Raw genomic sequence first — 72,089 nt, 5'->3', positions numbered from 1 at the left:
TGGTTAGGAGATGATTTGGGTTAACGTGAGATCTCGGGTTTGATCCTTGCGTGGTTCATTTTTTTTTAAAAAAGGGTTCTAAGGTAGTTTTTCTTTTCTTTTATTATTATTATTATTATTATTATTATTATTATTATTATTATTATTATTATTATTATTATTATTATTATTATTATTATTATTGTTATAATTGTTAGTGTTATTATTATTTTAGTTATAATTAATGTTATAAACATTATTATTAATATTACATGTATAAGTATTATAACTATTATCATTATCATTATTATAAGTATTAATCATATTATTATTACTAGTACCCTTATCATTTTAGTATTATTACCCATTGTTATGATTATAATTATTGTTATTATTAGTATTATAATTATTATCATAAGTATCATAATTGTTATTATTATTATTGACACAAATATAAGTATTATATCTATTATTATTATTATCATGGGTACTAGTCATGATATTATTGTTAATTTTAAAACTTTAATATTATTATCATTATAATGAAAAGATTTATCATGATTATTATTATGAAAATAATACAAATTATAATTATTTTCACAAATATTAGTATTAGTATCTTTTTACAAATAACAGAATTATTTATATTAACATAAATTTTATTAATTATATTATCACAGGTATTATTATTATGTAATTACTAAAATCAATATCATAACGATCATTAACAATAAAATTAATATTTTTACAAGTATTATTATTAATATCATTATTATTATCACTAATAGAGTTATTATTAACATAAATATATTATTAAAGTTACTATCATTATTTTTACTAATATTAACTTAGTATAATTTGAACTACTGTTTTGATAAACAAATGAAATACATAAATATATATATATATTTAACACATATGATATAATAAAATATTTTATTATATAAAAGGAATATATGAAATATAAATATATTATTAATATAAAAATAATATCATTAATAGGTTATATATATATATATATATATATATATATATATATATATATATATATATATATATACAAATGATATAGTTTCATAAATCCGTGGCCAACCCTGCATTGTTCAGTATCGTCGTATGAATATTTTTACTACAAAATATTGTAGAGTGAGTTCATTTCCTCCATTTTACTCTTTACATTTTTGGGACTGAGAATACATGCGCTATTTTTACAACTGCTTTATTAAATGCTTTTGAAATATATTTTGAACTATGAATACAGGCAATGCTTTTATAAATGTTTGATGAGATAGACACAAACAAAACATTCCTCGAATGAATTATTATGCAGACAGAAGTTCTGTGGATTATTATTATATTAGTTGGACGTTATAATTGCCACTAATTGTTGTGAATATTTCCCCTGATTATAATTGCTTGTGAAAGGACCCGTTCATATACATTATAAACGATTCACAATAGTTGATTACATCACGATGTATTTGACCTCTATATGATACATTTTACAAACATTGCATTCGTTTTTAAAAGACATACTTTCTTTACAACGAAAATTGATGGTATGCACACCATTTCATAATACATCCAACTATAATTGACTTAATAATAATCTTGATGAACTTAATGACTCGAATGCAACGTCTTTCAAAATAGGCCATAAATGACTCCAAGTAATATCCTTAAAATGAGCTAATGCACAGCGGAAGATTTCTTTAATACCTGAGAATAAACATGCTTTAAAGTGTCAACCAAAAGGTTGGTGAGTTCATAGGTTTATCATAACAATCATTTCAATATATTAATAGACCACAAGATTTCCGTTTATAAATATATGTACACTCGCAAGTGTATAAAAGTATTCTATAAGTTGTAGGCACCCGGTAACAAGCCTTAACGTTCATGTTTTACCCTCTGAAGTACACCAGATCAGGTGTGTTTAAAATAACCTCGAAGTACTAAAGCATCCCATAGTGAGTATGGGGTTTGTCAGGCCTAATAGATCTATCTTTAGGATTCGCGCCTACCATACATAGACAAGTAGTTTAATGTTACCAAGCTAAGGGTATATTTCTGGTTTAAACCCACGTAGAATTAGTTTTAGTACTTGTGCCTATTTCGTAAAACATTTATAAAAATAGCGCATGTATTCTCAGTCCCAAAAATATATATAAAAGGGAGCAAATGAAACTCACCATACTGTATTTCGTAGTAAAAATACATATAACGTCATTTAACAAGTGCAAGGTTGGCCTCAGATTCACGAACCTATATTAATTATATATATTTATATGTTGGTCAATATTTGTCTAACAATTTTTGGTCAAGTCATAGTGTACCACAATCCTAATGCTCGAGACTAGTATGCAAAAGTCAACAAATGTCAACAAAAGTCAACTTGACCCAAAATGACTTCTAAAATTTATACGTGTTTATTATATAACTTAACTATAGTCGCTTTATATATTTAAATATATTTATAATAATAAAAGTCATTTATTAATAAAAATTTATATTAACGTTTATATATGATAAAATATACTTTTATATATCTTAAGTAGTAAAATTTATAAAGTTCACTTAATATCGTAAAACTAAAGTGGTAAGTATTATTAATGTAATTATATTACGCGTGGTGAAAAATATCTTTGTATCCCCTATTTATTTGATAAAATAATATTGATCATAATAATAATAAGTAAAAGTTGTATTATTTTGTAATAATAATTATTATTATTATTATTCCATAAAAAAATAACATATTTATATTTACTAAAAATGTTATTATGATAAAATGATAATACTAACATAATAGTAATAATGATATTTTATAATAACAATGATATTTCCATTAAAATAATAACGACGATAGTAATAATGATCATTTTAACAATAATACTAAAATTCAGTTGACTATAACTTCTAATCCGTTCATCGAAACCATTCGATATCTAAATGAAAAGTTCTTAATTTTTCGCTAGCTTTCCAACGACATGCATATCATATACCCTATCTCAGTAGCATACGTATCTAATTCAGGATTCAACAAACCTATCTAAGGACAATATCGAATGTACAAGTATGCATAATCCTATATACTCGAGCACTAGTTAGGGATACACTATTGATATATAAAAGTTAAGTTATGAGTGCTCACGTATCAATATTGAGATTCAATATTGCAAGAAAGTACGTAGATGCAACGGAGATGATAAACACTAGATTGAGGAGATTATGATTCTCTTCGAATTAATACGATAATCTATCTTAATTTCTCTGTCGGGTATTTCACTATAAATCCACCTCCTTCGTTTCCTTACAACTCACACCTTCTATTCTTTCTCCCTCAACTCATATTTTAAAGTATTTGTCAATATGCTTCATCCAGTATTGATTCTCGATATACTCCTCACTTTCATATCTGTCGTTCTTCTTTTTCATCTGCCTCCGGAAAAATCTATTTACTTCTACTATACTCTCGGTTTTATAGTGTTTTTAGTTCTTCCGTGTCTTTATATTGCTATATGCATCGATATATACGGTTTATAATTTTTGGGTGGTTGTTGGGTTTTATATCTTCCCTTATATTTCAAAGCCCCTGTTTTTGTCTTCTATAATCATTGACATCCACAGCTAATGCTCCCTTTTATTTGCTGCGATTTATACTCCAATTTCTATTTTGGAGTTTTGTCCTTTCGTTTCTTCTTCTTGCGATTAAGCAACGTTTGTAATGGTCCAGTATTCGCAGATATGAATTTAAGAATGAACATAGTTAATGTTCTAAGAAGGAAATGGTAATGGCACGATCTTGATTTGTTAATTTACCAGAATACCCTGAAAAGACCGAATCATCAAGAAAATATATTCTTGATATTTTTAGAGATTAAATAGAATACAAGATTCGTGTAACATGGAACATGATGACGGCATGGTCTGTGAATCGTCATGTCCCATTAGAAACTCAGCATGACTTACTGTAATATAATCACGTTGATCAAGTGTCATTATATTATACTAACTCATGCTTCAGTTCCCAACACTACTTCAAAACATTCATAATTTAAACTCGAAAGTTTATAGAATATAGAAACTAATAGTTTCTTATATGATGTAACACTGATAGCGCAAAGAAATAAATGACTTCAGATAAAGAGTAAGGTATTCGTTAATGACTTTAGCAGGCACCGAATCATTTAGATTCTTTGAAGGCAGATTTAGTCTTTGTGATTTGTCCACGGCCTCCTTCATAGTCTGTTCAATCCGTTTTCCAGTTCCAAACCTTCTCTTTTTCTCAGCTTTACCACCTTACTATTCTTTGTCATCAAACTTTTTTACTATTAAGATCGTTTACAGTTTTTGATGCTTCGTCAGCATTTCAAGAACTAGTTTGCAGTTCAAAATATTTTTTAGAACTTCACATTCAAAGTATGTAAGTCCAGGAGATAGACGTTTTAGTACACATATAACTGTTGGCGTAGACATGCTGCAAGATTTCAAAATACTGGTTACTGTTTTCCGATGATTCGTATGACAATTCTCGTTACAAGATGCGAAAGAGTAAATGATGTGATTTCAATAAATATAATGATTTTTCGAAAAGTCAAAGATAATTGAAGTTGTTGGTAAGTTTATTGCTAAGGTGGCGAGATATGAAAGGTCCCCAGTAACGATGACGAAAGGGAAACGTATCTATCGAGGTTATAATAAGACTAGTCCGACTGAAAAGTCGAAGTTGACTTGCTGGAGCTGTGACAAAACTGTCTACTTTGAAAAGGAATTGAAAAGTCATTATAGCTAATAAATGCCAAAGGGTCTGACACGGATACGCGTCGAACTATGACTTTGGCTTCGAGAGCTTTTTAGGTACATAAATGTGGGTAATATGTGGTTGGATCATCATCTCGATTGTTCATTGTTTGAAGTATCTTCGAAAACTTCGGAGAGTTTGAACACAGTTTGTAATCGTTAATATACATATGATGTTCTAACACAGTTTTGAAGCCAAAGTATAGCTTTGAAAGATGTAGGAATCTAAGAGTGATGTCTTCTGTTAAATCATGACTTGGATTTTGATTTGTCAAAATCAGAATGCGTAATCAAATTTGGATGAGAATGGTTGTTTTGATTACTATACAAGAATGTATATTGTTGTGAGATTTTGGGAGTATAGTTGATGATTTGCTTAATCATATTCGAAAAATGTAACATAAAAATTGTGAATTTATATATCTCTCGGGTATTACCTACCCGTTAAAAAAAAATTCACAATTAATATTTTGTACAACAGAATTTTATTACAGTCTTTATGAAAATATATATGTGCATATTTTCTTCAGATGTAACATAGATTTAATGAATTAATATTAAATTAAACTCATTTGATTTACGGTTGAAACTAGAACTGAATAATCCCTAAAGACTTTAGAAATTACATAACTTTACGGAGTATTTATTCAATAAAATTGAAATTAGGAATTAATACTTCGTTATTTGTTGGTGTTTGTGGAATTCTTGTGAATTTCGCAAGGTACGAATAATGTTATTTGAAAAGTTTCGAGTACGTCGACGATGAAAGTGAAAAATCAAACTTATATTTGAATAATTCATTTGATTTATTATGAATTGAGATTTATTGAATTGAGGCAGAGATTGTAGTTAATGATGGTTAAGTTGTGGACGAAGGACGTTCATTATTGCATATTAGTAACATGAATTAACCGAGTAGTTAAGATTCACACATAATAGCTTAGTACGGAAATATTTATTATGGTCTAAAAATTTATATATATATATATATAAGATATACATATAAATCCTTCAGTGGAAATGAGTTAATACTTCATAACTCATTGATATGACATACTTGTTGATTTATAATGATGTCCACGGTAATTCTTGAACTGACAGAGTTTGTGATGTTATAGGTGCTGCTGATTCTGACAACGCTGATGGCACTGACTGTACTGGTGATGTTCATGGTACTGTTAGTGTTGCTGATGGTGGTACTGGTTATGCTGCTGGTGCTGCTGTTGGTGTTTGTAACCCTTGCACCATATTCTCTAAAGCCACTACTCGAGCGCGAAGCTCGTTGACTTCTTCTATTACACCGGGGTGATTGTCGGTTCGGACGAGCGGATAAATAAAATCTAGAATTTGATGTAGTATATAATCGTGACGAGATACTCTGGAAATGAAAGAGAAAATGGTATTTCGGACCGGTTCGTCGGTAAGTGCTTTAGGTTCATTGCCAAGAGGGCAATGTGGTGGATGGAAGGGATCACCTTCTTCTTGTCTCCAGTTATTGAGGAGTCTACGAACCTATCCCCAATTCATCCAGAATAGATGATGGCTAATTGGTTGATCCATTCTGGTCACACTGCTTTCGGAGCTTGAGTGGGATTCCATATCGGAATTCGAGGGACTTGAACTAATGACGAATTCCATTTCGTTCGATTGAATAAAGGATTTTTCGATATGAAATGATTTTTTGGCTATCGGGTGGTATTCTAATTACATAGAATATCTATATATATAGGGCAAAAGATTTCGTAGATTACGGAGGAATTTACGAGATATGTCAGGCAAAGTTTACAGTAACAGATACGCTAAGATATGGATTAGCAGATACGCTAAGATATGTATTTTGTCTATACACTATTTATGCAATCAATGCAGTAAGACGTGTCTAGACTAAGAATGATAAGCAGGCAATTTCCGACAAAAATGATAAGCAAAACTTTTGACATGCAGACACGGTCGAAGTCCAGGCTCACTAATGCATCCTAACGACTATCAGTTAGACACACTAATGCAGACCTGGTTCGCTAAGACCACCGCTCTGATACCAACTGAAAGGACCCGTTCATATACATTATAAACGATTCACAATAGTTGATTACATCGCGAGGTATTTGACCTCTATATGATACATTTTATAAACATTGCATTCGTTTTTAAAAGACAAACTTTCTTTACAATGAAAGTTGACGGCATGCACACCATTTCATAATACATCCAACTATAATTGACATAATAATAATCTTGATGAACTCAATGACTCGAATGCAACGTCTTTCAAAATATGCCAAGAATGACTCCAAGTAATATCCTTAAAATGAGCTAATGCACAGCAGAAGATTTCTTTAATACCTGAGAATAAACATGCTTTAAAGTGTCAACCAAAAGGTTGGTTAGTTCATAGGTTTATCATAACAATCATTTCAATATATTAATAGACCACAAGATTTCCGTTTATAAATATATGTACACTCGCAAGTGTATAAAAGTATTCTATAAGTTGTAGGCACCCGGTAACAAGCCTTAACGTTCATGTTTTACCCTCTGAAGTACACCAGATCAGGTGTGTTTAAAATAACCTCGAAGTACTAAAGCATCCCATAGTCAGGATGGAGTTTGTCAGGCCCAATAGATCTATCTTTAGGATTCGCGCCTACCGTACATAGACAAGTAGTCTAATGTTACCAAGCTAAGGGTATATTTCTGGTTTAAACCCACGTAGAATTAGTTTTAGTACTTGTGCCTATTTCGTAAAACATTTATAAAAACAGCGCATGTATTCTCAGTCCCAAAAATATATATAAAAGGGAGCAAATGAAACTCACAATACTGTATTTTGTAGTAAAAATACATATGACGTCATTGAACAAGTGCAATGTTGGCCTTGGATTCACGAACGTATCAATATTGAGATTCAATATTGCAGAAAAAGTACGTAGATGCAACGGAGATGATAAACACTAGTTTGACTCACGAGCAATACTCCCGAACCATACCCATAACCTCCATAGCTTTAACCCATAATTTCCTTAGCTCTATCCCGCTCGAAAAATAATTTCGAAATCACTCGGACAGCACTCCGTCGTAATATTTTATGTATACTGATAATTTCTTGAAATAATACGGAGTAAATATATATATGTAAATCGATTGAGAGAGTTTAGAGAAAATATTTTCAAGTTTTCTATCAAATAATGAAACCTATTGAATTCTATTTATAATAGATTTTTGAATTATTAAAGTGAATTATTAAAGTATGAATTATTGAAGTGAATTATTAAAGTATGAATTATTAAAGTGAATTATTAAAGTATGAATTATTAAAGTGAATTATTAAAGTATGAATTATTAAAGTGAATTATTAAAGTATGAATTATTAAAGTAAATTATTAAAGTATGAATTATTAAAGTGAATTATTAAAGTATGAATTATTAAAGTGAATTATTAAAGTATGAATTATTAAAGTGAATTATTAAAGTATGAATTATTAAAGTTAAGGTAAAGTAAAAATAAAGTAAAGGTAAAGTTAAAGTATAGTAAAAGTATAAAAACTATGTATGTATAATACGCGTATAAATATATATAATATTAATTTAAATCGTTATATATATTTAATGAAATAAAATATAAATATCGTTATATTTATTATACTGGTTAAGTAATGAGTTGTCAAAAGTGATTCTAGATATTTATAAAAGTTATATACGTTTTAATAATAAAGTTCTTTTTAAACTGAAAACGTTTTTGTACGTTTGAAAATAGATTAATAGAATATTATGGAAACCAATTCTCCACTAGCTTTTGTCTAACTTTCGTAAATGACACTTTTTATTTTTATTTATAAATAGCTTTACAAATTATTCCGAATATCGTTAAGATGAATAGATTTTCTCAAATCATAGTGGACCTCTCAACAGAGACTTGTAATCATAATTCAATATTTCTGATAATTCAATCATTTAATATATATTTTTTAATTTCGTCGATAATCATATTGAAACAAATACGTTCATATAAAGCATTATACGTTTAAATACTTTGTTGACATTTTAAATTTATAACATATACACATATACATACATATTCATATATGTTCATTTAATGGTTCGTGAATCATTGGAATTTGGTCGAGGTTTAAATGAATGTATAAACATAGTTTAAAATCCTTGAGATTTAACTTAACAAACATTGCTTATCGTGTCAGAATAATATAAAGATAAAGTTTAAATTTAGTCAGAAATTTTCGGGTCGTCACACATATAGAGGTCAAGTACTTCGCGATGTAACCAAATGTAATGTATTCGTCCAGATGGATTAGTGTAGTGACCCGAACTTTTCCATGTTTATATATATTAATTGAGATTGATATTTACATGATTAAATGTTTCCAACATGTTAAGCAATCAAACTTGTTAAGACTTGATTAATTGAAATATGTCTCATATAGAAAATTGACCACCCAAGTTGACCGGTGATTCACGAACGTTAAAACTTGTAAAAACTATATGATGACATATATATGGATATATATATAGTTAACATGATACTATGATAAGTAAACATATCATTAAGTATATTAACAATGAACTACATACGTAAAAACAAGACTACTAACTTAATGATTTTTAAACGAGACATATATGTAACGATTATCGTTGTAAAGATATTTAATGTATATATATCATATTAAGAGATATTCATACATGATAATATCATGATAATATAATAATTTAAAATCTCATTTGATATTATAAACATTGGGTTAACAACATTTAACAAGATCGTTAACCTAAAGGTTTCAAAACAACACTTACATGTAACGACTAACGATGACTTAACGACTCAGTTAAAATGTATATACATGTAGTGTTTTAATATGTATTTATACACTTTTGAAAGACTTCAATACACTTATCAAAATACTTCTACTTAACAAAAATGCTTACAATTACATCCTCGTTCAGTTTCATCAACAATTCTACTCGTATGCACCCGTATTCGTACTCGTACAATACACAGCTTTTAGATGTATGTACTATTGGTATATACACTCCAATAATCAGCTCTTAGCAGCCCATGTGAGTCACCTAACACATGTGGGAACCATCATTTGGCAACTAGCATGAAATATCTCATAAAATTACAAAAATATGAGTAATCATTCATGACTTATTTACATGAAAACAAAATTACATATCCTTTATATCTAATCCATACACCAACGACCAAAAACACCTACAAACACTTTCATTCTTCAATTTTCTTCATATAATTGATCTCTCTCAAGTTCTATCTTCAAGTTCTAAGTGTTCTTCATAAATTCCAAAAGTTCTAGTTTCATAAAATCAAGAATACTTTCAAGTTTGCTAGCTCACTTCCAATCTTGTAAGGTGATCATCCAACCTCAAGAAATCTTTGTTTCTTACAGTAGGTTATCATTCTAATACAAGGTAATAATCATATTCAAACTTTGGTTCAATTTCTATAACTATAACAATCTTATTTCAAGTGATGATCTTACTTGAACTTGTTTTCGTGTCATGATTCTGCTTCAAGAACTTCGAGCCATCCAAGGATCCATTGAAGCTAGATCCATTTTTCTCTTTTCCAGTAGGTTTATCCAAGGAACTTAAGGTAGTAATGATGTTCATAACATCATTCGATTCATACATATAAAGCTATCTTATTCGAAGGTTTAAACTTGTAATCACTAGAACATAGTTTAGTTAATTCTAAACTTGTTCGCAAACAAAAGTTAATCCTTCTAACTTGACTTTTAAAATCAACTAAACACATGTTCTATATCTATATGATATGCTAACTTAATGATTTAAAACCTGGAAACACGAAAAACACCGTAAAACCGGATTTACGCCGTCGTAGTAACACCGCGGGCTGTTTTGGGTTAGTTAATTAAAAACTATGATAAACTTTGATTTTAAAGTTTTTATTCTGAGAAAATGATTTTTATTATGAACATGAAACTATATCCAAAAATTATGATTAAACTCAAAGTGGAAGTATGTTTTCTAAAATGGTCATCTAGACGTCGTTCTTTCGACTGAAATGACTACCTTTACTAAAACGACTTGTAACTTATTTTTCTGACTATAAACCTATACTTTTCTGTTTAGATTCATAAAATAGAGTTCAATATGAAACCATAGCAATTTGATTCACTCAAAACGGATTTAAAATGAAGAAGTTATGGGTAAAACAAGATTGGATGATTTTTCTCATTTTAGCTACGTGAAAATTGGTAACAAATCTATTCCAACCATAACTTAATCAACTTGTATTGTATATTATGTAATCTTGAGATACCATAGACACGTATACAATGTTTCGACCTATCATGTCGACACATCTATATATATTTCGGAACAACCATAGACACTCTATATGTGAATGTTGGAGTTAGCTATACAGGGTTGAGGTTGATTCCAAAATATATATAGTTTGAGTTGTGATCAATACTGAGATACGTATACACTGGGTCGTGGATTGATTCAAGATAATATTTATCGATTTATTTCTGTACATCTAACTGTGGACAACTAGTTGTAGGTTACTAACGAGGACAGCTGACTTAATAAACTTAAAACATCAAAATATATTAAAAGTGTTGTAAATATATTTTGAACATACTTTGATATATATGTATATATTGTTATAGGTTCGTGAATCAACCAGTGGCCAAGTCTTACTTCCCGACGAAGTAAAAATCTGTGAAAGTGAGTTATAGTCCCACTTTTAAAATCTAATATTTTTGGGATGAGAATACATGCAGGTTTTATAAATGATTTACAAAATAGACACAAGTACGTGAAACTACATTCTATGGTTGAAATATCGAAATCGAATATGCCCCTTTTTATTAAGTCTGGTAATCTAAGAATTAGGGAACAGACACCCTAATTGACGCGAATCCTAAAGATAGATCTATTGGGCCTAACAAACCCCATCCAAAGTACCGGATGCTTTAGTACTTCGAAATTTATATCATATCCGAAGGGTGTCCCGGAATGATGGGGATATTCTTATATATGCATCTTGTTAATGTCGGTTACCAGGTGTTCACCATATGAATGATTTTTATCTCTATGTATGGGATGTGTATTGAAATATGAAATCTTGTGGTCTATTGTTACGATTTGATATATATAGGTTAAACCTATAACTCACCAACATTTTTGTTGACGTTTAAAGCATGTTTATTATCAGGTGAATATTAAGAGCTTCCGCTGTTGCATACTAAAATAAGGACAAGATTTGGAGTCCATGTTTGTATGATATTGTGTAAAAACTGCATTCAATAAACTGATTTCGATGTAACATATTTGTATTGTAAACCATTATGTAATGGTCGTGTGTAAACAGGATATTTTAGATTATCATTATTTGATAATCTACGTAAAGTTTTTTTAAACCTTTATTTATGAAATAAAGGTTATGGTTTGTTTTAAAAATGAATGCAGTCTTTGAAAAACGTCTCATATAGAGGTCAAAACCTCACAACGAAATCAATTAATATGGAACGTTTTTAATCAATAAGAACGGGACATTTCAGTTGGTATCCGAGCGTTGGTCTTAGAGAACCAGAATTTTGCATTAGTGTGTCTTATCAAGTTTGTTAGGATGCATTAGTGAGTCTGGACTTCGACCGTGTTTACTTGAAAAATGATTGCTTAGCAAATTTTGTTGGAAACTATATATTTTTAACATGTGAATATTATGTGATATATTAATCTCTTAACGCGTTTGATATTATGTGATAGATGTCTACCTCTAGAACAAGTCCCATTGACTCACCTAATAATAATGAAGAGTCAAATGTAAATTGGAATGATTCGTGGACTGATTCACAAGTTCCCGAAGAGGAACTGGAAGAAGAGTCGGAACCGGAAGAAGAATCGGAACCGGAAGAAGAATCGGAACCGGATGAAGAAATAGAACCGGTGGGGGAAATAATAAAACGGTTAAGTAAAAGAAAATCCTCAACCAACCGACCAAGGTTAATTATGGTCAATGGTGTTTCCGCCAAGGAAGCAAAATATTGGGAGGATTACCAATTCTCCGATGAATCGGATTCCGACGAGAATTCCGATGATGTTATAGAAATTACCCCAACTGAATTTAAAAAGGCAAAAGAAAATAATAAGGGAAAGGGCATAAAAATAGAGAAATCTAATTCCAACCCCGATGAACTTTATATGTATCGTCAACCCCCGAAGTCCTTAAGTTGTAACAATGACCCGGGAACCTCTAAACCACCAGGTTTTTCTAAACCAATGTGGACAACGACGGCTCGTATTAGGGTAACATCATATATCCCTAGAAACTTGACAAAACGAACCAAAACCGAAGAAGAAGAAACGAGCGAGTCGGAATAAGATAGTTGTATTCGTGTGGTGTAATATATGTAATATAGTGTTCTTATGCTTTATGATATATGTAAAAATTGCTTGTATTAATAAGTATTTTTTTATGAATCTAACTCTTGTCTATTTTACAGTTTAAAAACACAAAATGGATAGACAACCCAATATTTTAAGAGACCTACCCGGAGACATGATTGATGAAATCTTGTCTAGAGTCGGCCAGAATTCCTCGGCACAACTATTTAAGGCGAGATCAGTTTGTAAGACATTCGAAGAACGTTCCAAGAATGTCTTGGTTTATAAGAGACTTTCGTTTGAAAGATGGGGGATATCACATTGGGAAACCCATAAGTTACGATGTGTTTACTTTGACGCATATATTGCGGGGAACCCAAATGCTATTTTACGCAACGGGTTAAGAAACTATTTTGACTCAATATATCCGAATATTGGACTTCGTGATTTAGAAAAAGCGGCTAACATGCAACATAAAGAAGCATGTTATGCTTACGGATTAGTAATGTTCGCTTCTCACCAAAGTGAGAACAAGAACATCGGGCTACAACTATTAAACAAAATGTTTCCACAAGTGACGGAGTCGGTAATTGGGGTAAGAAATGAGGTTTTTAGATTATTACGGGACTGTTGGACATTACGTAACCCTCGTCCCTTTGACGACGTTACAACACGCTGTCTTATCAACGGCCATAACGGTTATGTTGCACAAGACCAAAGATGGGAAGTAGTCCTAGTAAAACCAGAATGCATGACTTGTTTCTGGACGTATGAATTACGTGTCTTTATTGCCTTTGCTGAACGACTTGTGTACTAGCTAGAATTATCTTCACAAGTATCTTGTATCAAAGTTATTGTGTGCTATATTTCATGCTTTATGTAAAATAAGCGGTATTGTAAGTTTGTAAAATATTGTATAAAAGTTTGAACGCGAAATATTATTATAATCAGTTTTTCATATAGAATTGTAGTAGTTGAATTGTATATTAGCTACTAAGTATGAACTTAACGGGTAGGTACTACCCGAATTTAAACTTATAAAACGCTAATATGAAGAAAAAGCTTTTATAAATGAGTTCATATTATGCTACGAAATACTATTAACTACTCTTAATATTTTGTATGATTAACTTGTTCCATTTAACTATTTTGAAGGAAATGGCACCGACTACTCGACACACCGTGAATATGAATGAAGAGGAATTCCGTACTTTTCTAGCTTCAAACATAGCCGCAGTACAGGCTGCGCTACATACCAACAATAACCTTGGATCTAGCAGTACAGGAAATCGTGTAGGATGCACCTACAAAGAATTCACTGCCTGCAAACCTTTGGAATTTGATGGAACCGAAGGACCGATCGGATTGAAACGGTGGACCGAGAAGGTCGAATCGGTGTTTGCCATAAGTAAGTGTACTGAAGAGGACAAAGTAAAGTACGTTACGCATACCTTCACAGGTTCTGCGTTAACATGGTGGAATACCTATCTAGAGCAAGTGGGACAAGACGATGCGTACGCACTACCGTGGTCAGCATTCAAGCACTTGATGAACGAGAAGTACCGTCCCAGAACCGAGGTCAATAAGCTCAAGACAGAACTTAGAGGGTTACGAACCCAAGGATTTGATATTACCACGTACGAAAGACGATTCACAGAATTGTGCCTATTGTGTCCGGGAGCATTCGAAGATGAGGAAGAGAAGATCGACGCGTTTGTGAAAGGATTACCGGAAAGAATCCAAGAAGATATAAGTTCACACGAGCCCGCCTCCATACAACAGGCATGTAGAATGGCTCACAAACTCGTGAACCAAATTGAAGAAAGAATTAAAGAACAGACTGCTGAAGAGGCCAATGTGAAGCAAGTCAAAAGAAAGTGGGAGGAAAACGGTGATAAGAATCACCAATACAACAACAACAGCAATTACAACAATAATCGCAACAATTATCCCAACAATCGCAACATCAATCACAACTACAACAAACGGCCCAACAACAACAACAACAACAACAGCAACTACAACAATCATCCCAAAAACAATAATAACCGCAACAACAACAACAATCAGAAGCAGCTATGCCAAAGGTGTGTAAAGAATCACTCGGGGTTCTGCACCAAATTTTGCAACAAGTGTAAAAGAAATGGTCATAGCGCGGCAAAGTGTGAGGTCTACGGACCAGGGGTTAATAGAACGAAAGGAACAAATGGTGTCGGAACGAGTAATGGCAGAGCAAGTAGTGTCGGAGCAAGTTATGCCAATGTAGTTTGTTATAAATGTGGAAAATCGGGCCACATTATTAGAAATTGCCCGAACCAGGAGAACACGAATGGACAAGGCCGTGGAAGAGTTTTCAATATTAATGCGGCAGAGGCACAGGAAGACCCGGAGCTTGTTACGGGTACGTTTCTTATTGACAATAAATCTGCTTACGTTTTATTTGATTCGGGTGCGGATAGAAGCTATATGAGTAGAGATTTTTGTGCTAAATTAAGTTGTCCATTGACGCCTTTGGATAGTAAATTTTTACTCGAATTAGCAAATGGTAAATTAATTTCAGCAGATAATATATGTCGGAATCGAGAAATTAAACTGGTTAGCGAAACATTTAAGATTGATTTGATACCAGTAGAGTTAGGGAGTTTTGATGTGATAATCGGTATGGACTGGTTGAAAGAAGTGAAAGCAGAGATCGTTTGTTACAAAAATGCAATTCGCATTATACGAGAAAAAGGAAAACCCTTAATGGTGTACGGAGAAAAGGGCAACACGAAGCTACATTTTATTAGTAATTTGAAGGCACAAAAACTAATAAGAAAAGGTTGCTATGCTGTTCTAGCACACGTCGAGAAAGTACAAACTGAAGAAAAGAGCATCAATGATGTTCCCGTCGCAAAAGAATTTCCCGATGTATTTCCGAAAGAATTACCGGGATTACCCCCACATCGATCCGTTGAATTTCAAATAGATCTTGTACCAGGAGCTGCACCAATAGCTCGTGCTCCTTACAGACTCGCACCCAACGAGATGAAAGAACTACAAAGCCAATTACAAGAACTTTTAGAGCGTGGTTTCATTCGACCAAGCACATCACCGTGGGGAGCTCCTGTTTTGTTTGTCAAGAAGAAAGATGGTACATTCAGGTTGTGTATCGACTACCGAGAGTTGAACAAACTTACCATCAAGAACCGCTACCCACTACCGAGAATCGATGACTTATTTGATCAACTACAAGGCTCGTCTTTTTATTCAAAGATTGACTTACGTTCCGGGTATCATCAAATGCGGGTGAAAGAAGATGATATTCCAAAGACTGCTTTCAGAACACGCTACGGTCATTACGAGTTTATGGTCATGCCGTTTGGTTTAACTAATGCACCAGCTGTGTTCATGGACCTTATGAACCGAGTGTGTGGACCATACCTTGACAAGTTTGTCATTGTTTTCATTGATGACATACTTATTTACTCAAAGAATGACCAAGAACACGGTGAACATTTGAGAAAGGTGTTAGAAGTATTGAGGAAGGAAGAATTGTACGCTAAGTTTTCAAAGTGTGCATTTTGGTTGGAAGAAGTTCAATTCCTCGGTCACATAGTGAACAAAGAAGGTATTAAGGTGGATCCGGCAAAGATAGAAACTGTTGAAAAGTGGGAAACCCCGAAAACTCCGAAACACATACGCCAGTTTTTAGGACTAGCTGGTTACTACAGAAGGTTCATCCAAGACTTTTCCAGAATAGCAAAACCCTTGACTGCATTAACGCATAAAGGGAAGAAATTTGAATGGAATGATGAACAAGAGAAAGCGTTTCAGTTATTGAAGAAAAAGCTAACTACGGCACCTATATTGTCATTGCCTGAAGGGAATGATGATTTTGTGATTTATTGTGATGCATCAAAGCAAGGTCTCGGTTGTGTATTAATGCAACAAATGAAGGTGATTGCTTATGCGTCTAGACAATTAAAGATTCACGAACAAAATTATACGACGCATGATTTGGAATTAGGCGCGGTTGTTTTTGCATTAAAGACTTGGAGGCACTACTTATATGGGGTCAAAAGTATTATATATACCGACCACAAAAGTCTTCAACACATATTTAATCAGAAACAACTGAATATGAGGCAGCGTAGGTGGATTGAATTATTGAATGATTACGACTTTGAGATTCGTTACCACCCGGGGAAGGCAAATGTGGTAGCCGATGCCTTGAGCAGGAAGGACAGAGAACCCATTCGAGTAAAATCTATGAATATAATGATTCATAATAACATTACTACTCAAATAAAGGAGGCGCAACAAGGAGTTTTAAAAGAGGGAAATTTAAAGGATGAAATACCCAAAGGATCGGAGAAGCATCTTAATATTCGGGAAGACGGAACCCGGTATAGGGCTGAAAGGATTTGGGTACCAAAATTTGGAGATATGAGAGAAATGGTACTTAGAGAAGCTCATAAAACCAGATACTCAATACAAGGATCTCAAGAAACATTTTTGGTGGCCGGGTATGAAAGCCGATGTTGCTAAATACGTAGGAGAATGTTTGACGTGTTCTAAGGTCAAAGCTGAGAATCAGAAACCATCAGGTCTACTTCAACAACCCGAAATCCCGGAATGGAAATGGGAAAACATTACCATGGATTTCATCACTAAATTGCCAAGGACTGCAATTGGTTTTGATACTATTTGGGTAATAGTTGATCGTCTCACCAAATCAGCACACTTCCTGCCAATAAGAGAAGATGACAAGATGGAGAAGTTAGCACGACTGTATTTGAAGGAAGTCATCTCCAGACATGGAATACCAATCTCTATTATCTCTGATAGGGATGGCAGATTTATTTCAAGATTCTGGCAGACATTACAGCAAGCATTAGGAACTCGTCTAGACATGAGTACTGCCTATCATCCACAAACTGATGGGCAGAGTGAAAGGACGATACAAACGCTTGAAGACATGCTACGAGCATGTGTTATTGATTTCGGAAACAGTTGGGATCGACATCTACCGTTAGCAGAATTTTCCTACAACAACAGCTACCATTCAAGCATTGAGATGGCGCCGTTTGAAGCACTTTATGGTAGAAAGTGCAGGTCTCCGATTTGTTGGAGTGAAGTGGGGGATAGACAGATTACGGGTCCGGAGATTATACAAGAAACTACCGAGAAGATCATCCAAATTCAACGACGGTTGAAAACCGCCCAAAGTCGACAAAAGAGCTACGCTGACATTAAAAGAAAAGATATAGAATTTGAAATTGGAGAGATGGTCATGCTTAAAGTTTCACCTTGGAAAGGCGTTGTTCGATTTGGTAAACGAGGGAAATTAAATCCAAGGTATATTGGACCATTCAAGATTATTGATCGTGTCGGACCAGTAGCTTACCGACTAGAGTTACCTCATCAACTCGCGGCTGTACATAACACTTTCCACGTCTCGAATTTGAAGAAATGTTTTGCTAAAGAAGATCTCACTATTCCGTTAGATGAAATCCAAATCAACGAAAAACTTCAATTCATCGAAGAACCCGTCGAAATAACGGATCGTGAGGTTAAAAGACTTAAGCAAAACAAGATACCAATTGTTAAGGTTCGATGGAATGCTCGTAGAGGACCCGAGTTCACCTGGGAGCGTGAAGATCAGATGAAGAAGAAATACCCGTATCTATTTCCAGAAGATTCGTCAACACCATCAACAGCTTAAAATTTCGGGACGAAATTTATTTAACGGGTAGGTACTGTAGTGACCCGAACTTTTCCATGTTTATATATATTAATTGAGATTGATATTTACATGATTAAATGTTTCCAACATGTTAAGCAATCAAACTTGTTAAGACTTGATTAATTGAAATATGTCTCATATAGACAATTGACCACCCAAGTTGACCGGTGATTCACGAACGTTAAAACTTGTAAAAACTATATGATGACATATATATGGATATATATATAGTTAACATGATACTATGATAAGTAAACATATCATTAAGTATATTAACAATGAATTACATACGTAAAAACAAGACTACTAACTTAATGATTTTTAAACGAGACATATATGTAACGATTATCGTTGTAAAGATATTTAATGTATATATATCATATTAAGAGATATTCATACATGATAATATCATGATAATATAATAATTTAAAATCTCATTTGATATTATAAACATTGGGTTAACAACATTTAACAAGATCGTTAACCTAAAGGTTTCAAAACAACACTTACATGTAACGACTAACGATGACTTAACGACTCAGTTAAAATGTATATACATGTTGTGTTTTAATATGTATTTATACACTTTTGAAAGACTTCAATACACTTATCAAAATACTTCTACTTAACAAAAATGCTTACAATTACATCCTCGTTCAGTTTCATCAACAATTCTACTCGTATGCACCCGTATTCGTACTCGTACAATACACAGCTTTTAGATGTATGTACTATTGGTATATACACTCCAATAATCAGCTCTTAGCAGCCCATGTGAGTCACCTAACACATGTGGGAACCATCATTTGGCAACTAGCATGAAATATCTCATAAAATTACAAAAATATGAGTAATCATTCATGACTTATTTACATGAAAACAAAATTACATATCCTTTATATCTAATCCATACACCAATGACCAAAAACACCTACAAACACTTTCATTCTTCAATTTTCTTCATCTAATTGATCTCTCTCAAGTTCTATCTTCAAGTTCTAAGTGTTCTTCATAAATTCCAAAAGTTCTAGTTTCATAAAATCATGAATACTTTCAAGTTTGCTAGCTCACTTCCAATCTTGTAAGGTGATCATCCAACCTCAAGAAATATTTGTTTCTTACAGTAGGTTATCATTCTAATACAAGATAATAATCATATTCAAACTTTGGTTCAATTTCTATAACTATAACAATCTTATTTCAAGTGATGATCTTACTTGAACTTGTTTTCGTGTCATGATTCTGCTTCAAGAACTTCGAGCCATCCAAGGATCCATTGAAGCTAGATCCATTTTTCTCTTTTCCAGTAGGTTTATCCAAGGAACTTAAGGTAGTAATGATGTTCATAACATCATTCGATTCATACATATAAAGCTATCTTATTCGAAGGTTTAAACTTGTAATCACTAGAACATAGTTTAGTTAATTCTAAACTTGTTCGCAAACAAAAGTTAATCCTTCTAACTTGACTTTTAAAATCAACTAAACACATGTTCTATATCTATATGATATGCTAACTTAATGATTTAAAACCTGGAAACACGAAAAACACCGTAAAACCGGATTTACGCCGTCGTAGTAACACCGCGGGCTGTTTTGGGTTAGTTAATTAAAAACTATGATAAACTTTGATTTTAAAGTTGTTATTCTGAGAAAATGATTTTTATTATGAACATGAAACTATATCCATAAATTATGATTAAACTCAAAGTGGAAGTATGTTTTCTAAAATGGTCATCTAGACGTCGTTCTTTCGACTGAAATGACTACCTTTACAAAAACGACTTGTAACTTATTTTTCCAACTATAAACCTATACTTTTCTGTTTAGATTCATAAAATAGAGTTCAATATGAAACCATAGCAATTTGATTCACTCAAAACGGATTTAAAATGAAGAAGTTATGGGTAAAACAAGATTGGATAATTTTTCTCATTTTAGCTACGTGAAAATTGGTAACAAATCTATTCCAACCATAACTTAATCAACTTGTATTGTATATTATGTAATCTTGAGATACCATAGACACGTATACAATGTTTCGACCTATCATGTCGACACATCTATATATATTTCGGAACAACCATAGACACTCTATATGTGAATGTTGGAGTTAGCTATACAGGGTTGAGGTTGATTCCAAAATATATATAGTTTGAGTTGTGATCAATACTGAGATACGTATACACTGGGTCGTGGATTGATTCAAGATAATATTTATCGATTTATTTCTGTACATCTAACTGTGGACAACTAGTTGTAGGTTACTAACGAGGACAGCTGACTTAATAAACTTAAAACATCAAAATATATTAAAAGTGTTGTAAATATATTTTGAACATACTTTGATATATATGTATATATTGTTATAGGTTCGTGAATCAACCAGTGGCCAAGTCTTACTTCCCGACGAAGTAAAAATCTGTGAAAGTGAGTTATAGTCCCACTTTTAAAATCTAATATTTTTGGGATGAGAATACAAAATAGACACAAGTACGTGAAACTACATTCTATGGTTGAAATATCGAAATCGAATATGCCCCTTTTTATTAAGTCTGGTAATCTAAGAATTAGGGAACAGACACCCTAATTGATGCGAATCCTAAAGATAGATCTATTGGGCCTAACAAACCCCATCCAAAGTACCGGATGCTTTAGTACTTCGAAATTTATATCATATCCGAAGGGTGTCCCGGAATGATGGGGATATTCTTATATATGCATCTTGTTAATGTCGGTTACCAGGTGTTCACCATATGAATGATTTTTATCTCTATGTATGGGATGTGTATTGAAATATGAAATCTTGTGGTCTATTGTTACGATTTGATATATATAGGTTAAACCTATAACTCACCAACATTTTTGTTGACGTTTAAAGCATGTTTATTCTCAGGTGAATATTAAGAGCTTCCGCTGTCGCATACTAAAATAAGGACAAGATTTGGAGTCCATGTTTGTATGATATTGTGTAAAAACTGCATTCAAGAAACTGATTTCGATGTAACATATTTGTATTGTAAACCATTATGTAATGGTCGTGTGTAAACAGGATATTTTAGATTATCATTATTTGATAATCTACGTAAAGTTTTTTTTAAACCTTTATTTATGAAATAAAGGTTATGGTTTGTTTTAAAAATGAATGCAGTCTTTGAAAAACGTCTCATATAGAGGTCAAAACCTCGCAACGAAATCAATTAATATGGAACGTTTTTAATCAATAAGAACGGGACATTTCAATTAGGACGGGTCATGAAAGACACACCCCAATCAGAGATATGAACTGCCGGTATATATGGCATACTGATTGCGATGTGCCGGTATGCGGGGGATATTATATATGCATTATGTTAATGTCGGTTACTAGGTGTTCATCATATGAATGATTTTATACAAATAGCTATATGCCTGTATGTTATTTATGAAAACGAAATCTTGTGGTCTATTAAAATTATTGAAATGACTGTTTATGATAAACTTATGAACTCACCAACCTTTTGGTTGACACTTTTTAGCATGTTTATTCTCAGGTATGAAAGAAATCTTCCGCTGTGCATTTGCTCATTTTAAAGATATTACTTGGAGTCATTCATGGCATATTTCAAAAGACGTTGTATTCAAGCCGTTTGAGTTCAAAAAGACTATTATAAATCAATGACAAATTAGTCATTCATATTATGGGAAACATATACCATTTGTATCAAAAGGTTATATTTTGAAAAGAGTTTGTCTTTTAAAAGAATGCAATGTTTGTAAAACGTATCATATAGAGGTCAGTACTTCGTAATAGGACCAAATGTTAATGACTTCATCCAGGTGGATTTGGATGGGTCGTTATATGTGGTATCAGAGCGTTGGTCTTAGCGAACCAGGTCTTGCATTAGTGTGTCTAACCGGATACTGTTAGGATGCATTAGTGAGTCTGGACTTCGACCGTGTCTGCATGTCAAAAGTTTTTCTTATCATTTCTTATCAGAAATTACCTACTTATCATTCTTAAGTCTAGACACATCTTACTGCATTTATTGCATAGATAGTGTATAGATGAATTCATATCTTAGCGTATCTATTACTGTAAACTTTGCCTGACATCTTCCTAAAATTCCTCCGTAAACTGCGGGATCCCTTGTACTATATCTAGGTATTCTATATAATTAGAATATCATCTAATATTCGAAATTCATTTCATATCGAAAATCCCTTATCTAACCTTGTAAGATGAATTCCGCAAGTAGTTCAAATTCCTCGGATTCTGACAGCTATTCCGATATGGATTTTCATTGGAGCTTCGAAAATAGCGTAACTGGAATGGATTAACCAATCAGCCATCATCAATTCTGGATGAACTGCGGATGGGTTCGTAGTCGACTTAATCAATGGAAACGAAAAGAAGGCGATCCTTTACACTAACCGAATTCACCTCTTGGCGAAGAACCTGAAGCACTTACCGGCGAACCAGTCCAAAACACCATTTTCTCTCTCATTTCTAGAGTATCTCGCCACAACTATATCATATCCCAGATTTTAAATCTCATTCATCCGTTCGTTCCAACCGCCGATCATCCTGGAGTAATGGAAGGAGTCAACGAGCTTCGTGATTGAGTAGTGGTTTTGGAGAATATGGTGCAAAACTTACGAGCACCAGCAGCATCACTGACACCAACAGTATCACCAGCATCAGCACCAATACCACAAACAACAACATCTGCATCACATGCCTCAACATCACAATCTATATCTCGAGCATGATCTTCGTTCTACATATTGTTCTACATCATTTATCTTCGTTCTACGTATCGTTCTACATCAAAGATTCTTTTGTACAAACTGTTAATTATGAGAATATTTTAACGGGTAGATAATACCCGAGAAATATTTAGATTTCACATTAATACATTACACTGTACATTCTTCAATTCAGATTCAATAGTCATTAACTATCATCCCTACATCCACAAATATATGTATACGTTCACCAACGAGCAACCACTTTCATTCAAGTTCAATTCCATATTCTGATTTCATAGATCGAAATCCAAGTCAAGTTTTAACAGGTGGCATAATGAAGAGAATATTGGACAAAATAAAATTGATTAGAAACAAACTAATGATGTATGTAAATTTTTGTTAAGAATCCACGCTAACAATATCCTAGCTAACTGTTCCTATATCTGTCATGACTATTTTCTTGTAATATACTAGTCTTGGATAAACTTGAGACAATATAATATAATCTTAGTTAGTTAAGACAATAGCTATACAATACGTCGGATAAATCGTAAGGTACATGTACACAATACGTCTAGATTAATTCTAAGACAATAGTTGTAGATGGTCTTAATAGCCAATACGTATACAATACGTCTTGATTATTCTAAGATTATATATTAAACTATTGTACTATATTTGGACTCCTAACATTGGACTACTAACATTGGACAATTAAAAGGTATTAAAATATTAATTATAACATATTAGACTAAACATTTCTTTAAGTTTGCCACTTGATTTCATTTTAAACATCATTTGTATCTTGCCGATTATAATCTGCGTTCAAACCCTTCAAAATTCTTGAAAACACCTCGGATTGATAACCACTTATTCAAATATGAGAATGTTGATGAAGCAGCAAAAGTTGTAGATGGTCTTAATAGCTAAAAGTTGATGATAAAGAATGGAGTGTTGGAAACGCTAAAAAAAAATTTGGAACTGAAAAACGGATTGAGCAAACTGTGAAGGAGACTGTGGACAAATTACATAGAATAAATCTGCATTTAGAGAATCCAGATGATTCGGTATTTAATGAAATCTTTAGCGAATACCTTGCTTCTTACTTATTTTAAATCCTTGCGGAAATATTATAAGATATCCTCGTATATTCCAGTAGAAATATTTTCAATATTTCTGAAGATATCTTCATTAATTATCTCTTCATGCTATCTATGTTACATCATAAAGGAAACTGTTTTAGTTTCTAAATTCTATATCTTCAAGTTTAAATTATGAATGATTTTTGGAGAAGTGTTGGAATTGAAGCATGAGTTAGTATAATATAATGACGCCTAGCCAACGTGGTTATATTACAGTAAGTCATGCTGAATTTCTAATGGAACGTGATTATTCACAGATCATACGGTCATCATGTGCCATGTTACATAACTCTTTCATTCTACTTAATCTACGAACATATCAAGAAAATATATTCTTGATAGTTCTATCCTCCGTGGTTTTTGGTAATTTACCAAATCAAATCATGCTATTACCTTTCCTTTCAGCTTGGCGTATTATAATCATTCGAAACTCCATACCTACGAATTCTGGATCATTACTTCCTTTACTTAAATTCGGGAAGAGAAAACAAAAGCATAGAGCTCCAAAATATAAGGGAAAATATAAGCACGACAACAACATAGAGATTACAAACCGTGTATATCAATGCGTATATTAACATAAAGACACGGTATAATTAAGAATAGTATCACCCCAAGGTAATAGTAGAAGTAAATAGATTCGTCCGGTGGTAGATGTAAAAGAAGAATGACGATTACGATAGTTAAGAAAATATCAAGGATTAGAACAGGATTGAGCACATTAACGTATCTTTTGGAAGTATGAATTGAGAAACAAAGCATAGGAATGGTGAAAATAATGAAATGGAGGAGGTAAATTTATAGTGAATATCAGACATAACAATCGAAGCAGCTTACCCATTTAATTAAAGAGGGTCCTAATTTCCTTAATTACAGAAAAATCATATCTTGTAGGGAATACCAAGATTTTCTTTAAATTCCTTGAATTCCAAAAATCAACCGTGACTACGTCAAAAGCTAAGAAGAATCTTTAATTTCCTCGTTTCACTCTTTTGTGATAGCTTCTCTCATACGCTTCGAGTAATCGAATTGTTCTATCTATATTACTCAATGGTGATAAAACTCTATTTTTCAACTCATATTTGTCATGAAAACATTCTTATTGTTACCCATGACGACCTCAATCAAATTTCGGGACGAAATTTCTTTAACGGGTAGTACTGTGACGACCCAAAAATATCTGACCAAATTTAAACTTAATCATTATATGATTTCAACACGATAAGCAAAGTCTGTAATGTTGAGTCTCAAATTTATTTTATTGTTTACATGTATTCATTTAACCTTCGACTGTTTCTGACGATTCACGAATAATTATTTGTAAATATATATATATACTTATATATATATATATATATATATATATATATATATATATATATATATATATATATATATATATATATATATATATATATATATATATATATATATATATATATATAAGTATATATAATAATTTGAAATAATAAAATATAATTTAATCATTTAAAAATTTAATATGTAAAATTATATACAAAATAATTTAAGTTGTTATCAAAAAGGATATATATATATATATACATATGTATATATATATATATATATATATATATATATATATATATATATATATATATATATATATATATATATATATATATATATATATATATATATATATATATATATATATATATATATATATATATATATATATATATATATATATATATATATATATATATATATATGTACATATGATTTCTATACATAATTATTGATGATATGTATATTGTAATATATTAAAATGTATAAATATTAAATATTCAAAATATGTTATTATATAATATATATGATATAATTATTAAATATTACATAATTAATAATACGTAATATTAAATATAGTTACAAGTTAAAACATAGTTGTTATAGTAATATTATTATTACTTTTATTATTATCAATATTAGTATTATTAATATTATTATTATTATTATTATAATTATAATTTTAAGGTTATGATTATCAAAATAAAGATTTTAAATATAAATATTATTATAAGAATGATTAAAACTATAATTTAGTTGTAATTTAAATATTATTAGTTATTATTATTATTATTAAAATTATCATTATTAACATGATTACTAAAAATTATCATTTTTATTTAAAATTATTATTACCATTATTTTTACTACTTTTATCATTTTCCTTATTATTATTACTATTATTTTGATATTATTATTAATAATATTATTATTATTTCTATTATTATTACTATTAGTATTTTTATTATTATTAATATATTTATAATTATTAATTAGTAATACTAAATTATAAAGTCAGATATATATAAAAGAAAATCTGTTAGCCATCGTTATCTTCTTTCTATTTTTTTTTTCTCTTTTTCTCTTCCTGATTGCTATTCTGTCGACCATTAACATACTACAAAACAAACTGTGACTAATTCGTGTTTCTACTTCAATTATTCCTTTTCATTCTATAAATTACATACTACAATTGTGAAAATAAAAACATAAATGGAGAGAAACAAATTGGATACCTCTGTTCGTGATACTTTTTAACCTTAACTCAAATTCGAATCAATAATCTAAATATAAAAATGCAGTTATGCTAGGATTCATCTAGTCAAACTATCTGTAAAAATTTCAGCCTCCAAATCTTTAAATTGAATTCGAATTTCGGAGTCAAAGTTTCGTATTAAAAAGTCAAATGATTCTTCTTTGAACAAATTCAAGTTACCTGTTAAGATTCAAGTTCAATTGTTGATTTCTGAAAGTTATGTGAACGATTTACTACCTATTTCATGTAGTAATCATAGCCTAAAAGTATACGAATTCCAAAATCAAAAATTGAGTTCATTATGTTCTTCGCGTATGTTTGCTGCTGCATTATTACTTTTCTCTTCTTTTCTGTTAATCCAAATCAACAACAACCGGTTATGTCTGTTTTAATTGAAATACCTAAATCAAACAATAAATTCGTTCTTATGATCGATAATATTCTGGTCGATTAAATTTTAGAAGAAGAAGATGAAGACAGAAAACGAGATAAAAGAATTTAAAATCTTTATTAAATCAGAAAACAACAGGAAGAGCAGATGGTTAGGGATGTTTGTGTTAAACGAGAGGTCTCGGGTTCCAGCTCGGAGTGTCATTTTTTTTAAGGAAGGTTGTTCTTTAAAGGTAGCATTTTTATGATTATTATGATTATTATTATTATTATTATTATTATTATTATTATTATTATTATTATTATTATTATTATTATTATTATTATTATTATTATTATTATTATTAAAATAATACAATTTATTATTATTATCATTAATATTAGTATTAGTATCATTTAATAATTATTATTATCATTATTATTATTATTATTATTATTGTTATTATTATTATTATTATTATTATTATTATTATTATTATTATTAAAAGTATCATTATTATTAAAAATATCATTATTATTAGAATTATCATTTTTACTAAAATAATCATTTAAAACTATCATTATTATTATTATTATTATTTTTATTATCATTATTATTAGTAACATTATTATCATCATGACTATAATTACTATCGTTATTAAGTATTATTACTATTATTATTATTATTATAAAAATACAACTTTTTATTTATTATTAATATTATTTTACAAAATAAATATTATCTACATAAAAATATATTTAATATATATAACATAACTATATTAATATTTTTATAATAAATAATTATTATTTATTTAAAGTATATTTAAAATAAATATACTTAATTAATTAATAAAATCTATAAATTATTAAATATAACAATTATATCACTAATAATAATATATAAATTTGTTCGATTACGATTATATATTTTAATATATATAATTGATATAGGTTCGTGAATTCGAGGCTAACCTTGCATTGTTCAGTTTCGTCGTATGCATAATTTATACAAAATATCGTATCGTGAGTTCATTTGATCCCATTTTATTAAATGCTTTTGCAATATATATATTTTTGGGTTGAGAATACATGCGCTGCTTTTATAAATATTTTACAAAATACCACAAGTACTTGAAACTACATTCTATGGTAGGATTACTATACCGAATATCGCCCCTTTACCTTGGTAACCTAAGAATTAGTGAAATGGCCCCTAATTGACGCGAATCCTAAAGATAGATCTATGGGATTTGACACGCCCCAGTCATAGATATGAACTGCTTTAATACTTCAATTTATATATATACTGATTACGATTGCCGGTATATATGGCATACTGATTGCGATGTGCCGGTATGCGGGGGATATTCTATATGCATTATGTTAAAGTTGGTTACCAGGTGTTTATCATATGAATGAATTTATACAGTTAGCTATATGCCTGTATGTTATTTATGAAAACGAAATCTTGTGGTCTATTAAAATTATTGAAATGACTGTTTATGATAAACCTATGAACTCACCAACCTTTTGCTTGACACTTTTAAGCATGTTTATTCTCATGTATGAAAGAAATCTTCTGCTGTGAATTTGCTCATTTTAAAGATATTACTTGGAGTCATTCATGGCATATTTCAAAAGACGTTGCATTCAAGTCGTTTGAGTTCAAAAAGACTGTTACTAAGTCAATGACATATTAGTCATTCATATTATGGGAATCATATATCATTTGTATCGAAAGGTTATATTTTGAAATGAGTTTGTCTTTTAAAAGAAAGCAATGTTTGTAAAACGTATCATATAGAGGTCAATACCTCGCAATGGGACCAAATGTTGATGACTTCGTCCAGGTGGATTTGGACGGGTCGTTGCAGGTAGGTCGGTTAATTTTGAAGGTAATGCTCTCCCCATGTGATTACAAGATCAAGGTTTGATTGTACACATCAATGACAGTCCTAGCCGTATTCATGAAAGGTCTTCCTAACACTATTGGTGTGTGTAGGTCGTCCTTAATGTCCATTACTACGAAATCCGTAGGATACAAGAATTTGTCAACTTTCACCAAGATGTTCTCAACTATGCCCTTAGAATATAGAATTGTGTGATCGGCAGGCTGGATTGTCATTTTGGTTGGTGAAAAGTCTCGTAGTTGTAATCTCTTGTAGAGAGAATAAGGGATTAGGTTAATAATTGCTCCTAAATCTGCAAGCACATGAATGGTTCCAGACTGTTAGATTGAACATGGAAAAATGAATCGGCCCGTATCTCCTAGCTTTTGCAGTAGAAAGTTTCTGAGTAATGCTGAGCATTCTTCACCCTGTGAAATTTTTTTAGAATCTGGTATCCTTTCCTTCGTAGAGAGAAGCCTTCAGATGTATCTCTTCTGATTGGGAACTTTGAACATGGTGTCCAGGAATCTTCCATTAAGTTAGTAGGAATCAAGCTTGGATGGTTTCTCTTGTAGCCTTCTAGGGTAAGGTACACGAACTAGAGTTGCAATGGATAGCTTCTGAGTATATGTCAATTTGTTCTTGAGTCTAGTTGACCTTCTCCGTGGTTCTTCCTCTGGGATTATGGAATCCATTTGCTTAGCTTGATCTATGTGGGGATTTTGGATAGTATTACTAGGTAATCTTCCTTATGGTCGGGTTTCAAGGCGTTCTGATAACTGTCCAAGTAGCGTTTCTAGACTTCTGAGCAGAGTCAATTGATTTCTCATTAGTATCTCCGTCTAGTCTTGTCTAGATTCAGTTCTCTGATTTAGCTATTGTTGTCCTTGAAAGAACTGAGTAAACTGATCATCAGTCCCGAGAGTAGGGTTGGTTACTATCGTAATTTGGATGGTTGGGGAATTTTCCTCAGCTGGTGGACCAGTGAGTGGAAGTGGTTGATCGTAGGTCAATTGAGATTGTTGGGGTGGATAAGGTGGGTAACGATAGCGAAAAGGCTGGTTAGTTCTTTGGAATTGGTTAACCCTAGATTGTTAATTGAATCTGAGATTTGATTGATGAGCTGGGTATTGAATGTATCAAACTGAACCTTCAAGGTTCACATACTCAACTTGATATTCTTCAGTGGGTTGTGGGTTGGTACAATTAGCACAGGCCTGAGCCTAGTTAACTTGATGCGGCTGCGTCTTCAATTCTTCGAGTTGTTTGGCAAGATATTCCATCTTATCTGTCAGGGATTTGATGGCCTCTGTTTGATTGTTAAGTGCGGAGAGTGGGGCAGATGATGAAGTTGTTTCACCACTGTTCCAATCATGATGATGCATTGCCATGTTCTCGAGAAATTCCCATGCTTTGTCTGCGGTTTGGTTCATCAGATTTCCTTGAGCTGCTGCATCGACCGTTGTCCTATGATTTACCGTAAGACCATTGTAGATGGTACAGATTTGGGGTGACCGTTCTAAATGGTGATTAGGGCATTTCTTCAGTAGGGTTTTGAAACGCTCCCATGCAGTGTAAAGAGATTCATCATAACTTTGTTTAAAGTTAATGATGTCATTCTTGAGCTAGGTTTGTTTAGAAGGAGGGAAATATTTGGTTAGGAATTTAGTAGTCATCTCTGTCCAGGATGTGATGGAATCTTTTTCCAATCCTTCAAACCATGTTTGCGCATGATGAGTGAGAGAATAGGGGAACAAGTATAGCCTAACTATATCTTGTCCTATCCATGGCTATTTATAGGAGTTTGAAAGAGATATGAATTTATCAAGGTGAGAATTAGGATCATCATTCGGTAATCCATGAAATTGACAACCATTTTGGATGAGCTGTATGATGTGATGTTTTTACTCGAATGAGTGTCCTTGAATCTATGGGAATATGATCGGTCATCCTCGACCTTCAATCGAGAGTTTGGTATTTTCTGCTAAAGTAACGCGTAATGCCATTCAATTTCTGATTCATTCTTGCTTGCGTGCTTTAGAGATTATTGCGTCTGGATCAGGTACGAATAACAGCGGCCCTGGTCTAGATCGGGTTTGGGTCATATAATGGTATGCCTTTTTGTTTTTAAATTTTAAGCAGATAAGCTAAGTTCCTAAATTAATCTAAGGCAATCTAATATATTCTAAGGTAATCTAAAGTAGTCTAAGGTAATCTTAATTCTAAGGTAATCTAATCTAATTATTCTAAGTTTAAATATGTTTTTGGTTCTTGCTACTGATTCCCTGGTATTTTGATAACAGAGCCTCGCACGAACTATTCAACAAACCAAATGGCCAGGCTGACTACGGAGAGGCAGGATCCGTTTGGTTCCAATATAATTGGAGACTATTCGGAAAATCCAACAACCAAGTCCGTGTATAATTGTCTTTCTTAGACACCACTGAATGTTTGTGAATAAGTTTGATAAAAGCAGTATTGTCTGATACCAGTTCCCCGGCAGCGGCACCAAAAACTTGATATTACCACAATGATATGGCCAAAACGTTTTATTTATGCAGTGTCGTCAGGTCGCAAAACGTCAGAATCAGCTTATCAGGGTAGCGATCACTAGTTTTAAATATATATTTAGCGGGGCCTAAATCGTACTACTGCTTATTATGAGTATGGGAAGTATGACCTAGAGTCGTATTTTTGAGATATCAGTAGAATCGAACTTATAAGTAAAGCTAAAGATAATCTTGAGGTGAAGGAGTAGTGGTTTGTTACATAATTTTTGGGTTTTCTCATTTATAAGACAAAGTAAAGTAAAATGCGATAAAATTTGTGTTTCAGATAAGGTTAAAACAAGAGCATACTATGATTTCATCAGTTACTTTGCCGAGATTATGGAATGCTTGCTCATCAATAGGTATTGACCTTGTATTCATTACACAGGTCCTAAACGCCCCTGTCGTAAGACATGTCATTGGGTAATGTGATACGCTTGAAGATTCTGAATAGACAGTAACGTTCCTTACCCCTGACGCCCATGCAGTTCAGACGGCTCATCCAATTGAGCAACTCGGTTGGGTGACGTATTAACATTCCACAAAGGTCTAAACTTTCGTAAGCATAACAGAATACAGGGTTTCCCATATCTGAGAGATGTGATGTGCTTCGATGCTTTCGTTAATGATTAGGTTTAAAAAGGTAGTTAGGCCCTTAAAAGAGTTCAACCATAAAGAACACCATGGGCAAGTCAGGTTTGACTTCCATAAACACGTTCGGTTATCCTAACGGTCCAATCCTTTATGTGTTTAAACAAACAGTTCCTTAATTAACCAAGAATCCCTCAAGCGGGGTGCAATGCTTGAGACCGCGTTATGGTGCAGTGTACGAATCAACACTAACTGGGTTCCATGGCCTTACTTAGCATAAGTACAGCTTACAACAACCGTTGTGCTTCAGCGTGCACTTACGAAGTTTATATGCTTGGTGACTACACTAGCATGGTCTAGGACTGACAATGTACTAGGGACTAAGTCAGATGTTTCACTACGAAAGAGTCCTCAGTCAGAATCCAAGGCTCGATGGACTTACTACAACCGGTGTGCCTCAGTTAAACTTACCTTGTATCCGATAGACTTCTCTTACCAAGAGGTGACACATATAGTGTAATCCGAATCGGGGTTCGTGACTTCTCAATAACATAGCCAATAACTACGTTCTATTAGATGGAAAAGCTATTGAGTTTTAAGCATAATCGAAAACCATCTCGACAACATACACAAGCCATAATAGTATTTCGGCATTATAACTGACTACATCATAGCATGCACTAAAGATAACTACTCGCTAATCATGGCAACAATATCACAAAGTATAATACTGGAAAACATTATATAAAAACAAAGCATAGAAGTATCAGTAGATTAAACGAGTTCCGAATACAAAAGTGACAACTTCAAACTCCAGACCGCTCCTAATACAATCTTCGGCGTTCTTCTCCGGGTACTAGGTTTCTCGCACGGAGTCGAAGTCCTTGAAAGTATGACTAATATTGTAGAAATAGAGAGAAAGAAGTGAATTGAAGTGTGTGTTAGAATGGGTGACAAAGACTGTGACGACCCGGAAATTTCCAACCAAATTTAAACTTAATCTTCATATGATTTCGATACGATAAACAATGTATGTAATGTTGAGTCTAGAAAAGTTTGAAACGATGTTCATATATTCAATTGACCTTCGACTGCTCTCGACGATTCACGAACAATTAATTGTAAATAGATATGTGTGTATGTATATATAAATAATAATTCAAAATATAATTTGAAGTACTATATGTTATTGTTATTAAAAAACAATTTAATAAAATAAAAATAGGATATTATAATAATTTTTATTTAAAATATATCTATATATATAAATAAAGTATATATATATGTAAGCAAGTTAAATTCAAACATATGTAATTTTAAAATAAACGGTGATACGAAAATGAGTTCTATAAATTTTAGGCTTATTAAAAATGTATTTAGGAACTATTTGTTAAGTTTTAGCACTTTTTATATTTCACCCATAAATGAGATGGACAGTTGATGTAATTTTTATTTAACAAATTAATGATCGAATTTTATACCATAATAACTAAAATAAATAAATATAATTAATGTAAAAATTTGGGATTTTTCCGAAGACTTTTATCCGATACTGATTAACAATGGAGCACGAAATAATACCCAAAATCTAATGTCGACAGATAAGTTAGTGGCGGCTAACTGTTGTGTGTAATTTAAAAGATATTATTGTTTATTTCTTTTTGTTGTTACTCCCAATCAAAGCCATCATACAAAGACTTTTAAATTGTAAACGTGTGATTTAAGTTTATTTTAATATACTTCTGTGTTATAAATAGGATTCATACAATCCATCGACCACTCCACACCACTCCAACATATTTCCACAATCTGATTTTTATTTTATTTAAGAAATGGGTAATTGTAGTTCATGCCAATCTATATCTGTAGCAACAGCTAAGCTAGTATCATACGACACGGAAGATTTCAAGAATTCTGATAATGCTAAAAACGAACATATATTTCATAGCATTATTCCTCAAGAAAGACAAGCTTTTAGTTGCAATTGTTCTATTTACAAGTGATATTCGTTTGAATAATAAAAGGTGAAGACAAAAGACAGATTCGACGATTTGAAGACGCAAACGACCAAAAAGCTCAAAAGAACAAAAGACAATCAAAAAGGTTCCAATTATTGATAAGAAGCATCTCGAAATCACAAGAGTACAAGATTCAAAACGCAAAGTACAAGATATTAAATTGTACGCGAGGACGTTCGAAAATCCGGAACCGGGACTAGAGTCAACTCTTAACGCTCGACGCAACGGACTAAAAATTACAAGTTAACTATGTATATAAATATAATATAATATATAATTAATTATATTAATTATATATATATTATATATATATATATTAAAAACTGTCGGCAGCCAGAAACTCCAAGGGTGTAAACTGAAAATACCTCTCCGCGACTCGCGGAGTTTGAAGGGCTTTTTGCCGCGAGTCGCGGAGCCCCAAATTTCACTTCTGGCTATAAAGCCAACCGAATTCTGATCGAAAATATCATCATTTTTTCTTCTCATTCATACGAGTAAAATATATTTATATTTATAATTTATATTTTAATTTTAATTATAATTCTAATAATAAGGGTATGTTAGCGAATGTTGTAAAGGTGTAAGTCGAAATTCTGTCCGTGTAACGCTACGCTATTTTTAATCATTGTAAGTTATGTTCAACCTTTTTATATTAATGTCTCGTAGCTAAGTTATTATTATGCTTATTTAAAACAAAGTAATCATGATGTTGGGCTAATTACTAAAATTGGGTAATTGGGCTTTGTACCATAATTGGGGTTTGGACAAAAGAACGACACTTGTGGAAACTAGACTATGGGCTATTAATGGGCTTTATATTTGTTTAACTAAATGAAAGTTTGTTAATGTTAATATAAAGATTTACAATTGGGCGTCCCTATAAATTACCATATACACTCGATCGGACACGATGGGCGGGGTATTTATATGTACGAATAATCGTTCATTTAACCGGACACGGGAATGGATTAATAGCCACTAGAATAATTAAAACAGGGGTGAAATTACATTCAAGGGTAATTGGTGTAATTGTTAACAAAGTAGTAAAACCTTGGTTTACACGCAGTCGATAACCTGGTGTATTCATTAAACAAAGTATTAAAACCTTGTTACAATTCGAATCCCCAATTAGTTGGAATATTTATCTTCGGGTATAATAATAATTTGACAAGGACACTTGCAATTTATATTTATGACTGATGGACTGTTATGGACAAAAACCAGACGGACATATTGAATAATCCAGGACAAAGGACAATTAACCCATGGGCATAAAACTAAAATCAACACGTCAAACATCATGATTACGGAAGTTTAAATAAGCATAATTCTTTTATTTCATATTTAATTTCCTTTATTTTATATTTAATTGCACTTCTAATTATCGCACTTTTATTTATTGTTATTTTATTTAATCGCACTTTTAATTATCGTACTTTTAATTATCGCAATTTAATTTTATCGCATTTTTATTATTCGCAATTTCATTATCGTTATTTACTTTACGCTTTAATTTAAAGTCTTGTATATATTTTATATTTTACATTAGGTTTTAACTGCGACTAAAAGTTTTAAAATCGACAAACCGGTCATTAAACGGTAAAAACCCCCCTTTATAATAATAATATTACTTATATATATATTTGTATTTTTATAAAAGTAAACTAATATAGCGTTGAGCTTTGTTTAAAGATTTCCCTGTGGAACGAACCGGACTTACTAAAAACTACACTACTGTACGATTAGGTACACTGCCTATAAGTGTTGTAGCAAGGTTTAAGTATATCCATTCTATAAATAAATAAATATCTTGTGTAAAATTGTATCGTATTTAATAGTGTTTTCCTAGTAAAATAATAAGCTATTTTATATACACCTCGTTCGACATCAAGTATTTTTGGCGCCGCTGCCGGGGAATTACTCTTAAAAGCCGGAAGCGCAACGCTAATAAAAAAAAAAAAAAAAAAAAATTTTATTTACTTTTATTAAAAGTCGTTTTTGTAAAAATTACGTTTTAATCATTCAAAAATATAAAAAGAAAAACAAAAATATAAGTATTTTTAGGATTTTGTTAAATATTTAAGTTTTATAAGTTTCTTTATCTTTATTTTAATTTATAAAAATATAAATTTTATTAAAAATCGTTTATTTAAAAAAAAAAAACAGAAAACAAAAAAAAAAAAAAAAAATAAAGAAAAACGCGTAAAAAACAAAAGCTGTCAACTGAATTCCTGAACCCCGCGACTCGCGGAGTTTTCCTCTTTATTTGCCGCGACTCGCGGAGGTCTTCTGACACACGGACAAAACCCTAAAGTTGCATTAATTACGGAGTTTTAATTTATTATTATTATTATTTAACTTAATTATTATTATTATTATTATTAATTTTAGTTTTATTTTTACTTTTTACTTTATATATGTATTTTGTTTAATTAGTTTTATTAAAATTGTAAAATTAGTAGTTTTTATTAAATAAATAATATAAAAATAATATTTTTATAAAAATTGTACTTTTTACAACTTTTTGTATATTTTTATATTTTGTACCTTTTTAATCGTTGTAGCGTAACTTTTGTATTTTTAGCTCATAATTAATTTTAAACTTAGTTTTTGCTATAGTTATTTTTACTCCTAGATTTTTAGGCTTTGCCGTAGAATTCCTTAAGTGCTTTTTCTTTAGACTAAGATTTAGGTGCTTTAGAATTTTGCGACGCCTTTTTAAGTTTTAGTTTCTTTTTAAGTTATTTCCATTTGGGATTTAGTTTTTCCTGTAAGCTTTAATATTTTTACACCTTTTACTATGTACCAATTATCATTCCAATTAGTAATTTCAATTTGCGATTATAATTTTAAGTTAGTTGTAGTAATAAGGTTAAATTAGTTAAGTATTTTTAAGTTTTTATAAGTTTCTTTTATTTTTCCGTCGTCTTTTATTTTTCAACCATTTTTTTTTTTTTTTCTTTTTCGACATTTTTCGACGCGCAATCTTTTTCTTTCTTATTTCTCGCTATTCTAGTTTTAGGACATAGAATTTTTTTCTACTTCTTATCTAAATTTCTTAAAATTACGAAAATTTATTTTAAGTGGTTAAATTGATAGACATCAAAATTTTCTGGTTCGTAGTAATAGTTGGATTTGTACGTGGACCGGGTTATTGGAGCCAAACAGTCCTCAATTATATTGAGACCAAACGAATCCTGCCCCTCTGCTGCATCTTTTGGCTATTCGAAACGTGGGCAAAATCAGAAAAGTCTATTAATTGGATAACTTATTATAATTTTTCTTTCCTTTTTAAAACTAATAGAATATTCAGTGAATGCACCGAGCAAGACGTTCACCACCTTTTGTACGTTCACCACCTGTAACTAGATCAAGACATCGTTTAACAAATATAACCGCCGTTGATTTTTCTTTAGAATCGTCATCCAGTCGACCAAGTACTTCAGTTCAAATTTCCGATAATCCATTTTTTGAACCCAACCTCACAATTGAGAATCCAGAAAATATTCAGGAACGGTTCATAGATCCTGAACCATTAAACTTTCCTCCGGAACCACCAATCATTCAAACAGAGATTGTTGAGGAACGAACTATTAAATCAGAATCATCTAGTGATACCGATTCAACAAATTCAATTATGGAGAATCTGGAACCTTTAAGTATGGAAGACCGAATGAGAGCTAAACGCACTGGCCAAGGTCACGCAATTACCCATCCAGACATTAATGCGCCAGATTATGAAATCAAAGGACAAATTCTACACATGGTGACTAATCAATGCCAATTTAGTGGTGCGCCGAAGGAAGATCCAAATGAACATCTACGTACCTTTAATAGGATCTGCACACTATTTAAAATACGAGAAGTGGAGGATGAACAGATATATCTCATGTTATTTCCCTGGACTTTAAAGGGAGAAGCCAAAGATTGGTTGGAATCGTTACCTGAAGGGGCGATCGATACATGGGATGTTTTAGTTGACAAATTTCTTAAACAATTCTTTCCTGCATCTAAAGCCGTAAGACTTCAAGCAGAAATTGTTACGTTCACACAAAAGCCAAATGAAACTCTATATGAGGCATGGACAAGATATGGAAAGTTGTTAAGAGGGTGTCCGCAACATGGTTTAGACACCTGTCAAATAGTACAAATATTCTACCGAGGATGCGACATCACTACAAGAAAAGACATAGATATAGCAGCTGGTGGTTCTATTATGAAGAAAACCGAAACTGATGCTTACAAAATTATTGATAACACTGCTTCCCACTCACATGAGTGGCACCAAGAAAAAGACATCATTAGATCATCTAAAGCAGCTAGAGCCGATTCTAGCCATGACTTAGATTCCATTTCCGCAAAGATAGATGCTTTCGAGAGACGAATGGAAAAGATGACTAAAGATATTCATGCTATACGAATTAGTTGTGAGCAGTGTGGAGGACCACATTTGACAAAAGATTGTCTCAGTATTGAATTAACAATGGAACAAAGAGAGAATATTTCATACATAAACCAAAGGCCTGGAAATAATTATCAGAATAATTATCAACCGCCAAGACCGATTTACAATCAAAACCAGAATTATAACCGAAATATACCATACAACAACCAACAAGGTCCTAGCAATCAACAAGTATCCAATAATACTTACAATCAGCAAAGACCGAATTTTCAAAACAAACCACCACAACAAACCGATGATAAAAAGCCGAATTTAGAAGATATGATGACGAAGCTAGTTGAAACTCAAACGCAGTTTTTCACATCTCAAAAACAAACCAATGAACAAAATGCTCAAGCATTTAGAAATCAACAAGCTTCTATTCAAAATCTGGAACAAGAAGTAAGTAACCTAGCAAGGTTAATAGGTGAAAGAAAACCGGGAAGTTTACCTAGTGATACGAATGCTAACCCCCGGAATGAAACAGCTAAAGCTATTACCACAAGAAGTGGTACAACACTTAAACCACCTGAAATACCTGTAACTTCTGATGAAACTATTCCTACTCCACAAGAACCACAACCTGATCAGGATAAGGAAAAAGAACCGGTAGTTGAAAAGGTTAATAAAGATAACACAGTTAAGGATAAACCTTATGTTAAACCATACCAACCACCACTTCCTTACCCGAGTAAAATGAAGAAAGAAAAACTTGAAGCCGAGCAATCCAAATTCTTGGATATGTTTAAACAGATAAATGTAAATCTTCCTTTCATTGATGTGATTTCAGGAATGCCAAGGTATGCTAAATTCTTGAAAGATCTAATCACGAATAGAAAGAAAATGGAAGAACTCTCGGCTGTTACTATGAATGCTAATTGTTCAGCAGTGCTGTTGAATAAGATACCAGAAAAACTATCTGATCCAGGAAGTTTCACAATTCCATGTTTTCTGGGTAGCCTTAGTTCAATAGAAGCATTGGCAGATTTAGGTGCTAGTATAAATCTAATGCCGTATTCACTATACGCTAAACTAGACCTTGGAGAATTGAAACCAACCAGAATAAGCATACAACTAGCCGATAGATCAATAAAATATCCTAGAGGGATAATGGAGAACATGCTAGTTAAAGTTGGTACTTTAGTATTCCCAGTAGATTTTGTTGTTTTGGACATGGAAGAAGATTCTCAAGTTCCTCTCATATTAGGAAGACCATTCTTAAACACGGCTAAAGCAATGATAGACGTGTTCGGTAAGAAACTGACCCTAAGTATAGAGGATGAGAGTGTTACCTTTTCAGTTGATAGAGCAATGCAACAACCACAATCTGCAGATGATACATGTTATTATATTCAAACTATAGATGCACATGCAGAATTATTAGAAGAATTTCCAGAATTACAAGGAACAGGAGAATGTTCTTTAGGAGAAGGAAATGAACCAATTGATGAAGCTGAAATGTTAGCTACACTTATAGCTAATGGATATGAACCAACAACAGAAGAAATTCAAATGCTAAAAGAAGAAGACAGATATCGATATAAATCATCGATAGAAGAACCTCCGAAATTAGAGTTAAAGCCACTTCCAAACCATTTGGAATACGCTTATTTACATGGTGAATCTGAATTACCTGTAATAATATCGTCTTCTCTTACTGAAAATGAGAAATCACAACTCATTTCTGTGTTGAAAGCTCATAAACCAGCCATTGCATGGAAGATTCATGATATTAAAGGAATAAGTCCTTCGTATTGCACACATAAAATCCTTATGGAAGAAGGTCATAAAACGTATGTGCAACGCCAAAGAAGACTAAATCCTAATATGCAAGATGTAGTTAAGAAAGAGATTATTAAACTGCTAGATGCAGGTTTGATATATCCAATTTCTGATAGTCCATGGGTAAGCCCAGTTCAATGCGTACCTAAGAAGGGTGGCATGACTGTTATCACAAATGAGAAAAATGAGCTTATTCCTACTAGGACTGTAACAGGATGGCGTGTATGTATTGATTATAGAAAATTAAATGACGCCACCAGAAAAGATCACTTTCCCTTACCTTTCATAGATCAAATGTTGGAAAGATTAGCCGGAAATAGTTACTATTGTTTTCTAGATGGATTTTCCGGATATTTTCAAATTCCAATAGCACCCGAGGACCAAGAGAAAACAACATTCACGTGCCCTTATGGTACTTTTGCTTACAAAAGAATGCCATTTGGACTTTGTAACGCCCCTGCAACCTTTCAAAGGTGTATGATGGCAATTTTTCACGACATGATAGAAGAATGCATGGAAGTATTCATGGATGACTTTTCAGTCTTCGGTGATACATTTAAATCATGTCTAGTTAATCTGGAACGAATGCTAATTAGATGCGAAAAATCAAATCTAGTACTTAATTGGGAGAAATGCCATTTCATGGTTAAAGAAGGCATCGTTCTTGGACATAAAATTTCAAAAGAAGGAATTGAAGTGGATAGAGCTAAAGTAGATGTAATTGCTAAACTTCCACATCCCACCAATGTTAGAGGAGTTAGGAGTTTTCTAGGGCATGCCGGTTTTTACCGACGTTTCATAAAAGATTTTTCTAAAATTGCCACTCCTATGAATAAACTCCTAGAAAAGGATGCGCCATTCATCTTTTCAGATGAATGTATCAAATCTTTTAATATTCTTAAAGAAAAACTCACTAATGCACCGATCATGATAACACCAAATTGGAATCTACCATTTGAACTAATGTGCGATGCAAGTGATTTTGCAATGGGAGCCGTTTTAGGACAAAGGATTGAAAAACGATTTCAACCTATATATTATGCTAGTAAGACATTACAAGGAGCACAAACGAACTATACAACTACTGAAAAAGAACTCCTTGCTATTGTCTTTGCTTTTGACAAATTTCGATCATATCTAGTTCTAGCAAAAACGGTGGTCTATACCGACCATTCTGCTCTTAGATACCTATTTTCAAAACAAGATGCTAAACCAAGATTAATCCGTTGGATCTTACTCTTACAAGAGTTTGATATTGAAATCCGAGATAAAAAAGGAGCAGAAAATCTCGCCGCTGATCATCTTTCTCGTCTTGAAAATCCCGAATTAGAAGTTTTGAATGAATCGGCCATACAAGACAACTTTCCTGATGAATATCTATTGAAGATAGATTATAAAGAAATCCCATGGTTTGCAGACTATGCAAACTACTTAGTTTGTGGATTCCTTGAAAAAGGATTATCGTACCAAAGACGAAAGAAATTCTTCAGTGATATAAAACACTATTTCTGGGAAGATCCACATCTGTTTAAAAGTTGTCCCGATGGAATAATACGCCGATGTGTATTTGGAGATGAAGCTAGTAAAATTTTAAACCATTGTCACACAGGACCAACAGGAGGGCATTATGGGCCTCAACTAATAGCAAGAAAAGTTTATGAAGCTGGATTCTATTGGCCTACAATTTACAAAGACGCACACCTTCTTTGCAAATCCTGTGATGCATGTCAAAGGGCCGGAAGAATAAGTCAACGTGATGAAATGCCACAAAATGTCATCCAAGTATGTGAAGTATTTGACATTTGGGGTATTGACTTTATGGGTCCATTTCCAAAATCTCATAATAATCTATATATACTCGTAGCCATTGATTATGTATCTAAATGGGCGGAAGCACAAGCTCTCCCAACTAACGATGCACGAGTTGTAGTCAACTTTTTAAAACGTCTTTTTGCAAGGTTTGGAACACCGAAAGCTTTAATAAGTGATCGGGGTACTCATTTCTGTAATAATCAACTTGAGAAAGTTCTTAAAAGATATGGAGTAACTCATAAAATCTCCACCGCATATCATCCACAAACAAGTGGACAAGTTGAAAATACCAACCGAGCTTTAAAACGTATTCTAGAGAAAACCGTAGGATCAAATCCGAAGGAATGGTCCATTAAATTGGAGGATGCACTCTGGGCTTTTAGAACAGCCTACAAAACTCCAATTGGAACCACACCTTTTAGACTTGTTTATGGAAAAGCATGTCATCTTCCAGTAGAAATTGAACACAAAGCATTTTGGGCTTTAAAGACATGTAATCTTGATTTACATGAAGCTGGACGTCTACGATTAAGTCAACTAAACGAATTAGAAGAATTAAGACATGAAGCATACGAAAATTAGTTAATCTATAAAGAAAGAACGAAGAAATGGCATGATAAAAGAATCAGAAGTTCAAAAGAATTTAAAGAAGGAGACAGAGTTCTTCTTTTCAATTCACGATTCAAGCTATTTCCTGGAAAATTGAAATCAAGATGGTCTGGACCATTCATAGTCAAAAGAGTTTTCCCATACGGAACGATAGAATTGATAAATTCAAATGGGATTGAATTTAAAGTTAATGGTCACAGAGTTAAACATTACATACATGGTCCGATGGAGGTCGACAACGAAGTTAATCACAATTTCGATGCCACAGCTAACTAAGTGTGAGGAGAATCAAGTCTTTAAAGGATAATATATATTTCTGTTAGAATTAGATTGTCTGTTTTCGTGTAGTTCTCGAAAATGGAACACGTATGGTCTTTCCCTAGCAGACCCTAAAGAACTAGTCTTCTCCCCCCATTCTGAATTTTTATTTTTTTTAGGTTTTTACAAAATGAAGACTGCCTGTGAACTAAACCATGGTCTAATGCTACACGCTTTGATCACTAAACGTAATAATGACATACTCCCGAGTGAAATAGTATCAGTAATCAGAGAAAGAATGGACGGAGTTAGAAAAGGATCCAGATGCGAAGATAATAAGTTACAATTTGGTAAAGAAAAATCAAAATCCGCAGTGAAAAGAAGAGCACGACACCTAGAAAAATGTCACAAATGCGGAAAATGGTCACATGGAGGTAAATGTTCAAATAATCAAACCTATTCAAATACCGAATTTGTTACTTTATGCAGAGACGGACCGTTCATATGTTTAGAAGAAAAGACAATGAATGCTCGAGGTTACGCCTATGCAGCCATGGAAGACCAATTAAACCGACTATCTTATGAATATAATAGATCATATAACTAAGAAATCTATTTCACAGGTATGTCTGTACAGTTTTTATTTTTATTTTTATTTTTAACCTTTTGATAATAAACGCTAATTTGTTCGCTAAAAAGTATTAAATTGGTATTGAATAAAATTAGGTTTGGCGACCGAAATTATTGATATCATTCAAAAATTTATTACATCACTGCGAAATTTAACGTTTATTCTTAAGGTATAAATATCTTTAAACAATCAACCCAAAATATTTCAAAAATTCGTCATGAGTTAAATTAGGTCTTGGAACCGAAATTACTTTACCGAAAAGAGGGGCGCATATTTTTGATAATATTTGACTGATTAAAGTGGGATAAAAAGACAAAAAGATTTTTAATTTTATTTTTACCATGTTTTTAATCTTAATATTTAAATCTCAAATTAATATTGTAAACTTTGTAAAAACAATATATTTAAAATTGTAAATATTTGAATTTTTAAAATAAGTTTGGTGTGAATTTATAATATGAATTTTTAAATTAAGTTTGGTGTGAATTTTTAATTTTTAAAATATGAAATTTTAATTTTATGCATTTTAAATTTTGAGTCTGGTGTGAATTTTTAATTTTAATTTTGAATTTTATATTTAAGTTGTGTGAATTTAAAAACAAAAATTTACTTTATCTCATTAAGTTAAAAATATGATTTTAAAATTCGTCGTAAGTTGAAGACTAGGTCTTTGAACCGAAATTGCTTTACCCGAGGGAGGGACGAGAACTTTTATTATCATTATTTTTAATCTTATTGATTTAAAGTATGCCAAAAACATTAAAAAACCCAAAAATCTTAGCTTTTAAAACAATCGCTACAAAAAGACAAATTTTAAAATTTTGTCGAGGGACGGACTAGGACATCGATCCGAAACGACCTCGTCCTAAATAACAAGGGAAACAAAATTTTAAAATTAATTTCTTAATTGTTTTATAAGTTAAAGAATATAAAAAAAAAAAAAAAAAAAAAAAAAAATAACTCCGCGACTCGCGGAGTTTTAAGTGAAAAACTCCGCGACTCGCGGAGGGTCCAAAACACAGAAAAAAAATAAAAGAGCTGCTCGATCAGTTTACCTCCCCCACACAAAAACACCCAAATACAGCTCGAAAAAGAACCCGAAAATACACCCAAAAACACCCCAAAAATCTCAATTTTTAACCGTTAATCACCAAATTTTTTGCTATAATCATGTTGAGAAGGATGATATCTAGGAACTACTCAAAAAAACGGTAAATTTCTACACCTAAACACCATTTAATTCGAATTTTAGTGTTCTTGAGCTAATTTTTACCCAATTTGATTTTGATGCTTTTTAGTGTAATTAGACTTAAATTGTTTATGTATTATGCTTGTATAACCTAGATTGATGCTGTTTAACATGATTAGAAGCCTTAAACTTCAAATTTTGAATAATCTAGGGTTTGTGTTCTTGAGCAATTTGGGGCTTTTTGATATAAACAGGTTATGGCCGATTTTTGTCATGAATTGTTGCTAAATTGAGTAGTGTAACATGTCTAGGTAGTTAAATGATCCAAACTTTGAGCCTAAACATGATTTTGAGAATTAAAGTGGACTTTTTCAAGTCCAAAATTCATGAACTTGATTTTTGAAAGATAATGCCATTTGAGACTTGTTTATTTGCTTGTAATGATTATTTTGACATGTTATTTGAGTTGAATGTTTATGAACTTGGCGAAAATTTTCGTATATGCTTATTTGAAAAAGTGTAGAGTTGATAAAAATGTGAAAATAAGCTTAAGTTTGATATAAATTGATAATGTCATTGTAATTATTTTGATTGATGATTTTGCTGACACTAATGCATATTTGGATGCACAAAATTTGTGTTTGATGTGTTTTGCAGAATGAAAGGGGTGAATCTTCATCCCAAGCCCGTCATGCTCCTGCTGAGAACTTGGAACAACAGGAGGTAGATAACTACTACAAGCAGGATGTACCTCATCCAGTCATGACCTTTTCAGATATGCACTTGGAACAGTTGCACCCGAACCTGCGATTTGACAGACTTTGGATAGATTATCCAAAATATCAACGGGGTTTGCATACTCTTCATTCCAAGGTTGTTGAGGTACCGAGGGTCATAGAATGGGGACCCTTGGAAGCTGTAGAATTGGCCGGGCCAATTAGGGAATTACTGGTACAGAGGTATGGTAATTCTTACTTTAATGACTGGATATGTTTATTCACCATACGCAGACCTGTATATAAAGTATGGTGTGAAGAGTTGTTATGTAGTATAGAGTTGAATGATCGGGTAGCTAGCTTAACCGATCGTTCTTTTATTAGATTTTTGTTAGGCGGTTCGATGCGCCACATGTCTTTACTGGACATGGCTCAGGCTTTACGTATATATACGCCTGAGGAGTTAGCGTCTGCCGATTGTAGAGGATTGATACTAAACGGTAGGAAAATAGATGAAAATTTTGATACACACGGTGTGTGGAGTCAAATGACAAGCCATCACCGTTTTAAAGGGGGAAACTACTCTTATTTGGATATAGATAGAGCCGAATTAAGAGTAATACATAGATTTTTAGCTAATTCGATTACACAAAGGGGTAAAAACAAAGAAAAGGTAAATGAACAAGATTTGTTTTACCATATGTGTATTCGAGACCCACACAGCGCTGTAAGTATACCATATTGTGTGGGTTATTATTTATCAGCTATGGTTCGAGGGATGCGTCCACATAGCATAATAGGAGGTGGTATTTTTATTACTTTGATTGGTGAATATCTCGGTGTGGATATAAGTCGGGGGGGATTATTAGTAGAAGAGCCGGAACCCCGCGACACTATAGGTTTAAATGTATACCATGGTGCGAAAGTGTTGAAGCGGCGAAATAACGCCGCAGTACGATACAATGGTAGACATCCACAGGTAGAGAGAAACCAGGAACAAGGTAATGTAGGAGGGGGGAATGAGATGCATAGGTTTATAGCTTCTCAGGAATACGAAAATGCTAGACAGAGAGCATTTGAAGATTGGCAAGTTCATCAGAACCAGATCATAGCGCATTGCCAACATATAGGTAGAAACTATATTCCTACACCGAAGCCCGTCTTCCCTCCTTGGTCGATAGAGATGCAGCCACCATATCCTACGTATGACCCTGCCGAAGCATTCTATAGCACTTATGGTTATGCGTGGAACCCCTATTGGTACCAATATCATCCTTAGTTTACTTATTTTTTTTTATTATTATGTAATTTGTAATTATTGATGTATTTAATATTTTTGTTAATATTGTAATCATTTTTATAATTATCTAACTTTTATTCTTAGATTTTAATAATTTTTGAATGTGGGGTAATAAACCAAACTTCAAAAATATGTATATATGTTTGCAGTTTATCTTATGTAAACAACAGGGTAAAACAACGCATTTTCAAAGACTGGCATTAAGTTCAGCAAAAGCAAGTAATTTTGACGACAATGATGCAAAATATATGTGAAATAACAACAAGACGGAATGAACAAATGATGTGCACCATTTATCATTCAGCAAACAAACGCCAATATATTTGGAAACTTTGGTAAAAATTTAATCATTTTCACACAAATCACCCTCAATAATTTAAATTGTTACTGATTTCTTGCAAATGAGGGCATTGCAAGATCTTAAGTGTGGGAAGGGGTTAAATTCTTTCGGATTTTAAAATTTTTATATTAAACACTTGGTTACTAGTAAAGCAGTAGTTGTATTAGAATCTAGTGCTCTCTGATAAAAAAGAACAGCCCTAGTCTTATATACTGACTACCCAATTCTAGTAAAATTTTTCAAAATTTTCAATTAAATGAATTCAAAATCATGTTTATACATATTTATGAACGATAAAACTAGGTTTTAACACCGAAATTATTGTTACCTCGGAAAGGACATAAATTGAGAAACAAACTAAAATGTCAAAATTCATTTAAAATGGAATAGAGGACGATAAAAAGAAAAATAAAAAGCCAAAGTGTGGGAAAATTTATCAAGTTATTTTAAACATATGTCACATATATCTGTAACAAATAACTGAAAATACTTTTGCTTTGGACTAAACTAAACTGTTTTACCCGATGAAAGAAAAGAAGAGATGGATCTACACGATGAATCAATTCCATCATTAAAAGGAAGTAAAGTCTTCCGAAAAAGACACGCGCTTCTTGATTTAGGTCATGAAGTTGTCGTTCAGACCAGCTGTAGGTTGACGAAAAATCTAGAAAAGTCATCACTAAAATCAGCAGGAAATCCACGGACCTCAGCATCAAACAGGGTCGCCAAGTGGTCAGATTTATCCTAACCATGAGAAGGATTTATCTCGTACAATGGGGAGGCACCGTGCAAATTAGCTGGATAAGACTAATGAATCAGATCCCCAGAAAGGATAATCTCCTTAAAGATTAAAAATCAGCTTTTAAGACTGATATTACTCAATCCTAGAGATTGACCTTAAAGATTGAGAATTCAAACTCATGGAATTCAATGATATCTAAACTCGAGCTTGAACGAGAAAATATTTTGATAAAAATACAAACCGATTTGTTTTCTGAAAACCCTATTTTCAATGCGTTCATTACCATTGAACGTAAAATCCTAGGAATTCACCTGGAATTCATTAGGTCACCTGAACTAAATCGGGTGTCAACCGTAAGAACGGTGGTTGCATAGCATGGTCAAAGACAGGACCTCGTGCCAAACCGACAAATTATAAGGGTGAGCTTTACTATTGCTCCTACCAAGGATAGTAATTGCGTCCGACACGTTATAGACCATAATCAAAAGCATGTCACGGGACATTGCCTTAACAGTTGCTTGTTCAACGCTTTCCTTTACAACCGGACGGTAGTTTGCCGAAAGGTAATATACGGAACAAGTAAACTGGACGTGTTGCTTTCCAAATACAAGGTTAGCAAGTGGGTGACACAAAACCGCAAGTTTTGAGCTAAAATTTTCAAATCTGAAACCCACCAAACCCACAAAAATATTTTGCAAACACCGGTAAAGGGTTATTCCGGAAAATTTATCTAGGGTAAAAACTAGATTTAATTTTCAAAAGATCAAATGTTTTCATAAAGATCCAATTTCCTTAATGGATCTAAATTTTTATAGTCATGTGGGACTGTAAACCATATCGTTACTACCATTGTTTATACCGCCGTATAGAAATCACTGATGTACAAAGTGTGAAGAATAAAAAAGTGATTCTAGTATTTCAAGACGATATTGCTTGAGGACAAGCAACGCTCAAGTGTGGGAATATTTGATAATGCTAAAAACGAACATATATTTCATAGCATTATTCCTCAAGAAAGACAAGCTTTTAGTTGCAATTGTTCTATTTACAAGTGATATTCGTTTGAATAATAAAAGGTGAAGACAAAAGACAGATTCGACGATTTGAAGACGCAAACGACCAAAAAGCTCAAAAGAACAAAAGACAATCAAAAAGGTTCCAATTATTGATAAGAAGCGTCTCGAAATCACAAGAGTACAAGATTCAAAACGCAAAGTACAAGATATTAAATTGTACGCGAGGACGTTCGAAAATCCGGAACCGGGACTAGAGTCAACTCTTAACGCTCGACGCAACGGACTAAAAATTACAAGTTAACTATGTATATAAATATAATATAATATATAATTAATTATATTAATTATATATATATTATATATATATATTAAAAACTGTCGGCAGCCAGAAACTCCAAGGGTGTAAACTGAAAATACCTCTCCGCGACTCGCGGAGTTTGAAGGGCTTTTTGCCGCGAGTCGCGGAGCCCCAAATTTCACTTCTGGCTATAAAGCCAACCGAATTCTGATCGAAAATATCATCATTTTTTCTTCTCATTCATACGAGTAAAATATATTTATATTTATAATTTATATTTTAATTTTAATTATAATTCTAATAATAAGGGTATGTTAGCGAATGTTGTAAAGGTGTAAGTCGAAATTCTGTCCGTGTAACGCTACGCTATTTTTAATCATTGTAAGTTATGTTCAACCTTTTTATATTAATGTCTCGTAGCTAAGTTATTATTATGCTTATTTAAAACAAAGTAATCATGATGTTGGGCTAATTACTAAAATTGGGTAATTGGGCTTTGTACCATAATTGGGGTTTGGACAAAAGAACGACACTTGTGGAAACTAGACTATGGGCTATTAATGGGCTTTATATTTGTTTAACTAAATGAAAGTTTGTTAATGTTAATATAAAGATTTACAATTGGGCGTCCCTATAAATTACCATATACACTCGATCGGACACGATGGGCGGGGTATTTATATGTACGAATAATCGTTCATTTAACCGGACACGGGAATGGATTAATAGCCACTAGAATAATTAAAACAGGGGTGAAATTACATTCAAGGGTAATTGGTGTAATTGTTAACAAAGTAGTAAAACCTTGGTTTACACGCAGTCGATAACCTGGTGTATTCATTAAACAAAGTATTAAAACCTTGTTACAATTCGAATCCCCAATTAGTTGGAATATTTATCTTCGGGTATAATAATAATTTGACAAGGACACTTGCAATTTATATTTATGACTGATGGACTGTTATGGACAAAAACCAGACGGACATATTGAATAATCCAGGACAAAGGACAATTAACCCATGGGCATAAAACTAAAATCAACACGTCAAACATCATGATTACGGAAGTTTAAATAAGCATAATTCTTTTATTTCATATTTAATTTCCTTTATTTTATATTTAATTGCACTTCTAATTATCGCACTTTTATTTATTGTTATTTTATTTAATCGCACTTTTAATTATCGTACTTTTAATTATCGCAATTTAATTTTATCGCATTTTTATTATTCGCAATTTCATTATCGTTATTTACTTTACGCTTTAATTTAAAGTCTTGTATATATTTTATATTTTACATTAGGTTTTAACTGCGACTAAAAGTTTTAAAATCGACAAACCGGTCATTAAACGGTAAAAACCCCCCTTTATAATAATAATATTACTTATATATATATTTGTATTTTTATAAAAGTAAACTAATATAGCGTTGAGCTTTGTTTAAAGATTTCCCTGTGGAACGAACCGGACTTACTAAAAACTACACTACTGTACGATTAGGTACACTGCCTATAAGTGTTGTAGCAAGGTTTAAGTATATCCATTCTATAAATAAATAAATATCTTGTGTAAAATTGTATCGTATTTAATAGTGTTTTCCTAGTAAAATAATAAGCTATTTTATATACACCTCGTTCGACATCAAATTCTCATACCCAGTTCATACACTAAACAATCCTTCTACCTTTTTATGCAAATCCGACGAAATGTAATTTGATGACGTAGTCACTACTATTAGTGACGATGATGTGCTTCAACTTGGTCAGCCCTATTTTGCACTTCCGTTAACCATAAACCGCCACCTCCAAACCACCTTTGATCATCAAACCATATCACCACAACTTGAAACCATCACCCACGACCACCTTTTCCATGAAACACCCGCCATCGCCACCCAACATTACACACCACCCTCACCAATGAATCAAACCGTCACCAACGAATCATTTTTTTTTGTTTGAATTTATGTTTTGGTTGTAAGCCAACCCATCGAACACCACCTTCGGACCATCTTGACCACCACCTTCGCTTTTCCATTTTTTTTTCTGTTTCGATCAATCTAAAACCGAACACGAGCGTCATCACCAAACCGATGTATTATATTTTTTTTCTTCTGTTGTCTTTCTTTCATCTTCTAAATTCTAAGTTTCCTTTCTAAGGTGTGGCTATATTGTTCACTGATCACTTTTGTCATGGTCTCTAAATATGAGATCTTAGTCGTATGGATTTTACCATCCATTACGCATGGACAAATGAATACGAGGAACACCTTAAGTCGCCACACGCACGTCCTAATCTCGACCATCGATCTGCCAGAATGGATCAAAGAGTTTTAGTAGCTAATTCAAAACCAAAGGAATCAAGTGAGGCACTTGAGCCTAAGACACAATAATTACTCAGGTTACATCACGTTTTGCATATAATGGTTGGGATTGTTTATTAAATCTTAAAATGTTCAAGTATAGTGGCACATTTATCTGATATCTTTCAAATGCTCAAATCAAAATACCCGTTATACCCTTATGTAGACAAGTGTATGTTGGTGAGGTCACAATGATGTTGCTACAACAACTACATTTCTTTTCCAGCCGTAATCCAATTTGCTTTAATTGGGCTGTATTAATTTTTTTTTATTTGCAAGTTGGGCTTGTGAATTAATGTTGGGTCATTTACTTTGATTGGGCCGAGGACTAGCTCTTATGATTGGGCCACGAAATTGCAAGCCCATCGATAATATATGACGAAGACAGTTATGTTGTTTTTTTTAAATGATCGAATGACGGGTTAAAAGATTTTATGTAACAATTAAATCAGAAAAACTGGGACAGAGAGATGGTTAAGGGTATGAGTCTTTGAACGAGAGGTCCTGGGTTCGAGCCCGGGCGATGGCGTCTATTTTTATAGAGCTATTTCATTGAGGTAGCAATTTTATTTTTATTATTATTATCATTAACATGATTTTATTATCATTATTATTATTGTAAAGTAAAACAACTTTTTATTTATTATTATTATCAATATAATTTTATTAAATAACTATTAGTTATATAAAACTATATTTACTACATATAACATAACTATATTAATACTTTTATAATAAATATTAATAAATGTAATTAATTAGGTTATTAATGAAACACATAATGAAATTAACAATTAAATCACTAATAATATATATATATTTGTTCGATTACCATCATATGTGTTAATATATATATAAACGATATAGGTTCGTGAATCCGAGGCCAACCCTGCATTGTTCAGTTCCGTCGTATGCATATTTTTACTAAAAAATATTGTATTGTGAGTTCATTTGATTCCCTTTTACTCTTTACATTTTTAGGACTGAGAATACATGCGCTATTTTTACAACTGCTTTATTAAATGCTCTTGAAATATGTTTTGAACTGCGAATACATGAAATGCTTTTATAAATGTTTGATGAGATAGACACAAGCAAAACATTCCTCGAATGAATTATCATGCAGACAGAAGTTCTGCGGATTATTATTGAATTATGTGGACATGATAATTGCCACCGTTGAATTATGTGGACATGATAATTGCCACCATTAAATTACGTGGATATGATAATTGCCACCATTGAATTATGTGGACATGATAATTGCCACCAATTGATATGAATGTTATGTATCGAGAGAATGATTTTTATACACAGGTTATGTGTATTAGTTTTTGTGCACGAGATATGTGTACGGTTACTATGATTTATGAAAAATGGTTGCATACACGAGAAAGGTGTATTGTATTTAAAAGATATCGCATATACATTACAGGTGGGTATAGGATTCGGGCCCATTTGTACCATGCAGGATTTAAATCTTGTGGTCTATCAAAATAATGAATTTTATTGTTTTATGATAAACCTATGAACTCACCAACCTTTTGGTTAACACTTAAAAGCATGTTTATTCTCAGGTATGAAAGAAATCTTCCGCTATGCATTTGCTCATTTTAAAGACATTATTTGGAGTCGATCATCACAATGGAACCAGATGTTGGTGACTTCGTCTAGATGGATTAGGACGGGGTATGACATGGACCCTTTAAATAGAAGTGAATTGAATTGGCGTTCTTCGCCATTTGGTAGGCCGTTTTGAGATGCCGTTTTCCTGGTGGCCCGTTTCTTGTGCCTGTTTGCCTTGGCCGTGTGGCAAGCCGTTTTCCATAGTGGCAGGCCGTTTGGCAAGCCATTTGGCCTTCCCTGGTTTTCTGATTTCACAGGATCGTAACTTGATATCCTTAATCGTATCTTGGTTTCTTATCTTTCACCGTTTTCGCTCTAGAATCTTCGTTATAGCTCCAATTCTCTTGATTCTTTTTGCATCGTCTTCGATTCTCTTGATTCTTTTTTTGCTCTAGAATCTTCGGAACTTTATTATTTTTGGCTTTAATACCAGGGTGAAAACGTGACTTTTTAGCCGATATCAGTGAGTGGGAATATCCTTATGGATATTGGTATTTGGTAACAAGTGTAGTTACTATAAGTTGTTATGCTTAATACAGATTATGGTAATCTATGTATGCATGTTAGTTACTGTTGTAATGATAGGTAGTAGGTTACACTACTATTACCATGTTTCCCGATTAGATTGAATCATGAGGATATCTGATTAGAGTGTCCTGTTGCTAATAGCGATGTAACCAACGGTGATATTGTACGTGGTTTATGTGTACATTTAGGAACTGGCCGTGTATAGAAGGGTCAGTACCGTTCGTATATAGAAGGGACGGAAGAGGTCATCCGTGTATAGAAGAGTTGAGCTCGGGGGTTATTATACGGGCAGTATATTTCAATTGACGTATGTAAACGTCAGGAGAGGTATACTGTGGCACAATAATTGGAGCTATCGATACAGCTCTAGCTTGATCAGCTAGTAGTTGTAGACCTGGCAGGGTCAACGATCCTCTTGGGGTTTATAGCCGTTAGTTCTATGTATAGCCGTTAGTGCTATAAGAGTGAATAGCTGTGTAGAGCTATTGATATCATTAGTGAGTAGCTATGTATAGCGATAGATACCTTTATTGTATAGCTATGTAAGGCTATGTTAGTGTAGTATCTTTGGTACCTTTACTGAATAGCTTGTTGATGCTATTGCTACTCTGTTAATTTAATTACCGCCTAACTCTGTATGATATGGATGTGTAATGTTATATTATGCATTAGCTATGTAACGCTATGTCCACATGCCCATGAGTAGATGCATGTGAAAGGACCCGTTCATATACATTATAAACGATTCACAATAGTTGATTACATCGCGAGGTATTTGACCTCTATATGATACATATTACAAACATTGCATTCGTTTTTAAAAGACAAACTTTCTTTACATCGAAAATTGACAGGCATGCATACCATTTCATAATATCCACTATCCAATTATAAATTAACTTAATAGTAATCTTTGATGAACTCAATGACTCGAATGCAACGTTCTTTGAAATATGCCATGAAATACTCCAAGTAATATCTTTAAAACAAGCAAATGCATAGCGGAAGATTTCTTTTATACCTGAGAATAAACATGCTTTAAAGTGTCAACCAAAAGGTTGGTGAGTTCATTAGTTTATCATAATCATTCATTTCCATCATTTTAATAGACCACAAGAATTTCATTTCCAGTTCTCATAAATATACGTCCCATGCATAGAGACAAAACTAATCATTCATATGGATTGAACACCTGGTAACCGACATTAACAATATGCATATAAGAATATCCCCATCATTCCGGGATCCTCCTTCGGACATGATATAAATTTCGAAGTACTAAAGCATCCGGTACTTTGGATGGGGTTTGTTAGGCCCAATAGATCTATCTTTAGGATTCGCGTCAATTAGGGTGTCTATACCCTAATTCTTAGATTACCAGACTTAATAAAAAGGGGCATATTCGATTTCGATAATTCAACCATAGAATGTAGTTTCAATTACTTGTGTCTATTTCGTCAAACATTTATAAAAGCGCATGTATTCTTAGTCCCAAAAATATAAAGGGTAAAAAGGCAAATGAAACTCACCATACTGTATTTCGTAGTAAAAATACATATAACGTCATTGAACAAGTGCAAGGTTGGCCTCGGATTCACGAACCTAAATTAATTATATATATTTATGTGTTGGTCAATATTTGTCTAACAAATTAGGTCAAGTCATAATGTACCACAATCCTAATGCTCGAGACTAATATGCAAAAGTCAACAAAAGTAAATTTGACTCAAAATAATTTTCAAAAATCTATACATGATTAATATATAGTTTAAATATCGTCCTTTTATATTTTTAAATATTTTTAAAAGATTTATTAGACTAAATAATATAATTTATTTATTAATAAATAAAATTTTATATTAAATTTATATAATAAAATATACTTTTATATATATTAAGTAATAAAATTTATAGGGTTTATTTAATATCATAAAGATAATATGATAGGTATTATTAAAGTAAGTTATTACACGTAATAAAATATGTTTGTATCACATATTTATTTGATAAAATAATATCTATAATGATAGTAAGTAAAAGTTGTATTATTTTGTAATAATAATTATTATTATAAAAATATCAATATTTATAATTACTAAGATGACATTATGATAAAACGATAATTCTAATTATGATAACTTTAATATTTACGATAATTTTTTTAATATTATCTTTAAAATAATAATTCTATTTAAAATAATAATAATAATGATATTTTATAGTAACAATGACATTTCTATTAAAATGATAATTTTTGTTAAAATGATAGTTTTAATACTAACGATACTTTTAATAATAATAGTAATGATAAAAATAATAAGAACGATAGTTTTATCTAAATCAATATCTTATAATATTTTAATTTCATCATGATACTCTTACTCATTATTTCCTAATCGTTTCGTTTAATAGCTTTTAATCATCTTTTATATCGTGTCCATAATAATGATAATAATAGTAATCAAAATAATTAGGTGTTACAAATATTTGTTTTAATTACACTAATATTAATAATGATAGTTACTATAACATTATTAACGATAATACTAATAATTATCTTAATGATAATATAGTAATAATAATAATAACAATAAAAATAACCATTTTTAAATAATGATATATATATTAATAATGATAATGATAATGATAATGATAATAATAATAATACTAATAATAATAATAATAATAATAATAATAATAATAATAATAATAATAATAATAATAATAATAATAATAATAATAATAATAATAATAATAATAATAATAATAATTGGATAATAATAATAATACTAATTATAACTTTAACAATAATAACGATAGTAATAATAAAAAAAATTAACAATTTTTAATGATAAATCCCTTTTATTGATAAAGATAATAATAATGATAATAATAAGATAAAACTAGAACGACGATAAAAATGACGATAATAATAATCATTTTTAATAAAAATATCGAAAATTCAATTGATTATAACTTCTAATCCGTTCATCGAAACCATTCGATATCTAAAGGAAAAGTTCTTAATTTTTCGCTAGCTTTCCAAGGACATGCATATCTTATACCTTATCTCAACCGCAAGTGTAACCAATTCAAGATTCAACCTAACCTGTCTAAGGGCAATATCAAAAGTACAAGCATGCATAATCCTAAATACTCGAGCACTAGTCAGGGATACACTATTAGTATGTAAAAGTTAAATTATGAGTACTCACGTATCAATATTGAGATTCAATATTGCAGGAAAGGTACGTAGATGCAACGTAAATGATAAACACTATATTGACCTCGCGAGCATACCCATGAACCATACTCAATCACCTCCATAGCTATAACCCATAATTTCCTTAATCCTATTCTACTCGAAAAACAATTTCGAAATCACTCGGACAACACTCCGTCATAATATTTTATGTATACTAATAATATCTTGAAATAATACGGAGTAAATATATATATGTAAATCGATTGAGAGTTTTTAGAGAAAAATATTTTCAAGTTTCTATGAAATAATGAAACCTATTGAATTCTATTTATAATAGATTTTTGAATTATTAAAGTATGAATTATTAAAGTGAATTATTAAAGTATGAATTATTAAAGTGAATTATTAAAGTATGAATTATTAAAGTGAATTATTAAAGTTAAAGTAAAGTAAAAATAAAGTAAAGGTAAAGTTTAAGTATAGTAAACATCCTCAAATCAATGTGGGCCTTTCAACAGAGACTTGTAATCATAATTCAATATATTTGATAATTCAATCATTTGATCTTATCTTCTAATTTCATTGATAAAAATTTTAAAACAGATACAATCATATAAAGTATTTAATCTAATATTTTGTTTACGTTTCAAGTTATAATATATATACACATATACATATATAATCATATTCGTTTAATGGTTCGTGAATCGTTGGAACTTGGTCGAGGTTGAATGAATGTATGAACATAGTTTAAAATTCTTGAAATTTAACTTAACAAATATTGCTTATCGTGTCGGAAACATATAAAGATTAAAGTTTAAATTTGGTTGGAAATTTCTGGGTTGTCACAGTACCTACCCGTTAAAGAAATTTCGTCCCGAAATTTGAGTGGAAAGGTCGTGAATGATAATAAGTATGTTTTCATGATGCATACGGGCTGAAAATTAGAGTTTTATCATCAGCGAATAATTTGGATAAACAGTCCATTTATATGAAGAGTACGAATGAAGCTAACATAGAAGAGTGAAATGAGTAAGTGTAGATTCATCTTATCATTTGACGTAGATATGATTGATTCCCAGATTTTAAGGGATTTGAAGAAAATCTTCTTAATAAGATTTGACTCTCCGGTAATCAAGGGAATTAGGATCCGATTTAAATGCGATCGTCCATTTTAATTGTTCTGTCGGAGATTTTCTTATAAATTCACCTCCTTCGTTTCCTTACAACTCACACCTTCTGTTGATGCATTTTATGCAAGTCCCTAGATATCTACCCACGTCTATTGCAGGAACAACAGTTTACAGGCCACCATGATTACTCGTTATTATCCTATCCGTGTTTGTATGTGGTTACAAGAACTGCAGGAATGAGATTTAGATGTTTGACTATGTTAGACTTAGTCAGACGTACGAGTGAAGCCTCACTAGTACGGCTGACAGGCTCATATGCACGGTTGATGCTGAGCTAAGTCACAATTACAACCTAAATGAGAAGACACGAGTGAGTGATCACCTGTACGGCTGATGAAGCCAACTCGTACGTGTGATGAATGAATCGTATGGGTGAGTCAACAACAGGGGTATATAAAGTCTTATGTTCTTCATTTTAGGTTAAGCCTCTCATTTGCTACACACATTCAGATCTAGTGAGCTCCTCCGATTCTCTCTCAGTCCAAATCACCCAGGTGGTGAATAATAGCTCTAGGTGTTGATCTAATCACACTTGATTTAGTTGTGGTTTGACTAAATTAATCAAAAAAAAAAAAAAAACTTAACCTATTCACTAGAGGGTTTGATTCATTCCGCCATTGTGTGAGTTAAATCTGTTGATTTCTAAGTTCCTAGTCATATTTCATCACCTTCTATTCTTTTCCCCTCAACTCATATTTTAAAGTATTCACAATATGCTCCATCCAGTTCTGATTCTCGATATGCTTCTAACTTTCATATCGGTCATTCTTCTTTTTCATCTACCGCCGGAAGAATCTATTTACTTCTACTATACTCTTAGGTTTATAGTGTTTCTAGTTCTCCCGTGTTTTTATATTGCTATATGCATTGATATATATGGTTTATAATTTCTGGTTTGTCGTTGGGCTTTATATGTTCCCTTATATTTCAAAGTCTCTGCTTCTGTCTTCTATAATCATTATCATTCACAGTTAATGCTCTCTTTTATTTGCTGTAATTTATACCCCAATTTCTATTTCGGAGTTTTATCCTTTCGTTTCTTCTTCTTGCGATTAAGCACCGCTTGTAATGGTCCAGAATTCACAGATATGAATTTCGGAATGAACATTGTTAATGTTCTAGGAAAGAAATTGTGATGGCACGATCTTGACTTGTCAAATTACTAGAATACCTTGGAAAAGGCCAAATCATCAAGAAATATTTTCTTGATTTTTTAGAGGTTAAATAGAATACAAGAGTCGTATAACATGGCACATGATGATGTTATGATCTGTGAATCATCACGTTCCATTTAGAAACTCAGCATGACTTACTGTAATATAATCACATTGATCAAGTGTCATTATATTATACTAATTCATGCTTCAGTTCCCAACACTACTTCAAAATATTTCTATCTTAAACTTGAATGTTTCAGAATTTAGAAACTAAAATAGTTTTTTTTATGATGTAATACAGATAGCGCGAAGAGGTAAATGATTTCAAATAAGAAAATTAAGAAAATATCTTCAGAAATATGGAGGATATTTATAATGAAATATATGATGATATTTTAGAATTTCTAATATCAGATGATGATGAAGAATATTGTCCGCAGGGGTTTAGAGTCAGGAGCAAGGTATTCGTTAATGACTTCAGCAGGTACTGAATCATTTGGATCTTTTGAAGTCAGGTTCAGTCTTTGTAATTTGTCCACAGCCTCCTTCCTACTTTGCTCAATCCGTTTTCCAGTTCCAAAACTTCTCTTTTTCTGCGCTTTGCCAGCACACTTCATCATTATCATCCAGCTTTTACCGTTTAAAGTCTTTTATAGTTTTTGCTGCTTCATCAGCATTTTTTTTCCCATTTTCGGAGAACCAATTCGTAGTTCGGAGTGTTTTTCAGAAACTTCACATTCAAATTAAGTCCAGAAGATAGACGTTATATATACACATATAACTGTTGGCGTAGACATGCTGCGAGATATCAAAATACTGATTGCTAATTCCCAATGATTTGTATGGCAATTCTCATTACAAGATGTGAATGAGTAAATGATGGGGTTTCAATGAATAATTATAATGACTTTTTGGAGAGGCTAAAGTCAAAGGGTAATGAAGTTGTTGGTACATCTGCTAATAATGTGGTGGGATGTAAAAGGTTCCCTGGTAACGATGGTGTATATCTCAAGGTTATAATAAGGTTAGTCTGACTGAAAAGTCGAAGTTGCCTTGTTGGAGCTGTGACAAAACTGGCTACTTTGAATAGGAGTCGCAAAGTTATTTTTACTAATAAATGCCAAAGAATCTGACGCGAATACGTTGTTTAAACTTTTAATTTGGTTTCAAGAGTTTTTTTGGGTACATAACTGTGGGTAACATGTGGTTGGATCATCATCTCGATTGCTCATTATTTGAGGTGTCTTCAGATATTTTCGAAGGGTTTGAACACAGATTGTAATCGTTAATATACAATTGATGTTCTAACATAGTTTTGAAGTCAAAGTATAGCTTTGAAAGATGTAGGAATCTAAAAGTGATGATACCGGTTATATCTCGAATTGAATTCTGAGGTTTGAAAATCAAAATTTGTAATTGGGTTTGAATGAGTATGGTTGTTTTGATCTCTATGAAAGAATGTATATTATTGTGAAAGTAGGAAGTATAGTTGATAATTTGCTTGATCAGATTCGAAGAATGTAACATATTAATTGTGAATTTATATATCTCTCTGGTATTACCTACCCGTTAAAAAAAATTTCACAATTAATATTTTGTACAAAAGAATTTTATTACAGTCTTTATAAAAATATATATATGTATATTTTCTTCAGATGTAACATAGATTTAATGAGTTAATGTTAAATTAAACTCATTTGATTTACGGTTGAAACTAGAATTGAATAATCCCGAAAGGATTTAAAAGTACATAACTTTTACGCAGTATTTCTTTAAAGACATTGAAATTATGAATCAATACTTCGTTATTTGTTGATGTATGATGTTCGGTTCGTGGAATTCTTGTGAATTTAGCAAAGTACGAATGATGTTATCTGAAAAGTTTCGAGTACATCGATGATGAAAGTGTAAAATCAAATATATACTTGATTTATTATGAATTGGAATTTGTTGAATTGCGACAGAGATTGTAGTTAACGCTGGTTAAGTTGCGGCCGAAGGACGTACATTATTGCATATTTGTACTATGAATTAACCGAGTAGTTAAGATTCACACACAATAGCTTAGCACGGAAAGATTTATTTCAATATATATATATATATATATATATATATATATATAATATACATATAATTTCTTCAGAGGGAATGAGTTAATTCTTCATAACTCGTTGATACAATATACACGTTATTGATTCGTAATGATGTCCACAGTGATTCTTGAACTGACGGAGTTTGTGATGTTATCGGTGTTGTTGATTCAGATGTTGACTGTACTGACGATGCTGGTAACGCTGACGGTACTGTTGATGCTGTTGGTAAAGCAAGTTTAGCTTGTTAATCACACACCATTTTTGTCAGGGTTTCTACTCTTCCTTCTATCATTTTGGTTCGCTTAACTGATTTATGGTTAGGGCTAGATTAGATAATCTCTAAGACTTTAGAGATTACATAATCGCCGCGGAATGTTTCTCCAATGAAGTTATGAATTAATACTTCGTCAGTTATTGTTGTTGGTACTCCTTGGTATCTATGGTGCGTATGACGTTGATGCTCGTGGGACAGATTGTGAAGTTGAGGTTTACGACGCGGTTGTGGTTGGAGGTGGTAATGGTACTGTTGGCGTTGATGATGGTGGTACTGGTTATGCTGCTGGTGCTGCTACTGGTGTTTGTAATTTCTGCACCATATTCTCCAAAGCTACTACCCGAGCGCGAAGCTCGTTGACTTCTTCTATTACACCGGGGTGATTGTCGGTTCGGACGAGCGGATAAATAAAATCTAGAATTTGATGGAGTATATAATCGTGACGAGATACTCTGGAAATGAGAGAGAAAATGGTGTTTCGGACAGGTTCGCCGGTAAGTGCTTCAGGTTCTTCGTCAAGAGGGCAATGTGGTGGATGGAAAGGATCGCCTTCTTCTTGTCTCCAATGATTGAGGAGACTACGAACCCATCCCCAATTCATCCAGAATAGATGATGACTGATTGGTTGATCCATTTCGATCACACTGATTTCGGAGCTTGAGTGAGATTCCATTTCAGAATCCGAGTGACTTGAACTGATGACAACTTCCATTTCGTACGATTGGATAAAGGATTTTTCGATATAAAATGATTTTCCGGCTATCGGGTGGTATTCTATTTACATAGGATATCCATATATGTATATAGATCAAAAGATTTCGTAGATTACGGAGGAATTTACGGAATATGTCAGGCAAAGTTTACAGTAATAGATACGATAAGATATGATTTAGCAGATACGCTAAGATATGAATTTTGTCTATACACTACTCATGCAATTAATGTAGCAAGACGTGTCTAGACTAATAATGATAAGCAGGTAATTTCCTAAGGATGATAAGCAGATGATTTCCGACTAGAAATGATAAGCAAAACTTTTGACATGCAGACACGGTCGAAGTCCAGACTCACTAATGCATCCTAACGACTTATCAGTTAGACACACTAATGCAGACCTGGTTTGCTAAGACCACCGCTCTGATACCAACTGAAAGGACCCGTTCATATACATTATAAACGATTCACAATAGTTGATTACATCGCGAGGTATTTGACCTCTATATGATACATATTACAAACATTGCATTCGTTTTTAAAAGACAAACTTTCTTTACATCGAAAATTGACAGGCATGCATACCATTTCATAATATCCACTATCCAATTATAAATTAACTTAATAGTAATCTTTGATGAACTCAATGACTCGAATGCAACGTTCTTCGAAATATGCCATGAAATACTCCAAGTAATATCTTTAAAACAAGCAAATGCATAGCGAAAGATTTCTTTTATACCTGAGAATAAACATGCTTTAAAGTGTCAACCAAAAGGTTGGTGAGTTCATTAGTTTATCATAATCATTCATTTCCATCATTTTAATAGACCACAAGAATTTCATTTCCAGTTCTCATAAATATACGTCCCATGCATAGAGACAAAAATAATCATTCATATGGATTAAACACCTGGTAACCGACATTAACAATATGCATATAAGAATATCCCCATCATTCCGGGATCCTCCTTCGGACATGATATAAATTTCGAAGTACTAAAGCATCCGGTACTTTGGATGGGGTTTGTTAGGCCCAATAGATCTATCTTTAGGATTCGCGTCAATTAGGGTGTCTGTTCCCTAATTCTTAGATTACCAGACTTAATAAAAAGGGGCATATTCGATTTCGATAATTCAACCATAGAATGTAGTTTCAATTACTTGTGTCTATTTCGTAAAAAATTTATAAAAGCGCATGTATTCTCAGTCCCAAAAATATAAAGGGTAAAAAGGCAAATGAAACTCACCATACTGTATTTCGTAGTAAAAATACATATAACGTCATTGAACAAGTGCAAGGTTGGCCTCGGATTCACGAACCTAAATTAATTATATATATTTATGTGTTGGTCAATATTTGTCTAACAAATTAGGTCAAGTCATAATGTACCACAATCCTAATGCTCGAGACTAATATGCAAAAGTCAACAAAAGTAAATTTGACTCAAAATAATTTTCAAAAATCTATACATGATTAATATATAGTTTAAATATCATCCTTTTATATTTTTAAAAGATTTATTAGAGTAAATAATATAATTTATTTATTAATAAATAAAATTTTATATTAAATTTATATAAAAAAATATACTTTTATATATATTAAGTAATAAAATTTATAGGGTTTATTTAATATCATAAAGATAATATGATAGGTATTATTAAATAAGTTATTACACGTAATAAAATATGTTTGTATCACATATTTATTTGATAAAATAATATCTATAATGATAGTAAGTAAAAGTTGTATTATTTTGTAATAATAATTATTATTATAAAAATATCAATATTTATAATTACTAAGATGACATTATGATAAAACGATAATTCTAATTATGATAACTTTAATATTTACGATAATTTTTTTAATATTATCTTTAAAATAATAATTCTATTTAAAATAATAATAATAATAATGATATTTTATAGTAACAATGACATTTCTATTAAAATGATAATTTTTGTTAAAATGATAGTTTTAATACTAACGATACTTTTAATAATAATAGTAATGATAAAAATAATAAGAATGATAATTTTATCTAAATCAATATCTTATAATATTTTAATTTCATCATGATACTCTTACTCATTATTTCCTAATCGTTTCGTTTAATAGCTTTTAATCGTTTTTTATATCGTGTCCATAATAATGATAATAATAGTAATCAAAATAATTACGTGTTACAAATATTTGTTTTAATTACACTAATATTAATAATGATAGTTACTATAACATTATTAATGATAATACTAATAATTATCTTAATGATAATATAGTAATAATAATAATAACAATAAAAATAACCATTTTTAAATAATGATATAAATATTAATAATGATAATAATAATAATAATAATAATAATACTAATAATAATAATAATAATAATAATAATAATAATAATAATTGGATAATAATAATAATACTAATTATAACTTTAACAATAATAACGATAGTAATAATAAAAAAAATTAACAATTTTTAATGATAAATCCCTTTTATTGATAAAGATAATAATAATGATAATAATAAGATAAAACTAGAACGACGATAAAAACGACGATAATAATAATCATTTTTAATAAAAATATCGAAAATTTAATTGATTATAACTTCTAATCCGTTCATCGAAACCATTCGATATCTAAAGGAAAAGTTCTTAATTTTTCGATAGCTTTCCAAGGACATGCATATCTTATACCTTATCTCAACTGCAAGTGTAACTAATTCAAGATTCAACCTAACCTGTCTAAGGGCAATATCAAAAGTACAAGCATGCATAATCTTAAATACTCGAGCACTAGTCAGGGATACACTATTAGTATGTAAAAGTTAAATTATGAGTACTCACGTATCAATATTGAGATTCAATATTGCAGGAAAGGTACGTAGACGCAACGTAAATGATAAACACTATATTGACCTCGCGAGCATACCCATGAACCATACTCAATCACCTCCATAGCTATAACCCATAATTTCCTTAATCCTATTCTACTCGAAAAACAATTTCGAAATCACTCGGACAGCACTCCGTCATAATATTTTATGTATACTAATAATATCTTGAAATAATACGGAGTAAATATATATATGTAAATCGATTGAGAGAGTTTAGAGAAAAATATTTTCAAGTTTCTATGAAATAATGAAACCTATTGAATTCTATTTATAATAGATTTTTGAATTATTAAAGTGAATTATTAAAGTATGAATTATTAAAGTGAATTAATAAAGTATGCATTATTAAAGTGAATTATTAAAGTATGAATTATTAAAGTGAATTATTAAAGTTAAAGTAAAGTAAAAATAAAGTAAAGGTAAAGTTTAAGTATAGTAAAAGTATAAAACTATGTATGTATAATACGCGTATAAATATATATAATATTAATTTAAATCGTTATATATATTTAATAAAATAAAATATAAATATTATTATCTTTATCATACAAGTTAAGTAATGAGTTGTCAAAAGTGGTTCTAGATATTTATAAAAGTTATATACGTTTTAATAATAAAGTTCTTTTTAAACTGAAAACGTTTTTGTACGTTTGAAACTAAATAGATCAATCGAGTCTTTATGAGATTCAATCTTCCACTATCCTTTGTGTAGTTCTTAATGATTGACAATTTGTTCTTATTTATAAATCACTTTACCATTTTTCAAATATTGTTAAAATGGAAAGATTTCTCAAATCAACGTGGGCCTTTCAACAGAGACTTGTAATCATAATTCAATATATTTGATAATTCAATCATTTGATCTTATCTTCTAATTTCATTGATAAACATTTTGAAACAGTTACAATCATATAAAGTATTTAATCTAATATTTTGTTTACGTTTCAAGTTATAATATATATACACATATACATATATAATCATATTCGTTTAATGGTTCGTGAGTCGTTGGAACTTGGTCGAGGTTGAATGAATGTATAAACATAGTTTAAAATTCTTGAAATTTAACTTAACAAATATTGCTTATCGTGTCGGAAACATATAAAGATTAAAGTTTAAATTTGGTTGGAAATTTCTGGGTTGTCACAGCATGCTCCCTAAAACCTATGCTTGGTACTTTGTATTAGTATCTATTGGGATATCGCACTCAATTAGCATTGTGCTAATCCCCCACATTTTCTCCCCTGCAGGTTATAATGTTTTGCATGCTGGAGACGGGAGAAGATAGTCGTACTTTGGTTATGTTTGACACACTGAAGAACTCTGATGTCTGATATAACTATGTTTAACTGTTTTGAAAAGTAACACTAGTTGGATTGTAATGTATATTAATGAGGTGCTTTTAACATATGAATATTATATGCTTTAAATACTTCAGCTATGATTTAAAAAAAGTACGGTGTTACAACTTGGTATCAGAGCATAGGTTTGGCAACATGTACATTGTGATGAATGTCATGTTCCCAAATCTTGATTGGATCTGTGTCAAACATTCTAGTGGGAGAAGGGAGAGTGAATAAGGGACGTATACGTGTTAGTTGATAGGTGCTAACCGATAATCTACTAAGCTTTTCTGAGATGTTGTGATAAGATAGGTATGGCTGATCAAACTCGAGACGTGGATACCCCCTTGACACACAAACTAACAAGAGCATCCTCAAAGGAGCTTAGTGTAGAAGATAATTTACAAATGTATAATTTTCAGTTACAAAGTCAACTGAATGAAATGAAGGACAGAATACAAGAGTTGGAACAACAAAAGTCACAAGAAGATACTACTACTATTGCTCCATCACAACTATTCCATGTACACCTCCAGCTTTTACAACATCACAAAGTGCGTCTGTGTCTATTAGAGGTGCATTACCACAACGATCGCAACCACAATCACAAATTCCATTCCAGTTTAATTATTCAAATCCAGCGTAGACGTTGTATCCGTATCAGATCTTTCAAAAATCCTCAATTGAAACCCAGAAGAAGTGTATTTATAAACAGATCTTAAATTGTAATCCTCCTACGTATTCGGGCAGTGCTAACCTGAATGACACATTAAATTGGTTGAGAAAAGTGGACCGGGCATTTGAAGCATGTCAATATGAACCAGAACTCAGAGTTACTTTTGCTTATCTATTATTGAAGAATAAAACTATGGTATGGTGGGATTCTGCCATTACCCATATAACAAAGGAACAATTTGGTCAAATCACTTGGGAGCAATTTTATGAAAAAGTGTGCGAACAGTATTGTACTCCATACGAGATAAAAAAGTTAAGGAGAGAGTTTATGGAATTGAAAATGATCGAGAAAATGTCTGTAGACGATGCGATTGATCAATATACAGACAAACTAAGGTTTGCGCATCAATGGGTTCCGGATGAACGATCCAAAATTGATCATTTTGTGAAATATTATTGCCAGAATATTGAACTCTGGCAAGAACTGACAACACTTTATCTTGAACTCTGGCAAGAACTGACAACACTTTATCTCAAGCTTTTGTTATGGAAAAAATGTTTGAGGGTGATATTAAAGCTGCATTTAACCGTAGAAAAGAGAGTGTGAATCTTCAGCATCAAAGTCAAACAACAAATCAATTTAGTTCCAAGTCAAAGAAATATTTTTAGAACAAGATGAAAAGGACACAGACTCAGAGTGTATCTAAGTCAAAATTTAAAAAGTGGTGTGTTCATTGTAGAGCAAATCACAATGGAGATTGTTCTGAAATAACGCGCCGATGTTACCGATGTGGTTTAATAGGACATGATGTCCAGTCTTGTTCATTTAAGGATATTGTGTGTTGAAATTGTTAGAATGAAGGTCATCGATCTGATCAGTGTCCATCCGTGAGAAAGTCATATTCTGAATCAAGGTCTATGGCAAGGTCAGGATCAATCGAGGGTTTGACTGGAGGATCATCAGTTTCAGTGATTGGGCAGAAGAGGAAGAAATCCTCTTGAATCTAAAAGGTATGTTCTTGATTAATTGTTATATATATATATATATATATATATATATATATATATATATATATATATATATATATATATATATATATATATATATATATATATATAAGTGTATCGTTTGATTATAAACAACTACTTGACTGTGCTTGTAGTCAGTAGGGATTCCGTGAGTTTATTTATGATATAGTTACTTCCTCCTTAAGGTTTGAAGTACTTAGAGGTTTAGTGGTTCCAACCACTATGATTATGACTGGAAGTACTTTTGGTGAATTAGAGAACTTAGTCCCTGTGACATGTTTGTGTGATATTTATAGATTTTTTTCTCGACCTTTTGTAACGTATTTGCTATGATGCATGATTATGTGCATGTGAAGTGATTGCTTCTTGCTCTAAAGTGAAAGTAGCCAGTGGTTTGATGACTCCTGTTACATAAGTTATGTCTAGAGCTACCATTGACATTATTGGGATTTTATTTCCTTTTGATTGCTTGTCATGCCTTAGGTGATTACTATGTTCTCTAATACTGGTTAGATATGATGCTCTAAATATGCTTGCCATGATTAGTAAGATTATTAGTTTTGTACTGCATAAGAGGCGTGCGATATGTTTTTCATGATTCTTGTGATTCGTTGGTTATGCACTACATGTGACTTTTGGCTATGTTCCATGTGAAGTGGTTGTCCTGCTTTTAGTGACTTGTCTGTTATGCAAGTCTTGCTATAGAGTTATGTATGACTTGATAAGACTGCGTAGGGCTTATGTGATTTTGTATTTTTACCTTCGACTGACGAGACACACGTAGTGGCCGGTAAGGATTGGAATAAGGTAGTAGTCCCATTGTTTATAGATAAAGGACTTAAACCTTGTATATTGTTCCTAGGTGTATGTGATTTGTACATTGTGTAGGATGCTGGCCCTATTGTATTACTTACAATACATGCTTATCTTAAAATGCATGAGACAGTAGTGAAGCCTTAAGGAATTGTTTTTCTTTCATTAGACTTGCATGAATTGTGGCAACCTTTAGAAAGTAGTTATGGGAAGTGTTCCCTGGGTAGTCTTTTAAAGGATAGGGAAACCCTTGACCTAAGTGGTGATTGATACTGAGTGTATGTTATCACTGGAAGACACAGCTAAATGTTAGTCAGTGTTTGGAATTGTGACTAGTGTACCATTAAAATAGAATGGCATGACTTGATAAATTCCTATACTTGGATGGTCGTGTGATATTTTTATATAACGGTTGTAACCTTCGGGAATTAGATTGATAATACATGGACTGTTATTGATTTACAAACGGTGTAACTTCCGTAAACTGAACTTGGACTATTGTGATATGTTGTAAATGATGACTAGAATGGATTTAGTTAGATATCCATGTGTGAAGAATTTGTGATGATTGATGATTTAAGAATGATAAGACTTGTTGACTAGTGATAAAGTAAATTTCCTTAACTCCGATGCTTGACAGGAAATTGTGTGTCTTGAGCAAGGTGTGAATCATTTAGGTTTTTCCTTATCAAGTGACTCAGAATGAAAGTATGATTTGGAAGAATATACTAGTGTCTGGCCAACGAAAGTATATTGTGGTAAATCATACAGGAATTTTGAGAAGCTGAAGAAAATATAGAAGACTCGAACTATGCATGGACAGTGGATTGACTGTTGAACAATGAATTATATGAGCATGAAATGACTAACCTGAATAATTTTGGTAGATTAAGGACATATTTTGTGAACATATGTACAGATTTTAGTGAAATAAATGAAATTTAATTGCCATTGTGTAACACCCCGCCAAAATCGCCATTGACGCAGATGTTAACTCTGGTCCCAGTGCTCGGCTTGACTTTTAAGTAACAGCAGAGTTCTACAGCTGAAGCAAAGTATCTAAGTACCTGAGATAAAACATGCTTAAAAGTGTCAACCAAAATGGTTGAGTGAACAACATAGGTTTAATAATTATAACAAGTTTTAGACCACAAGATTTAAATAAGCGGTTTAATCAGTTCGGTAGTAGTGCTGGTGTATATGATATCGATACTAACCATTAGTTACCCTAAACACATCACGTTCGTGTCGTTCATCGTTATTATGTATCCATTGACCAGCGGTCATCCGGATAGAGACGTCACCCTCAATAGCGCTATCACAATAACTAAGCTTGCCTTTATACGTAGCAATTAACGATATCATGGTAGAGATTAAGCATGAATCAAAGCATGTTAGCAACAGTTTGAACTAATCAAAATAAAGTTTTCATGTACTTGTGTCTAAGTGTAAAACAGTTTGAAAGCAAGCATGTGTCTCACCCCAAAAGTTCAAAATAAGTAATAGAGAAAGTAAAAAAAAAAAAACGGGGCTATGAAGTTCACCTTAATATCAGGTAGATATTCCATGCAAGTTATATGATTGGAGTGTTGAATTCGGAGATCTCAACCTAGAGATATTATGTTCGGTTAGTTAATGTCTAATAGACATAAAGTTTGTTTATTAATATAGCAAACTATATTAACAGTGACCGTTTTCGAGAAAAGTTTTATTTATATAAGTGATAATATACTTAGTGTTATTAAGTGTTACTATATAATTAAGTGTATAAGTTATACTAATAATAGTATTATTATTTACTTTAATCAATTATTATGTATCTTGTCATTATATGGTATGTATATAATTATACCTATGTGATGCATACATATGTATTCTTTATTTATTATTATTCATATATGTATTTATAACTATATCAAGATATATATATATATATATATATATATATATATATATATATATATATATAGTAGGTGTATGTGTTACATTTATAATAGTGTAAGATGGTTCATATGCATATACTTATTGTGACGACCCGGAAATTTCCGACCAAATTTAAACTTTAATCTTTATATTATTCCGACACGATAAGCAAAGTGTGTTAAGTTAAATCTCAAGAATTTTAAACTGTGTTCATACATTCATTATAACCTCGACCAAATTCCGACGATTCACGAACCGTTATATATAAATAGATATGTATATGTATATATATATATTATAACTTGAGAATATTAATAAAGTATTAAACATATAATACTTTACACGGACGTATTT

Source organism: Rutidosis leptorrhynchoides, chromosome 7 (genome assembly GCF_046630445.1).
Source record: "Rutidosis leptorrhynchoides isolate AG116_Rl617_1_P2 chromosome 7, CSIRO_AGI_Rlap_v1, whole genome shotgun sequence".
Taxonomy (NCBI): Eukaryota; Viridiplantae; Streptophyta; class Magnoliopsida; order Asterales; family Asteraceae; genus Rutidosis; species Rutidosis leptorrhynchoides.
Note: the sequence above shows the minus strand (reverse complement) of the source record.